Source organism: Homalodisca vitripennis, chromosome 2 (assembly GCF_021130785.1).
Source record: "Homalodisca vitripennis isolate AUS2020 chromosome 2, UT_GWSS_2.1, whole genome shotgun sequence".
Lineage (NCBI taxonomy): Eukaryota > Metazoa > Arthropoda > Insecta > Hemiptera > Cicadellidae > Homalodisca > Homalodisca vitripennis.
In genome coordinates this window covers 10,768,851-10,840,939 of record NC_060208.1, presented here as the reverse complement: position 1 = coordinate 10,840,939, position 72,089 = coordinate 10,768,851, and the positions used below count along the sequence as shown (strand labels likewise).

Sequence of the window (72,089 nt, the reverse complement as noted above, 5' to 3'; positions counted from 1 at the left end):
TTATGATATTTTGCTAAGATTGCTTTTTTGATAACAGAAATAAACGTTTCACATTTTTAAAGATGACAACGATAATTGTATATAAAAATGCCAAAACTTTTTCGCCCATTTAATAACGCGGAAGGTCGGTTATGGCTGACACAATTCAAATCTTCCTGACATTGAAAACAATAAAAAAACAAATTTAAGTATCTCTAACAATGTGAAACTTTTTAATTAATTTGTAGTTATGCTAATGCGGCACTGCTTTTTAAAGGTGATTTGAATTCACTCTTGTGAATTTAGTATAAAATATCTCTTTATTTTGTCCTCCCAGTACGGGTGCTTACGATATGACTCTCACTTTACTCAAATTTAAGGGTCAGATTTGAAAATACAAAAAGCCAAAAAGACTATTTCAAAATTTTATGTATGCGTCACAAATTTCTGGAAGACACTTTCAGTACCGAATCTGAATTACATATTCAAAAAGGAAATTTCAACTAAACATGTTTTAAAGCTGAACAATTATTTTATCAAACAATCGAAAACAAAATACCTAAGGCCAGGTAAGCATTGAGTCACCTCTGCCTTTTGTACTTACAATCGAAATGCGAGTAATGATGAAAATTATTACTTCACTGACTGATAAGCTGGGTCCATCAAACATGTCAAATCAAATAAAAAATAATATTAATAAAAATATAAAAAATCTCCAATAACAATTGTTTCCATAAATTCCTTTCCAAATACGAATTCAATTCTGAAAATGGTGAAGTGAATTTAACACACCATTACAGTTTCGAATCAATCGAGTTCCGCTTAACCGAATTCCGATTAACCGAATTACCTTTACCGCGTTAACCAAATCGATTCAAAGAAAAAAGAATTTTTCTAATAGAAACTGTTTTAAATGACAGCTTTCGCCACTAAAATCGAACTGTTTTCAGCTTACCGGCCTTGACCGGCGAATTCCGAAATTACAACAGAATGGAAACGCGGAATCACAATTCGCGCGCAATGAATTTCCACCCGAACAAAGTTGAGCGAAACGTCGCTCGTGTTTTTTTTTCCCCACAAAAGGGAAAACATACCGTAATTACCGCAAGCTGCAACCGTGGACAATACGCCAGACACACAGATCACACCATTGTCCCCGGACCCCGATTGTATTACAGTACAGTGGTGGTAAACTTTACCCTATTATCTCTGCTAACTCTACCCCACCCCGCATCGTGCCCCTAACATCGCTTTGTCCCGGAGCTCCTTCTCTGGTAATTGATACAATTCGCATGACCAAATCTTATTAGGTGGTTCTTGAGGAGCATCCGTTTAGAAGAATGCCCAAAAATGCAAAAAAAAAGGATCCCCTGTGAGTAACAAGAGGGGCGAAAGAAAATTTCAATTCTGAAACCTCTAACATGAAAAATAATAATTTGGAAAACAATCTTTGTGCACACTGACATTTCCAAAAATGGAAATGCCAATTTATAGAAAGCAACTGCGGCTTCGCACGCAATTTCGCAGTTTTGGCACCAGCTATGAAGCACTTCTGATTGGAATGAATTATAATTTCAGGTGCAATGATGAGTTTTGCCTATCGCCTTAGATCAAGAATGTAAGTTAAACAATGTATAGTTAAGGTCATTTTAATTTACTTCGATCTTAGTATTCTTGTTCCAAGGCTGATTTTACCTCTCTCCCCACCAATAAAACATGCACAGCTCCGAGAAGCCTACTTTTACCAAAACACAACTTAGATAAGTCTTATAACAGTCTTTAAATTTATAGTAAAAGTTTCTTAATGTTTTAGAACATTTAGAGCTGGAATTGGTAAAATTAGTTCTTTTTAACAGTCCAGCGAAATTTCATCTAGCATAGTTCTTGTGTCGACTGCTTCAAATGGAATCTTCGGAGTAAAATTCTGACCTTATTGTTTTAGGTCATTTTCTAAGGTAGTTGAGTAGGCTACTTATCTAATTTCTGAAATCTACATCGGTGTTGAAAATTCTAATTATTTATTTTAAAATGTACTCACTATAAATGTTACCAAATGTAAAATAAATAACAATGTTAACACAGAAAAGTTTATTATATTTGACAGGCTCATCAATTAGTATTACACAACTTTGAGACCAAGATGGGATTTTTCGGATTAGCAATAGGTCTAAATTCTTCCCATGAACCGCAAGAATGTCCATGTAAAATTTCAGTACACTCGGTTGAGTGGTTTACCACGTGAAAACAAAACAAACAAACACAGGCACTTTCACATTTATAATATATTAGGATATAAACTAAACTGCACTGTTAATTTACCCACATACCGTCTTTATTGTTTCCAGCTTAAAACTCGTTTGTTGAAGTAAATTATTTGACTTTGCCAGATTTGCGGGCAAATCAACACATTTTTTGATTCCTAAGCTTTTTCTAAACAGTACACGTGCAAGTTTTTAATTTTTAATAAATTTCCCTTTTTGTATAATTTGGATTTTTAGAGTGCGCTATGCTATGCTAATATTAAAAAAGGGGGCAAACCAAAAACCGCTAATAACTTTTCAACATGAACGGTATAAATGCAATTATTATTTTTCTTATTTTGGTAGCTTTCGCTTAACAAAATAATACAATATGTTGTACTTTATTAATTTATTTACTTTCAACATATGCTTGTATGGCTCTCAAAAAACTGTGAAGGAAACAGGAATTCTCCAGACATTTACCATCGTTCAGTGAAACAAGAAATCTGTTTCCCACAATACTTCCATCGTCAAAAATAACCTTCAAACAAAGAATCTCAAAAAACTAGTAGAAATACTTAAGTGATATAGTCACCACTTTGATGATGTTAATTTTTCAATATTGTGAGGGAAACATTATTTTTATTCTAGGACATTAAGAATTATGTAACTAGACAATCTAAGTTACATGAGATACCTCACAAAAAGGAGCTATGTCCACTTGAAGAACGTCAATGTTCAGGCTATGTCCACTTAAAGAAAGTCAATGTTCAGGCTATCAGTCTACCATCAAGTTTTCTCAGCTCATCTGAATAATACTCTCTGTAGGAATCCCTTTCCATCCCTTTGTCCCTGAGCCCTTCAGTAATTGGAACAAAGAGCCTTTGTCATCACTTACTTGTTACTCAACAAGTTTGCCTGTTTTCTCCAACTATTCAAAGGACATTTTTAAGTAAACTTATTATACAGAAGTAAATGGTCTGTATGTATTATATTAGTATTAAAATAGTTAAACCCCTAAACAGTTATTTCAAAATTGATAAAATAAAATAATTTTACTAGATTACTGCAGTCATTGGAGAGCAACTGATGAAACATATACATTGATTATTAATATTTTTTATTTAATGGATTAGGTATGAAAAAACGGTTTATTATTATTCTAATTTAGGACATATAATATATACTTTTTTCAAATGACATGTAGATTTATATCACTTAGATTTGGGGAGAATTCAGATTGGAATATCTTAGTTTTACTGGTATTGCACTGTTTCGAAGTTTCGTAAAACAGCTGCCCCACTGAACCTACAAAACTAAACTATAATTTACAATTTGCAGGTGTAACAAACCAATTCTGTATCAGAAATCTGCCGTCACTACAGAAAATACAGAAAAGACACAGAAGTCTCACATGTACTGTTAGCAGTGCTATCCATAGGCCAGGCCTAGTACTACCTTTGGCAGGACCTTGAGCAGCATTAGCAAATTATAGTTCTATTTATTCCTCAGGAGGACATCTATGTTATAACCGTATTTGGCAGTCCTTAAAGCAATTGTTTAAATATTGTTATACTTCTTTTACATTTCTATTTTATTTTTTGGCAAAATCTATTGAAAGTAGCATACAAGAAAGTAAAATTCTAGCATTATACAAACAATAACTCTTGCTTACAAAATATACATAATGAAATGTTACATCTAGACCATCCTTTATTTCTGTCATTACATAGATTAAAAGTTTAAGTTGTTATTAAATAATAAAACCATGAATCATAGGCAAAATATCGATTTAGGTACCAATCAGGGTATTCCATTACCAACTTTATTATCTCTAACATTTAACTTAGTTTTTGTTATGTTGGCTTTTTAGTGTATTGATTATCATCAATTTTTAAGAAGAAAAATTAGCATAGTAGTCAGCCTTTTTTAGTAACATTATACAAAACATAGAGGGGGGGGTAAAATATAGATAGTCTCAACATCTAGAATACATATGAGTGTTATTTCAAAACTTACCAAGTATTCGGAAAACAAAGAAATTTTACAAATGCTGGTTGATTATTTATAATCATTGTGAGATCAGATAACAATGGAAAAATATTGTGTTTATACACAGAAAGTTAAAACAGCGTTTATAACCTTAATAAGGTGAAAATCCGCCAAACTGACACCTCAGAATATTACGGGATGCAACCAGTTTACTGTACAAGATTCAGATGGTTCAATGCATTTAAATGGTGTAATCTCGGTCGAGTTCTCCTATAAAGTAGGTCCTTTGTGCTCTTACACCCGATAAACAATTTGCACTGATCAAAAAGCATTTTAAGAGGGTAAGTCTACTTCAAAGCGACGAGAGGAACTTTTATAATAAATATTAATTTTATCTATAGTCAAAAGTAAGCAAGGGAAGAAAATTTAGTAAATATTTGAACCTACAGGATTTGCAAAGTATTATACAACATTTTACAACGTTCGTCATAACATAATTCTAACGAATAACTAGACCTCTTCGAATAACTAGACCTCTTCGTTTTCATTAGTTTTAAATTATACTGCATAAAGAATCTGACATATACAATTATTTTCTACTTTTCCTCCATATACTGTAGAAGAGACAGTATTTTGAATGAATAAAAATCAACTGTTTATTTCCATTGAAAAATATATATTGGCAAGAACCTTGGACTCTTAGGTAATTAACTTTACCAACTCCAACAGTCATCTCCCGCAGTAGAATACACCTATTGAATTATCCTTACGCCCCAGAATCACAACATTTGCGGTTAGTGATGTGCCGCTCCTGGACATCCATAAGGTTGCCCAGATTTAAGTGACACATCAGTTTTTGCTATACCTAGTGTTATAGTTTAATTCAAATAAAATGTTTACCATTCTACAACATTCTAGGCAGAGTGGTCAGAAATAGGTTATCTTAGTGTTGCCTCATCAATGTGAGATATAAAAACATAAAATATTTTTTTAATATTTACTTTTACTCACTCAATCCCCCACCCCACCACACACAATTTTTGGGGGGGAAATTAATAATACATCAGAAACATTCTCAGGTGATGTTACTACATATCATTAATAAAGGATTAACAAATTCTAAACCATTGAAAAATTACATTTGTGGGCAAGGGAGTGGAACTTTCTTTTTGGTATTAGGATTGCCTGTAACCAAACAAACCAACTCTTACCAAATGTAACAAGCAATAATATAAGTGGACCAATAAGCAATAAATTGATATGGACTGAATGTTCTTAAGACTCTTACATAGTATTTAGTATTTTTTTATTTCTTAAAGATCCTATTGTATTGAAAATACTACAAATTTGCTTTAGACTATCTCAACATTTTCTGATACACCCTCCCCCAAAAATCTCAACAACCAAAATAAGTATGAAATCAATCAAACTAGTTTGAAATACAGCAGTAAAATTTTTACTTTGAATTAGGCCAGCCAATTTATTTACATATTTATTTATTCCGAACCCCCAAAGCCAAGTCCTAGATACGCCACTGCTTTAACATGGCCCGTATTAAAACACTTTAAAATATAAAAAGTTGAACCACCTTTACATTATTTGAGGGTATATTAGAATAAAAAAAGAAGAAAACATATTTTATCAAAAAAATTACTAAAAAACATCATTATGGTTCAGAACTTTAAAGCTGACACATCAAAATGTTTTACAAAATTTTTATTGTCAAAATAAGTGCAGAACATTTAAAATTAAAATAAAATTATTGTGCGTTGGGATCCAAACGATGGTAAAATTTAATCAATCAATAATTATTATTCAAGTCAAAACTGTATTTGTACTCAAAACAGATTTCACCGATAGACACTGCACAAAAATCGAATCAACCAGTTTTATTCACCATGCAAGATTCAAAGAAGAAAGGAAGGGGAGGACTTGTATGTGCATAAGACTTCTCCCTTGATGTTCTTGCACACCCTGGAAGTGGGGAAGAGACTGTTAGCATACAGAGAGCACAGATAAGTTGCTGAGCCAGCAGACGACTTCAGCAAACATGGAGCAGCTCTGACGAGCAGGCTGCCTCAGCGAAATGCATTAAAGTGTCCTCCAGCCTCCCTTATGCTTGTGCTTGGCTAACAGCAAAAGCTTCGATTACAGTTTCGGGGAACGGGTTCAAATTTTTTGAAACGAATCATGACATAAAATCTTGCTTTAATTTTGTCCACTTGACTGGCTGTGGAGAAAAAGATAAAAAAATATTTACAGGAGGTATCTCATCACATAAATTAAAAAGTAGACCATCTGTACAATTAAGAAATCAAAATCACCCTACTTTTAAAAGCTCAAATCAAAATCACCCCACTTTCAAGAGCTCAAATCAAAATCACCCCACTTTTAAGAGCTCACTGTAACAAAAATCCTTTGAGTTTCACTCCATGAGAGCAACATTGATATTAATACACTTTTACAAAATTATGATCAACCATTGGATTATGAAAGATGACTCGTTAAAAAAATGGATAGAGTATGATAAGCGGACCTGGTTTTTTATATCGATATTGGCAAACGATATTACTTAATTATAACTTTCGATATCACTAACTGATACTGATTTTTGAACAATGACTAACTTTTAACAACAATACACCACTTTTTCATATAATAAACATATTTTCTCTTATAGGTAGTAATAGACAGTCGAACGCTCGTGGAGGACCGTGAAGATCATCTCTGACAGTATATTTTGTACAGAAGAGAAGTACGGTTTTCTAGAGAAGATGCGTCAACGACTTCTCGAAAGCGGTCAATCATTGCTACCCAGAAGAAAACATATACATAATTACGTATATTCCGTATTATTATAAATGTTTTTTAAGTTGTTTGCATTTCAATATTATTTATGAGTTTTTTTTCTATTACCAGTTCTAGTTGTTGTTGTTTTTTTTTTTTTTTTAATTGCTAGAGCTATTTTATTTGTTATAAGATTATCAATTTGTGCATTATATTAATTATTTAAATTTAAAATATAATTTTTATTATGACAATAGATATGTTGATATAAAAACCCGGGTCTGCTTATCACTCTACACAAAAAAATTAATAATATATATCTAAACACTTGTAATGTAAATGCTTTTTAACTATTCAAAGGATGAAGTATAAAAATAGACTGACTTTTTTTAATACTGAATATTATAAATTTTCAAAATATAAAAAAAGCATCTATACCGAGCTTATTAACCGTATCTTTCACATGACACACCACCTACCATTACTACAACTAATAAATAGAAGGCTGTAAGTGTTTGGAATTTAACATTGTTGTTATATAGGGATAAAACTAAGGAAGGCCACCAGAATAGCTAGCTGGTTCTTGATGGACTTAAAAATACTGTACTTTTAACTTTAATAAAACATCTTTTAATACTAAAATTGTAGGCAGATTCAGATTTCAATAACTGTAAATATATTAACATGAGTTCATAACTATAACTAAAGAAACTATTAAATACTCCAATAACATCCTTAGCAAAAAAAATAATTTGGCTGGCTTGTTTTTTGTTTTTGTGTAATGTTTGTGGTTGATCTCTACAGTTGCTATTTTAATCATAAACGCACCTTACAAGACTATAAACTGTAAAAACCTCTTACAGCTGTGCAACAATTTTAAAATTAAAAAGGACTCGTTAAACCCAAAAAAGGGCAACATTTTGAACGTCTTAATGTTAAAATAATGAGATTGTATTGACGATGTGATAAGTATGAAAAGCCAAGTCCACATTTGTTATATGTGTATTATTTGGATGATAAACAACACATAACCATGCGGATGAATAAGGCATTATAATACAATTATGGTAACGAAACACAGAATGGGAATACACTAATGCCTCTGAACTTTACAAATGATGGAAAAGGACTGGAAACTTTGAAAGTAGTATATAAATTTCAAATAAAATCCCAGAGTGCTACTCATTTTTTTTATTAAAAAAATAATAAGAATTCCAATTGTATTTAATTTGAATCAGTACTGCATTTTTACGCTCATTGCAATACCGAGAAACACTTTTAACAAAATTAGAGTTTTGAATATTAGGCATATTTTTGTGAGAACATCAGTTTTATACATTAAAATAATATTTAAATATTCTTTTTAAACCTATGACACATGAGTTTGCCAGCAGAATTCAGATTCATACACCACGATTGACAATAACATTTCTGACAACTTGACCTTATTATGGCCCACATTCTTTACACAAATCTCAAGACAACGTAGTTTACACAATGTAGACCAAAACTCAACATTTAAGAGAAAAACAATTGAATGATTGGTAATGGTACGTAGAGAGAATACACAACTTATTAGATCAAGTTATAGATTATAATATTATTAGTTATCATTTATGTTCTGCTTTGTTTATTTATTTCCATATATTTTACACATGTGTAGTGCATTTATATTTCTTTATTGTAGTCACTTGGAGGACATCTTCAAGTAAAATGTACAGTATGTGAATAGTTCCCTAAGTGTCATGTGAAAAGACTTGTGAATACCTGACTGTAAGTACACTAATGTCGAAATGAAAATACGTATAATAAGTAATTAGTGTACGGTATGTCAATGAAAATGCGTATAATAAGTAGTTAGTGTATGTCTATGAAAATACGTATAATAAGTAGTTAGTGTATGTCTATGAAAATACGTATAATAAGTAGTTAGTGTATGTCAATGAAAATGCATATAATAAGTAGTTAGTGTATGTCAATGAAAATGCGTATAATAAGTAGTTAGTGTATGTCAATGAAAATACGTATAATAAGTAGTTAGTGTATGTCTATGAAAATACGAATAATAAGTAGTGAGTGCATGTTTCTATGAAAGTACGTATAATAAATAGTTAGTGTATGTTTGCGAATGATCACTGATTTCCCCAAAAAAGCACCATAAACACGTGTATGTATAATATGTTACAATAATAGTGTATGTTTCTATGAAAATACGTATATTAAGTAGTGAGTGTATGTTTCTATGAAAATACTTATATTAAGTAGTGAGTGTATGTTTCTATGAAGATATATATAATAAGTAGAGAGTGTATGTTTCTGGCACAAAATTTGGTTGTGGATAAATTAGCAGAGAGTTGGTCACTGTAAGTATGGAGGGGTGTGTCTCCCTGTCTGTCAGTAACTGGTTGCACCTGAAACTAGATGGTTCACGCACAGGCCTTTAGCCTATGTGAGGGTAGCGATTCTGATAACTAAAATTAAAAATGTTATATTATATGTATAACAACTATTATTATGATGTATATAAATCCTCAAATTGTTTTGTATAATATGAACAGAAGAAAACAATAGTTTGATTTGGTATTGATTTTTATCAAATGTTTAACAAGAATAACAATTTTGAAAGATGTATACAAATTTAAGACGACATCACATGGTGTCGCTGCTCTTTATCAGACTATAATTACAGTTCATTAACAAAAGAATGAAAACTCGCATTGTACATACAAATGAGCTAAGATCGCTAAAAGGGGTGGTAACTCAAGTAGTATCAAGTAAATGCATTTATTCATATCAGTTTATTACAAACAAAACAACAAAAATCAATTCTAAAAACAAAATATTTTTACATTCATGTTTTAAAAGGATTGAAATAGTCTTTTAAAAGACTAATACTCATTAGGCTGGCTTGTAAAGAAATAGAGAGATTACATTGAATTGTGGATTGTTCCTACCTGAATGGAATCATCATAAAGAAAAATCAAGTTTTTATTGTTTTTTAAATAAACTAACCCGATATTCTCGTAACAAAAATTAAATGCCATTATATTCTGATTCTAAATAACATACATTAAAATTTAACAACACTAATTGAATAACAGCATAGAAACACCGATCAACTTGTAACACAATGACTTTTTCTTTGAGAATGTTGCTATTGAATAAGTTATGAATGAAGTTGGAGTAAACGGTACGTCTTGGGCCAGTTAATGCAGGGGACATTTCCTTGGGCACAAAAAGCCTTTTTAGTGGAGGTCAGGCAGTAAGATTGTGCCATTTAAATGCATTGAAAGCATAGACTCAGGAGTGAATGGGCTCGTAACAGTGTTCGCCCAGATGTGTTGTACTCTAACCAACGTAGTCGTACAGGTAAAGTCTCAATCGTGCCTACATAACAAACTAACGTAATGCTTCGTTTGTGTTCAAAATAAAACTTTTTTCATTGCTATTATTGACAATGATCACAAACTTCAACAAAGTAAAGAAGAATAAATTATATATATTTACTAAAGTAAGCCAAAATTATGCAGTAGTGTGCTCAACGTAAACTAAACATTTTCTTAAAAATGCTCAAATACCTGATGTATCATCCCAAGACATATATGTCTGCATCGATATAACAAGATTTCGGACATTTGCCACTGTTATATGTTACAAAACATATAACGCAACATTTTGAGGATTGAAATCTACCCTCTTCATCAGGTGAGAAGACAATTAGTATGTGTAAATGAACTTAGACATATATGTCTGCATCGATATAACAAGATTTCGGACATTTGCCACTGTTATATGTTACAAAACATATTAACGCAACATTTTGAGGATTGAAATCTACCCTCTTCATCAGGTGAGAAGACAATTAGTACGTGTAAATGAACTTAGAACTCTCTGGACTACAACAGTTTCCGGGTATGTTTAATTTATTTTCTATCTCTTTTTTTTGTGGCAGTGCACAACCGCACATTGGAACTTTTAAGTACAAGTATATACTTCAGGTTTGCAAGACATGACAATCCTTTGCACAGTTTATCCACAACAACTGAAAAATTTAACACTGTAGAGGTTTTCTTAGATGTGAAATAGATAGACGCAGATTCTTTTGTACACAGCGTGCATGTGCATCTTTAGTATACTTGTTGAATATAATTTCACTAAGTTCACATCATACAGATGCTTTCGAATCAGGGATAAATGTGTACAAGGCACTAGCCCAGTAGCATAACATTTTTGGTCCTGCCCCTCCATAAAAATTTGAACCCCTCTAATGAAAAGCACATAACAAAAATGAAATTACAATCAACAGTGTTCATTACAACGGATTATAAACATTTTTCACATTGTTCTTACTATAAATTCTACATATATCTACATGTATATAAAACAAAATTTTGTGAATTGTGATATTATTTTTATACTATAAACTAAAATGTGAGCTGTATTTATCATTTTGCACATATTGACAGATTTAATACTTAAGTACAGTATTTCACATTTTGGTATGTTAAATTTCAAAGGACAGATTTCTAACGGACAGATGTTTTAAGGTCCAGCTGTCTTTCTTAAAAGTATGAACTTAAAACAAATTCTTGTAGTGTATAGTGCTTGTATATACAATGGAACTATCTCTAACCTCTTACGAGTCTTGAAGTATACCAACCAGAATGAGACCCGGAAAAATCTTTAAAATACGAGATCTTAAAAAGTGTTTTTATGTATTTCTAAAGTCCAGGGAACACTTTTCCATAAAACCCAAACATCTTTTTCAGAGAGAGTAACTGAAAAGCCATTCCAGTATGTTCCCACTCAAATTGAGTTCTTTATATGGTCAACATATACAACTTTCGTACAGAGTAGATTATTTACAAGGAAAAATGGATTAAATATCTTTTTTTATATAATGGCAAACACATTTTCAGCTCCATTTCACCTTCCACTTAGTTAGTGCAGCATATAAAATCTGACGTCACGGACTTGATTCCTTGCACCTGGAGTCATATCCGTCTGAAGAGATCTAAACAAAGAAGCTCAAAACAAACTCTTTGCATTGTTTTGACATCAGAGACACTTAAGACTACAAAATGAAGTTGCAATGAAGAGATGTTCTCATTGTCTCATCAGGTGCAATGAACAGGAAGGTGAAATGAAGCTGAACACAATATTCACAATGAATCAAACCCTTCCTACCCATAGCTACGCTATGTGTAAATTTTCTTAATTTTCTTATTTAGTTTTAGAAAATATGGTTTGAGCTCTCTTTTCTTACTTGTGAAGCAATATTCCTTTGTTCATATATAGGAATCTAGATTGTTCATTTTAAGCAAACTAAAGACACTCAGTGTCTCTTTAAATTATCTTTAATTGCTTTTAAACTCAAAAAATGAGCACCACACGCCACAGTTACTAGTAAGGTCAAGAATAAAAGCTGTGAACAAGTCTGGAAAACTTCATGTTACTGAGATGTTTTTAGTTCTTAAAATAGAGAATATTCGCGAATTTTAATATCGATGTGTTCTTTTTACTATCCGATTTCAGTTCTATGAGTTGATCTGATCAGAAAGTAAATTAAGGTCAACACATAGATTCCATTCATATTCTTAAATGGGGCGTTCACATTCTTATAGATCCCAATATCCAATAAAATCCTATAGAGTTGTATCATTACTTCAAACTTGGGTGTTATCTGAGAATCTGCCGACACTTGGGTTCACACCTCGTGAGGATTCTGCAGAACAGTAACATATGCCACTGTTCTAGTCCACACTTCATGTGTACATTAGTGGTTTTGATTAGTGGGAGGATATATGTCATCAGTTAACTTGTTATCTTTACTCTACCTATGATTGTTTACTTTTTATCTAAGCTCAGATCACGAGGATAGAGTAATCTCTGAAGCAGGAACTACTTTTAATATTATTCCACTAGCATATGAAAGACTCCACGAGTCGGATCTCTGTCATCGTGCTATTCCCCAGTACTGGCAATATCAGGAGTATAGATTTAAAGCACATGTTATTACTCGTATATTCAAAACATTGTCCTGATGGTGTGTCTCCCAGGAGACTTGGTTTGATCTTAGATGTGAATGTACCTTGAACACACTAATACCTGACTATTCTGGTTGTCTAATTTTTGAAGTTTAAGAATATTCAGCAGAAGTTCCTGCAAAAATAAATAATTTTTTATTACCCTCTTTTTATAGAAACTCTTCCGGGTGTGCCCAAATGGCTTTTTGTCAAAACTTGAAAACTCTTAAATACTTCTAACAACTAATTCATAACATGTCTGGTAGGAAGGGAGCAAAAGGTCACTTACAAGCCCAGGATGAATATAGCATATCCATCTCTGTGGATATTATTGAATATGGGGTACCTCAGGATCATGCTGGGGCTAATTTTCCCCCTCACCTTTTCCAAATAATCTCTCGTGAGCACAGACAAATGCCAGAACACAACTTTCTCTGCGGTAACACCACACTGATATTCGTGGTAGGAATCAAAATGAATGGAACATTCATTACACTTCAAGAGTTTGGCTTCGTTTGCTGTGAATTGGCTTATGTTAAACAACTGTAAAAGTTTATTAATTAAATATTCAACAAACTTTATCAGCTGTTCTATTGTGTCATCAGCAAGGTGTCTAGGCATAGTAGTAGATCATACTGTAATGTGGAAAGAACGTGTAACGTGCTTGTTTATCTAACTACGTTCTGCTTGGCACAAAGTAAAGTCAAGCTTCATCTACTACCTTTGAAATCGTTAATACTGTCTATTATGCTTATTTGTCTTTGCACCTGATATGCGGAGTTACATGGAAATTCTCTCCAGTATTTAATTCACTGCTTGCAGAAGGAGCATACTACTCAGAATTGAAATTCCCAAACAAAGCGTACTATTCGACGGTGAAATTCCTTGATAATAAAATAATTATATTAGATAGACTTCTGCATTTTTAATTTATTGCACGTTATTGTTTTAGGTTGAGTACAAATATTAATATTTTAGTTTTTAATATATTGATGATTCACATGTTTATCCACGCTATGTAAAATGTAAACTTTGTGAAAATAAACAAATGGAATTGAATACAATGAATGGCATGTAGATTCACATGTATATGGCCAACACTACGTAAAATGAAAACTTATGTAACAATAAACAAATTGAATTGAATATAACGAGCGACATACAGACAATGATACACATCAATAAGAAAACCAATAATTGCAATGCAGACTAATGGTGTGGTCAAGAAGTCTAATGCCTACCGAACATGACTCATGTCAACACAAATGATCAAATGGATGAGCAGGAAGAAATTATAAAACGGATAACAAAACAACCCAAAGTAACAGTTACGGCACGCCGAGTGTGGGTGACCTTTGTTTAATACCAGGTATCTGTCAGCATCATTTTTGCTTTTCATATTTACTCATGTATATATATATATATATATATATATATATATATATATATATATATATATATATATATTTGACATAAGAAAAGAAACTGAGTAGTCTATAAGTGGATTTAATCTAAATCGCTCAAAAGTACACATAAACATACATACTAAGTATTTTTCTAGGCCATAGGAATCAAAATACTGAAAACGTTTCTGACTAAATAACCTTAGTTTCTAGACCGTACACAAGTTCTGGGAAGTGTTGAAGATTCGTTAAATTGAACCAATAATTCCCTCTAATCTAGGAGCGTACAGAAATAGTAATTATGTTACATCTGATGATTTCAGCATTTACCTCAGACACACTTATCAGAATGGAATATAAATATTGTTACCTCTGTTAATTGTGTTAACTGGTTGACATTTCCACCCTCCCTAATCAAAAACTTCGAGACAGGTAAAATAGTCAAATACTTTAAGCAACATCTCGTCCATCATGCAACTCACTCTGCTGAGTATACAAGCACTAAAAATTACTTTTACGAAATCAGGAAAAGGTGCAATGTAATACTTTATCTGTTTGTAAGATATACTTGATGCAACAATTTATGTTTAAAGTTTGTTTTTGAGAATGGAAGATTTTTTGCCACCTGTCACCAGTGCAGCAGATACAAAATTCACTGTTTAGAATAAACTGATTTATTAAAATTACTAAATGATGGAAAATGTCCAAATAAATCTTATTACTTCTATACTATCAGGTAAAAGTTTCTAGTCTTAAATACTGTCATCCAACGGTTTGAGAAAAACCTAATTAATGGCACAGAATGACGGTAAATGTGTCTCATTATTTCCCAAAGAAATCTTAACCTCTGGCAAAACACTTGAAAAACAACACACCTATCAAACGAGTGAATGAGGTGAAAAAAATTCTCCCTAGGAGTTATTCTCTCAGTCACTTAGCTGGGAAAAACGCACACTTTACTATATCTTATACGACTCTGAAATATAGATATGATTCAATGCATTAATAAAATCCTCCACAGTACTATCTCTTAAAGGACTCCGCAATATGGATATGACTCATCACATTAATGAAATTCTCCACAGTACTATCTCTTAAAGGACTCTGCAATATGGATATGATTCAACACATTAATAAAATTCTTCACAGTACTATCTCTTAAAGCACTCCACAATCTGGATATGATTCGTCCCATTAATAAAATTCTCCACAGACCTCAACTCTTCAAGGATCCAGTAGCCTACTGCTCTTAGGTTGAACCCCACTTACAATATTACATTGCGATTTGGTCCCCAAACCAAGCTTACGTGAAGGATCATCTGGAGAACATGCAACACCGCTTGGTCAGGCTTACTGGATCCGTCTGGGCTATCACTAATCTAAAGTTCCCATTAGAGACATGGCAATCTTTTTTTTCTTACTCTCTCGAGGCCTAAAGAAATATTATTTTTACATTGACTCATTAATTCTGAGCTTCACTGGGAACTATTTGGGAAGATGGCTTTTAGAATGCTATCTGGAACGTAATCGAATGAACTATTTTCAAGAATTGCTGTGAAACACAATTACATGCAAAACTATCCTAATTTTTAGAGTGCAGCAGCTAGCCAACTCTGTTCCTGACGAACCTGGTTTCTTTGCCTTCATTAGACAGTGACACTATTCATTACAAAAGACATGGTTATTTTATGTGCTTTGTATTAACTAGTTAGTTTGACTTATTATAAAGTGAGTACGATACACATCTGTGACTGAACACGTAGTTAGAATAATGTATCTAAATAGATACATTGCTATGTAAAGGTTATTGAATCTAGATAAGCTTACAATAATTATTTAATTTCAACTAAGACATTTACATACTCGATTTTTCAACCTAATGCCACTCATTTGATTCTTGAAATATGTAGCCTACCTTAAAGAACAAACTTACGTCTAGGTGGCTACTGTTGAAGTACAAATAGGTTATTAAAGTAAGTAGAAATTTTAAAATAAGCTGAGCATACCTTCCAGTTCCACAATTTTCCCTGCCCTCTTCAAAGCTTTTACAGCTTCGTCGTGTGTAGCCTCTCGTAAATCTTCTCCATTGACTGAGAGAATTGCATCACCCACATACAGTTGTTCAGTTTGATCTGCCGCCATTCCTTTGAAGATTTTAGATATAAGAATAGGCATCTTATTCTCCTTTCCCCCTTTAATTGATATGCCAAGTCCATTATTATCAGACTTCACTACTCTCACCAATCGTTTCTGGTTAGCAACTGATTCAGGCACATCAGCTCCATCCATTAAACCACCAGTCGAATCAACTGTGTTATTATTGTTGTTGTTATTATTGTTTAATGACCCATTTAGAGCTGTAGAGTTTTCATAGCTTTCATCCAAACTTATACTGAGATAGTCGTCTTCAAGCGTAACAAACACTCTATACCACTGTCCTCGTACTAGCGTTTCCAAAATACCTGACCTTCCATAGCCAATTCCTGCCATTTTTCCTAATTTTTTTAAATGTAGTAGAAGTGGAAAAGTAGAACTATAAATCTAAGTCAGGAGAATAAGTCACTATACTCCCTAGCTAGCACCTAGTCTAATCTAAAGATGTCACTAATTAGAAGAATCACCAAATTTTGAATTTAGATGGTTCTAAATTATGCATTTCACAATAATTTATAATAATACCATTGAATTATGGTTCACATATCTATAGTTTTACAAAAATTCCACAGTACAAAAACAGATGGTCAACTAGTCTATCTGGTCATAACCTCAATCAACAAACCTGTTGCTCAGAAATTAAAACACCAGCGTAAAAAACATTTCATCTGAATCAATTGCAATAAAATAAAATATACAATTTTAGTCCACAATTGCTGAAATTAAATTCGGATTACTTATCACATTCAAATAATAGTGGTAGACATTGGTAGTTGACCTAAGTCTGGAACGTAGGAGTGATGACATTCCAAGTGAATCACAATTTTGACGCGAACAATGATTGAGATCATAACTTAAGACATTTAAAAGTATTACTATTCGGTTTAGTAAAATTGCTAGACTTCAAATTAATACGAATCTCTGTACCGTCACGTATAACACTGAATCCGCGACCAACCCGAACATCAGCCATTTGCAAACTAGCAAAACCAAAACCAAAACTGACACTAAACTGACAGTTGGTTCTTCTTCTTTATGTCTGCGTTGATAAATTCGGTGTAGCCAGTACGATAAAAGTACATTTGTGGTGGATTACGCTAAATCATATATAATTATTAGTTCACCATATAAAACTGTAAGTTTGGAATACAGTTCAATACTAAGTATTGGTCAATTTGAAGACAAATTCTGATCTTAAGTCAGTTTCTATACTATATACAATGGATATGGTGAGTTTTATGAATGTTATGGTTCCTAAATTATCAATGAGTAGAATAGAAACCTAGTCTAATCGAGCTTTTAGGAAATGGATGATAATAATCACTAATTTAATTTCTGAAGTCTTGTAGACATGTTGGTCGACAATCCTCAGACTCAGAGTGACCAGACGTCCAGCTTTAGGAGGACATCCTCCTTTTTACTGTTTGTCCTCCTGTCCTCCCGGCTCTTGAAAATTATGTAAAATATTCAGCTATTGGTGAACGCTTAACTGCTATGCCACATACAAAATAATAGTCTCAAATAACATTATTTGTATGTGTCAATATACACTTTAATGATATACTGTACAATGAATTTATTTTTCGATTTTGTTAAAACAAATCCAATTTGAGTTTTTTAATGCATTACAACCCATACAGTACTCATTTATAATGTTGGTTTTTAATAATACATAAATAAATGTTTTTCGCAAGGCTTACAGGTAATAATATTTAATACTGTCATCTGTCTTGCTTTAATTTCCTCCTCTTTTACCTCCAAAGTCCGCCTTTTAGGAACTTGCGTCTAGTCACCCTGCGTTGGACACGTCGCTGACTGTTTAATGACAAGTGATGATGAGTGATGTTTCATATAGCTGTAGAGCATCATCAACAGTTACCTCCTATCCTTCATCAATGTCATTTACATTCATCGCGCGTAATCTGATCGCCTCAAATCATACTTAATGAACGATAAACTTGGCCCATATTGTTTTCATGTTATACAGAAAAACGGGTAATATAATTTTTGTTTTCCTTATAATCTCTTTTGTCTATATCATATTATATTAGCTTTTTACCTGACTTCTATTTCTTTAAGCACAAATTGTCGTGTTTGTTGACTATCGAGTTATTTTGTTATTTCCATTTCAGACTCAAAAACCGTCAACATTCTTGTGGATTGTATTATATTTCTAGCCGCACGGGCAACTGATAAAGCAATTTTAAATCAGGCCCTCTCTGATTGAATAGCAAGTGGCATTACTCTTAGCACCCATTGGATCTATTTCAGTAAAGGCATTCATTTCTTGGCTAAAGGCGGTTTCTTATAATTTGATTTAAATATGTAATTACTGATGTCCATCTTCTACTTCACTATTATTATTGTCTGCAGTTTCTCCGATTATTAGTATTTTCATTTTATTTTAGTCAAAATTCAGGTTATTTAATTTGTAGCTAAGCCCTGCACTTAATGTAAAGATCTATAGTAGTAAAGATTAAATGTGTTCATTTGTGTAGTTATTGGGACAACAGTACTCGTCTCAAATGTGTCGGTATTATAAAAACAAAACATTAATGTTTTAAAACTAGCATTCACAAATTACTATTCACATTATCCGAATTTTTGGAATAAATAGGCTTTGCTGTGATAAGCAAGCTAAGAGGCTGGAACAGCTTTTACTTTTACATTTAATGTTTACATAATTAACCCCCGATTGTTTGAGGATTTTAATCTGATCAAAATTCCACTTGAGTAAAATACTTTAAATACCTCAAAAGCCCACAGTAGCAAGACGAAGTCACAGGAGAGTAAGTTTTTAAAGAAAATGTTGTATTTAGTCTGTGCTAGATAGTAAAGACACTAATGCAAACGTGTGCTTAGGTGGCACTGGTATTAAACCCTCTCTCTGATTGCTTTAAAGTAATTCAGACTGCATAGCTAGAAAGGAATTTTCTCTCTCTTCTTACACCATAAAACACCGTAATTTTTCTATTCTTAGGCTTTTGCACTGGTTGAACATTCTGACTACGTATATCCTTTTTTCTCTTTTCAGTAAACTATTACCGTACCGTATGTCGAATGGATGTTAAATTCTGTAGTTCGTAATGACAGAGTAAAAATTGGTTTACATACAAGATAGATCCATTGCAATTAAATAATAAATTGCTCTGTGAACGAAAACAGTGTTTAATTTTAAGTATCACAATATCGTGTTTGGCAGATAAATTAAAAACAAATAGTTGTCAGTATAAATTATTAGAAACTGTTTCTAGCGTCACACAACAACATTATGAAATCAGTATCTATACACTAACAGAAAAACCGTGTGGCTTTTTGTGTAGTACAAATACTAAAACTACTTCCACAGATGCAAATACCTGTGTGGTTCTTTCTTCCATTCAGAGATGGAGAAAGTCCTTGGATATGTTTATAAGGGGTTTAAGCAAGAACAATTCACTATAGTAAGGCGTGCTAAAGGAATCCCCGATCTGAAGATCTTAGTGAGTCAAGCAATATGCCTTATCCAAAAAATTGTTCTCTCTGGTCCTTTCTCCAAATACAATAAAAAACTTCACGAAGAAAGCTAAAGTTGTACTTGGGGATTCTTCATGAACACAATGAGTGGCGATGGTAACACAATTAAAATCGTTGTGCTTGTGAATACGATAATTAAAGTTTGTAGCCACTCCGGTTAAGATGATCCATTCTGGTATTAGATAGCTCCTCTTGAAGAAATCCAAAGCAATGAAATTAATAAAACAAAGAACATCCGCAGTGGCGATTATAAATTGAATAGAAATTGGCTCAATATCAGTGAAAAAACACTATATCATTAATAAAATATAAAGTTTATTTAGGAGAGTTTTGACAGGTTGACACTACAAAAACAAAGGTTACATCTTGTAATTAGCCACTATTTATCATGTAATAGTAATTTGTAATGTCCACTACCAAAACGTCAATAATTCGATACTTTGCCCAGTTAGTCTTTTAAAATTTCCTTCAAGATATAAGCTCCTCGATAAAATCAAACATTTATCTAAAGGACAATTAAGGTAGGCTACAAGCTTGTGTAAATAATAATGTTCTCCACTATTCTGTAGCAGAAGATCCGTGGAGTGCTGACCAAAACCGATTAAATAAATTCATTAAAGAGATATGATATGTTCAGTGTACTTAATGTGAATGGAGGAAGAGGGTCCAAGAAAATCGTTGACTGCATCGGAAATTGAATTATTTTTAAGAAATATAAATTTTGAAATAGTTGAGTTTCAATTGAGGTAATTATTGACCCTCACAAGTACCAAATGCTCAAATACCTTTCTAATGGAGAGGGAAATGGATATTAGTCTGTTCAGACTCTTCAGGGAGATTTCTGTGACCCTTTTTAAATATCGCTACTATTTTTTATCGAAAGAAAACTCTCTTGGACTACGAAGTTTTGAACAAAGTCATGTGAGGCGTGGATAAAAGTAATGGTTAACCTTTAAATCGACATTGGACTTATACCGTAAATATCACTTGTTGAACTAGATTTGAGTTGAGCAGTAATATCACATATAACGTTAGCGTATTTTGCCGGACCAAAAAAGAAGCTTGAAGTATATTTACAGAACCAGTTCGGTAATAAATTTATTTGTACATACTTTTTACCAAAAATATTATAAACTACTTGCCATACGCTGATGTACATCTAGTACATTGATCAGGTGATCAGGGTTTGACCGGCATAATAATCATTCTGTTTTGTTGTTGTTTACATTTGACTTCGAAAATCATTTTCTGTTGGAAACTTTTTAATAAAAATGTTGAGTTATTTTGCTTTATGTCTTACTTTATTTGGTTGTGCTTTTCGAAGTAAAATTATACGCCTTTACTGTTCTTATTTTTAATGCCAGTTTTAGCAGATTATGATTTGGAAAGAAAAAGTAGATTACGATATGCTCTACATATATATATATATATATATATATATATATATATATATATATATATATATATATATATATATATTAAATGTCAGCTATTTACGTTGCTTCTTTCTTTGCTTGTTAAAGTTAACCAAGGGGAAGGATATATTTAATAAAGCTGTAGTACACATATCGATGCTAGAAAATGTACTCGCAACAGGCATACAACTTCGAAAATTTGTTACAGATCTGACTGCTCTCAACACAGGGCAAGATGAGTTTAATTTTATCACTAAGTATTTACTTATTTATGCAATTTTAGATGATTGTCTATTACAGAAGAAAGTTAGAAAAATAAACAAACAAACCAAGGAAATTTAAATTTTGTAAAGGTTTATTTAAAAATTAGTTAAATTACTTTGTTTTTATTTTTAGTAAGCGTTAGGCCATTACTGCTGAACCAATGACTTTCTCCATAAAAGGATCATTTGAAGACTCACCCGATCTGCGTTAAATTCTCACCTTTAATTACTTTTGTGGTGTCGTTAGCAAATAATGCTACTGCTACAGATAAACATTTTATTAGTGCAATATTGAATGTGGAAATATATATATATATATATATATATATATATATATATATATATATATATATATATATATATATGTACTTAATCCAATCTAAATAACCTTATGTCAATCTATAAATTTTGAATGTAAATTTTGTTAGACCTAATATTCTATTGATTTTCTTCGGGTAAATATCCTCTTTAATTCTGGAAAAAAGTTAGGTGGAAGTCAGAGTATTATTCTTATGAAAAATCTTTTGCTGGTCACCTCGGATATCATTGAACTAATATATTCATTTAGATCTTAAGAAAATTAAGGTGAACAATGAACTTAGAGTAAAGAAGTTATATTAAATATATGATTATAAATTGCTTGAATGTAAATTAAGAACTCATAATACGTACTTTAAAATTAAACTCCAATTTATTATTTTAACAATAAGTTCAGCTTTCAAAATTGACGACGATGAAACGTAATTTACCAATTCAGTTTTCATCTCATTATGTTCTCATAGTGGTGTGTCTCGACTTGGCGTCTTTTCTCTAGCAAGAATCTAAAATGTAAATGCAAATTTAATAAATACTTAGCTAATAATTTAATATTACATAATCATACCACTTGTATCAAATTTACAAATAAGGAAGTTTGTACATTATAAAAGTACTGATATAGAACTCTAACACAATAATGGTAATAATTGCAATTTTCTTTCTTTCTGTCACACATTCTTCTTTAAGTTTAACTTTCTCGATTTTTTAAATGTCATGTTGTAGACTAAGTACTTTTCCATTAATATAAAAACTAGCTGTAACTAGCTATGCGTTAAAAATAGTTCTCAAAAAGAACTGTAGTGCTTTGGCAACTGACAATCATGGTGTGTGTATCGTTTTACGTGCTTAGTAGCTGCTAATAAATTGTAATTTTTAAGTGCAAATTAATGTTACATATTTCTACTATTTAATATTTACTATATTAGCTCACATTGCACAAATTAAGAGAGATATGTTTCAATACATATAAAAGATACATGAAATGTAAGCGATAATAATATAAAAGTTTAAGATTAAAAGAAGACCAGGAATGCTATTAGAGCTTTCATCTGTACTGATTATTTCACACATATAATAAAACGAACGAGCATTTCAATCGCTTAAGTATATTGGTATTAGATATGTTACAAACATCCTCGTGTTTCAAAATTTTGAAGAGATAATCGTGGATAAATAAAAAATACATACTACTATAAAAGAGGTCAAAGGATAATATATTTTTTTAATATTGTTGATTGTTTTAGTATTTCGTCTACTTCCTAAGGGCTGAGCAGTTGTCTTAATGTACAAGTAAAAGATGATGGTTATAAAATATTAGGGTGAAAGAGGGTTATATCACATGCACTTAAACAAGAACTTGTCAATTAACCTTGTAATAATGTATGTAATACGAATTTTACGACCTTACAAGATATGACGTCCAAGTCTAGAATATACTTAAGCGAAACCAATTATGTCCTCAATACTTTACCATGTAAAGTTAGTTATTAATCGAGAATGTTTATGCTACTTATTGGTGAGAATATAATATCCAAATTGAAGTAATCGGCTGCATAATTCATGTTAGATGATTTTCATTGTGTTTGAAGTGTAACAAAAGAAACATAAAATCTGCGGTCGTAAAAATATGGAGGACACTGGAGAGAACTGAATAGAATATAAAGAAAACATAGTTTATTAAAGTTACTATAATAGAAATACAGAGTAAACAAAGCAATGAAGATTTAACAACACTATTGATTCAGGAGATTGTTTACTGAAGACCAAATTTTAGAATTCCTTTTCCTAACGACGAAGCAGTGTCTTTATTCTGAGAAGGATTGTTTTCAGAAACCATCATAGCTGAAATTATGTCTCTATTTACAGGCTCTGCCAAAAGTAGACTAGCAATGAGTGTGCTAGATTTGAATGGTTGCTTACGTTTATAATGTTTGTAATGACAGTCATATATCGTATCCTACATGCGAATCAGTTGTTTGTTAGTATGAACAAACTGTTTCATTTTTTTGGATTAACGTAACTTCCAACGATATTTAGAGTAGATGCATTGAGCTTATATTATAACTGTTTTATAAATATAAATATACACCTACTGTATACATATATTGAATGTAATCTATTGAAACCATGTGAGGTTATAATACGACCAGCAAAAGACGTATACTGCAAAAATCTAAAAATGGAATTTGTTTTCTATTATTTAAGAATAATGTATATGTAGATATGTAATTTGAAAATATATGATAAAGCACTTTTTTATACTTTAAAATAATTCCATTGTAAAAAAATGAGAGCCTATTCATTCAACTTTTTTTATTTCATTTAAGGCATTGTACTTTATTTGTTCGAATAAGTATAATAAGTATACACCACTGTGTATGTATCCACGTCACAGAATTACCATAACAGATAAAAAGAATAAATATATAACAGTGTTGTTTCTCCGATTCATAATAGTGAGGAATAGATCTTCGATTGTTTTTCATGCATAATACTTCTTATATAAACCAGCGTTGACATAGAATAAGAAATGTACTCGTGTAAATCTGGCCTACGGATTTGATTTATTAAACTCGATATTGTAGCCTACTTATGTAAACCATAAAAAATCATACTCGCCTTCCAGAATTCACGCATCTCTTGCACCTGTGGCAGGCGGCGAACAAAATAGCCTCGCATTGCCGACTGTATCACCACGGCCGCCTCTGATGCTGTCCATAGCCAAGACTTAGGGAACACTGGTCTCGGACTGAAAAGTAACACGATGAATTTATGTCCAATACGACTACACCACAACAATGTATAGCTTCTTTTGGTCTCTTCTAGTTTTAAACCACTCTTAAACTCTAAACCAAGTGGTTGGAATAACATCAAAACGTATTTCACCCATATTTTACAACTGTGCAAACAAATACCTGTGAAATGAAAGGTAAAGACGTAATAAAAAAATAACATGTATTTTTATCACTAGCCTAATCTTGTTTCCTTTTGGATGTGATTTATAGGATTGGTCGAAGCATGACAATTACCAAAGTTTCAAGTGTTACTCTGACAATCAGATTATTTCTAGTGATCAAGTAGGACAATCTACAGAGCACATGGCTAATTCTACTCTTATAATAGTTTTAGGTACGATGTCAACGGAATGTGGATGTATGGCTAATATGCTACAATCATATTCTAATTAAGGATGTAAAAAAGCATATGGTCCAACATGAATGGAAGAACGTACCTTCTTCCAATATATATATATACTTAAATATACTTAAGCAGTGGGGAAATTAAGACCATGATATATTATGTATGAACGTTTGTTCTGTCATTTAAAATTCGTGGAAGTTTTAACAAGCCCAGACATTGCTTCTTAAAGTCAATACTTTGCCTAGCTTAGGTTGGGTGTCTTATAAGATATTACCTGAGCTGTAAGGGTTTAGTAAATAATAAAGTCAACATATCTTCAACTTTATTGAAAGTCCATAGAACAAATGTCCTACGAAAATAATCTTACCGAATTATAGCATTAGCATTTTCTATATGAAAGGACGTAAATTTCCTTGATGAGAATCTGTTCAGTATCTTGTTACTTGGGCTCTGAGCAGTAGAAAGTTAGGGTTCATGTTCTTTCGATGTTTTAAACATTTTCCAACCCTTCGTCACAATTTTATTTTCTGTTCTTGCAGTACTACAACGACCAAGAACAATCACGTTTACTTTAAAAGAGCCTGTTTACCTTTTATAGTGCCAACTTCTGTTCATGGAAGTTTACGATGACTTTTATTAATAGATTACTAGTTCTTAACATAGCATTGGAAGAGTCATCAATGTCTGTTGCAAACTGTAACTTTAATAGAGAATAGACTTTGCATTCATAGAGATTTTATAGCAGATATTTCGTGTCATTCAATGATGATAGGTCCATTGAATACTTTGTTGGCAGTGCTACTATGCTAAATCTGTTGTAATATATCTGAATCTTCTCGAAATTTGAAATGTTAAATTAATATGTCTGGTATTTTTAATGGGTTAAAATTATTATTTAAGAATTGGTACTAAATGGTAAGTAAAGTAGAAATTTTAATTGTAACAATAAAAAATAGTTATGGTTTTTAAACATATATTATAAAGTAAAAATATTTTCTTCCTTTAAAACATTATACCGATTATGTGCTTTTAAATATTAAAGCTGTTGAAGAGTGCTCTATCGCATACTACTTTAAATTTATAAGTATTCACATTATGAAATAATATAATATATAACTATGTGTACTTATTCTCCAAGTATGTTTTCACAAAAGGAATCTCAAAAATGGGAACGTAATTAAGTTGTCTTTCAGGGTGACATGGATTGCGGTTCCACAACAGTTCAGCTAGGTAGTCCAATCCGTTGAAACGAGATTTTTGAACCTGTAAAAATGTACCACAAAGGTGTTAAACATGTTGAAAAATTAAAGAGATAAGAATGATAATGATTGCACACACGTAATTAAACACAGTCTTGCAAAAGAGGATTCATAAAAGATTAATTTGTTATTTGCAAAAATAGTATTGATTTGATTTACTTCCAAACCAACGTGGTCAGGTTCAACATGTAGTTAGGGAGAGGATCCCAGCACATACTATCCCCTCTCAGATGGAGAATAATAATAATCCTATTGCAGGACACATTTAAAAAAATGTTACCATTGATTAAAATTGTAGATGTCATGAATTTTCAATCAATTTGCTGCTTTAAGAATGAAACAATGAAAATTTAAATTTATTAGTGGACTAAGGACCTCCTTAACCACATAGTTGAGATTGATTCATCAATATGAGTAGAAAGACTCAACTACTGTAATTTGCCATAATATTGTCAACCATCGTTTTTAATTAATTTAGAACTAATACACACCACATAATTTACAACGTTTTTAATTCGGCTCTAACTTGACGAACAACCAAGCTAATTTACGACATTATAACAGTTTTTGAGTGATGAATTTTCAATTACAACCTCAGACAGATTATATACCATACCAATGCAATAAAATACAATCATTTTAAGATTAACAGTTATTATAAATTAGGATAATGGTATTGTTTATGTAACCATTGAACACAGTAAAAAGCTCGCTTTCACGTATAATTTATTAACTTTACTTTATATGTACTTATGCTGGATTCTGTTTTTATTGAATCGGGAATAGTTTTATCCTACAGTAGGATAAATGCTTTTCAGATTGATTAATTTTATATTTATATACTCAGAATACAGCATAGGACATAAACACTGGGAGAAATTGTCAACTGGTCTATGTAACCGTTTCTCGTAGTTTTGGTCTAATTTTTTTAGCACACTGCACTTCCACACAGTTATATACATATCGTTGAGAAAAAAGAGGCCAGCCACCTCACACCTCATGAAAATATGAGATTATAGGTTATTTTTCTCTCCCGAGCTCAAGTCCTAGTTATGTCACTAATCTGTCCAGTTAGTGTGATATCAATCAGGCTTAAGCCCATTAGACCTAATTTTTTCCACACTAACCCCCCTCCCCCAATAGCAGACGCGATAATTTTATAAGTTAAGAGACCTTCAAATAAATGTACCTTTAACACATCATTTTGTTTTGCCGCGAATAGCATTTCTTCGAAACAAGGCAGTAGCATTGGAAAAACCTCTTTGTCCAGATACTCCATCGGATCGTCCTCATCTAATACAACACATAATGTTTAAAAATGCAAACAGTAGGAGGAAGTACAAATTTAAACGGCATTGTCAATCATTTATACTGTTGAAAATAAAGAAAGAAACAGAATGATAAAGTTATCACTCCATGTATTTGAGATTGGAATATATGTATTCTCATGTATGTGTCGAACTATATAAACTAAGAATCGGGACATCAAAATATAAATCAAATCATTCTACTCAGAAATATATGGCATCAGAAATCTAATGGTACTGGGAATTCAACATAGACAACTTGCAACATAATATTAGGACCAGCCAATTGAACTTGCTAGTGTTGGGCTGTCTATAGTTTGTCCGTAGCCTCAACAGCAAAAGGATTACAAGGTAACACTTGCACCAGAACGCGCACACACCGTCACTCGCGCAATCCGGCCTACCTGCCATCACCTTGGCAGGTGCCGATGACTCAAACAGTAGGCCTTAGTTTGCAAAATTGCTATATTTATCATTTGATGTTAGGTTCATATTTTAGTAATTTTTGAAACCTGCCTGCATTTTATTTCATGAAAAGAGAGTCCAGACACGAAATTACTGCGTCATTCCTGACTACGTCAGGTATGCCGTGGGCATTTCTTGTTTGGACTCTATTTTCATAGAAAAAATGCAGACTTTAAAAATTACTAGAACACTAACTTAAAACAAAAAAATAAACCTTTAAATGTTTTGCAGACTAAAGCCTAGATTTTGCGTCATGCAAACAAAAGTGGCGGCAGGTAGGCTGGGCTGTGCGTGTGACGGTGTGTGCGCGTTGGTGAGCGAGGGTCGCCTAATTCTCTGGAGCTCTTGAGGTTCCGGACAAACTATAGTGAATCTATCGGTTTGTGTCGTGAATAGTTCTGTGAGCGTTCTGAGTTTACTCGATTCTGTGTATAAAATGTAGAGATTTTATTTACACAATAACTTACTTCTGAGCATAATTTTATTAATGCTGATGGAGTCAGATCTCCTTTACTATTATTTCTCTAGACTTTTACCATGTATATTTGCATGAGCTTATGAATCGGCTGTAGTGAAACAGCTTTAATTTTGTTCCTTAAAAGAAATTACAATGGTAAACCTTATGCACTTTTACACTCTTGTTTTTATATCGTAGCTTTATCGAAGATGTCCCGTTTTAAAGATAAAATTAATGCACGTCCGAACGCTTTTCAGGATTTTGTAAATTCCGTACTCGTTTAAATAGTCAAACGATTAAGTACAAAAAAGGTTGAGCTATGAAATTACTAAAAACACATTGGGATGCGTATTAATTTTATCTTTATAATGAAATTTCTCTCATAATTCTACAATTCAAAATAATTTTGTTAAAGTGCATTAGGTTTAACATCGTTCTTATGTTTTACAATCAAGATGGCCGCTAGTACAACCAACTCTTAAAGAAAATATAAAATAGAACAAATTGACTACGATTTACTTACCTTCTCTTGCACATTCATCTTCATGACCTGAAATATCCGAAATTTCCAAAGAAGTGTCCTCCAGTGAATCATCTGAAATGTTACTTTATAAAATTACAAACAAGTATTTACATTGGTGAAGTTTTTAGGGACATCTAAATTTTTTTTAACAATTCAGCAAAATGGTACTCCCCCTCACTTCGTTATTAAAGAGCAGATTCTTGTCGTTGGTAATACAATAAAGTAACATAAACTTATAATTTCAATAATTAAGGTAACTTTATTTCCATTTTTACTGGACGACTCACTTTTAAAGGTTATGTTATGTGTGGCGAGATGCGTTTCTTAGCCGAGGGCCAGGCGGGACCTTGAAACTTTTACATGCAGACCAATTTCTAAGAGGTTTGGAACCTACGTTAAGAGTGTTATGTCGCTAAATTTATTCTTAGTTTTTTCACTAATTGTAACTCCAATTTCAAACTTTCACTCAATCCATTCAACCATTTCTCTACGTTAATCATTAAAAATATTTAGGAGTTATAGTTATTTAATTTAAATAATATGTTACTGTACTGTTCCTTAAATCAATATTTAATTTGTAATATTTACTCAAAAGTTAACATTGCACTATCGTTCACCTAATTTCAACTATAGCCTAATCTTTATTTATCACCAATAAATTTTCCTAGGTTCAAACAGTTAATTGATAAATATATAACCATATTTATTTCACTAATATAAATCAAATATGCATTGGGTGATAAATTCTTTTCTAAATTCTGAGACCTATCTCAATTCAAATTCCCCACGTGTTATGAACTTTTAACAGTAATATCGACTACTTATTTTTATTCCATTTTTAACACTTTAAAGAGACTGAATAGGTGAATTTTGTTTTATATATATTTATATATACCACTCCATTTTGAAGCAGCAACACTTTTACATATTTTTATTTTTATGTTTTTTTTTCAGACAGAGATTCAATTCAAATACTTACTTGATGAATTTAATTTAATAATGTATTTATCATCTGACAGGTTTTTTTATAAAGTTATCTGTCTACAGACCTTATCTATTTCAATTGTTGAGATCTTATCTGGAACAATAATTGATCATGCATTTTGTTTCGTAAATTCTTCATTTAACATTCTTTAGTTCTTCAAGAGAAAATCAAACTTGTGTTGTTTAGTCCATTTGTCCCATATTTGATTGAAATAAATAAATAAATAAATATATATATATATATATATATTTAATAAATATTATATTATATAATATTTTGGAATTGCAGTTAACTACACATTCTCTTGTTGTGATATAAGACTGTAGTGTGTATCTTAGAAAAAATTCATTTTTTAATATACCGGTATATATTTAACTGCAATTCCAAAATTACTTCGTAAAGAGTCTTGTTGCTATCGTAAGTACAACGCCATTGTAGTAATTCTTTGCGCTGTATGTCGTGCCTGGTAAGTAAGCTTTAAGATCAATTTAATGATTCATACTATTAGGTTGATTGGTTGATATGGTGGTGTTAGAAAGAAGTAAATCAAAAACTAGTAATCATTTTTTAGGTAACTGCAGGCATGAAGTAAAGTGTACGATTTCTGTGTTAATACTAATAATTACATTGATTATAATACTAGAAATGATAGCCTAATACATTAAGTCGAAGTTTAAGAAAATACTTACACGATAAAGCACTTGTGTTTAAGTGGTTACGCTTGCGCAGGCCGTTAAAATCGTCTGCAATAAACAATAAAGATGCTTTTAGAACTTAAGTTCAATGAAGTAACATTTACAACAATCACTCAACATTAATGGACTGAAGTTATAAATTAAGGGGGGAAACAGCACCTATTGCTATGAAAAGGATTTTATAATCCTCTAAACATAATCGAGTAATAAATACATAACAAATGTTTCCTAAAATTAAAAATGTCTACAGACCAAAATAGGGACATAATTCCTAGACCGTAGACATGGCGTGCTAAAAAGACAAATGGTAACTTGTATTTTCTCATATTGGGTTTTCATTCATGTTACCATTGTGTTATAAATAATTAATAATGTTCCAACATCGAATCAATGTACCTCAACGATGTAATAACATATTATTATACTTATCTTATTATTTTTTCACGTGTATTGGACTTTGCTATGGTTTAAACCCGTCATATTGTATTTCACTATTTATTTATATATTGGTTTCTTTATTTCTTGTTTATATTATTCTGCTCATAATAAAATCTTGTTTAACCTAACAATTCACCATCACAATAAAACTGCTACTCCCATTTTACATTATATTGTTTGGTTTTTAATTGCTAATATATTTTAAAGGCCATAGTAAGTATTTTTTTTTCTTATTTACAACTTATTTGGATTGCCTTGCTATTTAATAAATATTTGTTGAATAATTTTACGTTGTGTTGAGTTCTGATTTTTGTTTATAAGAATTTTAAGAAAATTTAAAGCTAAATAGTTTTAAATAAAACTTGCATTTTCAATTTGTGTTGTAAGAGTTTAGACCTGTTGACTTGTTCTAGTACATTCAAATAGCCTACAACCTATAACCATTTGAGCAAGACCGTTGGCAGAAGCTAAAAACTGCATTTAAAGTGTAATATCAAAATAAGTTTTTATGCTTTAAATTTAAAATGCGGCAATTATATTACAAGTTTTACTTGAGAGCAGATTTTTGTTAAATCAGTCTGAAACTAAACTTCTGGGCACTAAAATTTCTAGGTAGAACTCTTTTTAAACCTTTCGGATATTTAATGACCAGTAAGGTCTTCAAAGAATTTAAAAAAGGTTTTTATTACACATCGAACCCGCTCAAAACTAATATGCTTTAGTCTTACCCAACTTTAATGAATTTTGAGATAATCTACTCGCTTAAAGAAATGAGAACACTTCTAGAAGAACATTTCTAGAGACTTCTAGAGGTCTCTGTAAGGTACCAAACCTACAAAATATTAATTTACTATAATCTTACCTAACATTAGCGAATCTGGAGATAATCTACTTCCACAAGAATTGAGGTCCTCGGACATTTTAAAGGAGGTTTAGTTTTATTGAATTAAATCTGCATAAAACTAACTCGCTTTAAAATTGAGTGATTTTTAATATGAAAGAGACAATAATATTTATGTCTACAATTGTTTTTTTGAACAGATGATTTTATAAGTTTTCTTATGTCTGCAATTTAAGCCTAACCAATATATTGTCTTATTTAATATAGTTTCTTGCTTAACAATATTGTAGCTACGTATTTATTTGTGTTGTTCAATCGGTTCCGTGTGATTGTTTTAATTTTTAGAAAATATAGATATCAAACTAAGATCACTTGTTGAGTAATTCAAAGCAAAACTTCTATTTATTTTCGTTGTTTCCTGTTGTAACTACAGTTTAGGTTATGGAGGCGTGAAGTTTATATTCACTTCAAAATTCAACATACTGATCACAGGTAAATATATGGACTAATTTAAGATTTATCCTTTCTGTGGTTTTCAAATATGATCGGAACTTGCCTACTGTGTGTAATTTTTACAATGCGTCTTCCGATTAACTCGTGTACTGTAGATGTGACACTTGATGAGTATGAATTCTTAGCAAATCACCTGACCATTGATGAATGCCAAAAACTCGTTGCTTCACTATATTTCAAATCATTCGAGCTGGACAGGGACGTGGAGAATGCGGAGGATGCCGTACCAATGGACGTCGGTTGCCTCAAGCTACTGTTGCACTGGAACTCTGCAGTCGGTGAGGGCAGGGGGACGTCCCACGAGAAGTTGTCACTGCGGTTGCGACAAATGGGGAGGGCGGACTTGTCGTCTTGGCTGGACTCTGCAGTTCTGGAGGAGTTGGACGAGGGGATCGACAAAGCAGTAGACGATTTCCAAGACCACGAGCTCCAAGAGACAGAGAAAGGTCTCAGCACCGAAAATGAATCATACTCCATCAACGCTCCTACTAGCGTTCCTCCTACTAACTTGACCAGAAAAAAACCCTTGGAACCCGAAAGCGACTCCTGGTTTGATATTGCCCTGACAATTATCGTCATTGCTGTGGTTGTCTCTGTTAGTGTTTATTTATATTGCAAAATTAATTCGTTTATTGAAAAAATAAAATACGAGAAATTGGCTACAAAAGCCTTCACTATATCCCCAACCAAGAAGTCAGAAAGAACCGCAACCAAGAAGAAAACTTTACGTTCGAATAAAAAGTATAAGAAGATTCCTAAAAAATAAAATTCACACCATTCCAGGCAATACATATAAAGAGTTTTAGACTTATTCACCAATTTATTCACATTGTGTATTGATTATTCTGTTCTGCCATTATTAATGTGATAAAATATTCATCTATTTGATTATTAAGTTAGTGAATTTATATATACCTGTGTAGAATTTGCTATATACGAATTCGCTGAAACGTTTTCATAATTATATTATGTACGTTTTAAAGGGGCATACCCAGGGGGAATGACGGGGAAATCAATTTCCTTCCAACATTCCGTTTATAAATATCTTCAGGATAGAACTAAAATTATTAAAAACCTTAAATATATTGTAATGCGTATATACATACATATATTTAATAAATTTTAATTTCATAAGTTTTATTTTTAATACTATTCATACGCTTTTAACCCCCGTATTCACCTCCCCCTTCCCGGCCGCAAAATAAATTACTGGTTAGCACCCAAAAGTTTAAGTACTTTGTGTGAAACTTTTTTTATTTAGGTGTCGGTAAACAAGAATAAAATAATATAAAACTTCTTGTCTTCTTCGACTTTTTATGATTATATCAAATGTTTTGTGAATCATAAAATGTAGATAGTTATATACTGATAACGTTATATATAAATACATTGAAAACCCATTATATAACATCAATTATTGACTTTATAGTCAATAACACCAATCATTTTAGTATTTTCTAAGCGTCTTTGATTTAAAGAAGCGTTATTTGAACGTAATAATTATAAAATACGAGTAAATTTACAGGTTTTCTATGATAATTTTATAATTAAGCCAGTGTCATTTGATATTTTCAGCATTATTTCAATAATGCGTATTCTAAGAAAAATAATGCGTATTGTAAAATGTATTAATCTAATCATAGCATTGTGTAAACAAATCTATATCTGTCAGTGGCGTATCCAGGATTGAACTTTAAGCAGGAGGTAAAAATATAACAACTAATTTCTTGAAATGTTGAAGATGGAGCTTGTATTGGCTATTCTTAATTTATTCACTACTAATAGCCAATACTTTAATCAATTAATAAGTGAATCACTTATTCACTTTTAATCAACCAATACTAATAACTAGTAGAAAAAAGTAAAGATTTTTAAACTTTACATTAAAGCAGTTAAAATAATCAATTTGCTTGTACCTTACATTTTAATAATTTACATTAATGCTTATGTATAAATTTCTAGATTTTTAATTTGAGGTAAAGAAATTAATATAAACTGAATTTATGATTTGTCTGCCACCAGAAATTTAAAATAATAACTAATTATAATGTTACTCAAATATTATTAATTTCTGGACTATAACTGTTTAGCTCACATAGTTTTAAGATTATTTATATCCAATTTTGCACTTTCTAATCACATTTTAATGTACCGCTTAGGACGTCGTGTCGGAATTCCTTCAAGCGCTACCCGGCTATTTGATGAATTGCTAGTAGACTGACTTTCTTCATCATGCAGTATACTCTGGTAGACTAATTGGCTCACCTCTGGCATCAGAACCCATGTACTCTCATTGATAGTTGATTAATCCACCAATATGATTGGTCGGTAAAAATTTATGTCTGGAAGTAGAAGAAGAAGAAGAAGAAGGTGAAATGTCTATCGTTCTAGTAGCTTTGGATGGATCATGCTCGTAGAGGTTAATTTACGAGAGAATAAAGAGTGCAACAATTTCAGTTTAGTCAGAAGATTAGGTTACTCTGTAGATTTCTAGGAAGGGCAAGATGTGTCTCATCTTTTTAGTGTTAGTCTGCAGTCGGCAAGAACGGAAAGTTTCGCTAAGAAAATATGATAATATTAGTTAGAGGAATATCTAACTCGTGTTCGGTAAAACAACATGGACTGAAACGAAATGAAAACAAGACACAAGCAATGATAAAAAGTATTGCACCGAAACTTAATTTTAACAGTTGTATACGAAATTATCAATATAAGATAAATAATGTTAGGCTCACAATGAATACAAACCCGAAATGTAATTACTACGCAATGATAACATGCAACGGTCTTTTACTGTATCCATGGTGTAAAACGGCTTGCTTTGCATTTACCTTTAATGTTAAGATGCTGGTTAACACCTAAATTATCACACTTTAACTGTTGTGACGTCTTGATTAGTCACTTTAACAATTGAACGGATTGAAGTGCGTTCGTTCGGAATATTTGCGGTATTAGATTTATTTTAAATCTCAGATATCATGAACACATTACATCAGTGATTAATAAAATAAAATTCAAGAATTACGAAAATTCCATATTCGTTCTGCTTTATATTCAGTGAACTAGATTAAATATACTGTTTACCTCTCCAATAATTTCAATTTTATTTATGATATAAGTGCATTTTCAACAATAAGGAGAGCCACGTTACTATCAATTTACTGGTTGCAGTATATTAGTTGAGTGAAAGAGAAGGATTGATAGTCCTAATTCCATTTTTTTGTTAAGGCATTTTACTTAATTTCCTTGCACTTTTTATCTTTATATGGTCTTTCCGACAGTGAAAATAACTGGGTTTCGTTTAACTGCGATTCTTGGCCACGTAGCCGTACCTCTGGCACCATTATCACCTTGCTAGAATAAGGTTACCCTCTACCTCTGCCTTTTCATGTGAAGCCTTTCCTTATCTCTCAACAAATTCATAATCTTTGTGAAGATTCTATCATTAGATGTACTTTTTTCCAACGTATCTTCCTTCACCTGTGGAATTCCTAATTTTGTACTTTATTTTAAATTCTTTCATAACATCATTTTCACTTATTTCTGCTATAAACTTCTACCTTGACCTAATACGTCAGTTCTGGGTAACCGTCTTGCACTATAATTACTGGTTTATTTCTCCCAGACTTTGTCGTTTTCAAACCAGCATAAGAGCGCCACTTCATAGCAGTACCTCTACACTCTTTTCGACTTCCACCTCATGTAATATTCCGTTCCTGATTCTGATTATTCTCTTAATCTTCAATACTTTGTATGATGGATTAGCCAACCTATTTTTGCTTTTTCTTCACCTCTTCACTTTTCTTTTTCTCTTCTCTCTTTACACCTCTCAAAACATACTTACCGCTGACAATCTTTGGTTCTTAGCTCTTTCTCTTATTTCTTAATCTTTTCGTTCATGTAACGGCCTGTCATTTTCAGAACTTCCAAAACTCCGTAATCAATTGGTTCATTCCGTTATCTCGCGGTCCAATTGGTTCATCATTTTCCTCCCTTCATGCCGGTCATCTCCATGATTATCTCTAGCTTGTTTCGTAGAAGCCATTCCTTTCCCTCGTTCTTGCACTCTTTACATTCGTCTTTTTCAGCATTGTGTGAAGAGCTGGGCTTCGAAAATCATCCTTCGATGTGTTTCGGACCACGTCTGAATCTTTGGCCATGTAGCGCCTCACACATCAAGAAGTACCCCGTATTCTAAAATAATATTTCTTCTAGATATAAAACTAGTTAATATCATAAATGTGATTTTACATTAAGCAGCAATGCAACTTTATTAAAAAAAAATATATATATACAAAGGCATATTAGTAGTTTATTACAATAATTATACGACACTATTTATGACAATGTCTTGTTTTGTCAAGAAAATGCGATTATAGATTGTATTGTGTGCTTCATAAATTCGTCAATTTTTTACAATAACGCTTCAAATACTTATATACTTTTGTCAGTGCAGTTAACAAACAAGGGTAACTGTGTTCCTTAGGATTAGCTTTAATCTAATCTATGCTGTCTATAAAAGGCGGTTAGTCCTATAAGCAATCCATACCTTGAGAAAGACGTAAGTATTTCAAAATACGCCATTCTAAAATTTTCATATGATGATATGAGACAATGTTTCTGTCTTTCATAATGTGATAAAACCGTGCAAAACTGTTATAACCGTTTATAATTTTAGTCATATACAGCTTCATAATTTATAAGACATAATACAATAGTAGCTACAATACTATTTATGAAATTAGTATTTTGTATATATCAATTAATATTATACTCATTTGTGATGTACGGTTTCTATGTCTTGTGGTTTCGCTTACAGACTGAAAACACACACATGATTTAGTCATATGATTTTCATTTTTTGGCGCGTGATTTGTTTACTGGACTGCACTAGTTTGTTTATATTGTTTACCGGACCTGACTTGTTTTTGTTTGAGGTTATGGTTATAAGCTGTGTGACTTTTGATTACTAATGAAAACATAGTTAAGTTTGCACTGATATTATTTTTAACTAATTAATTGTTTCTTATTATGCGTGTTTCGTCATATGCAAAGTGTTCTCGATAGATAAGGTTAGATAACAGGACATATAAATTAGTCCATGACGTGAATTTTACCAGTAAATCTATAAACTTGTAGCCTACTTTACAAAAATACTATAGATTACATACACAGTATGTGTGAATTTTTAAAATGACTATGCAGTCAGGTAAGTAGACTATTTTTAGTAATTTCCCTGGGTAGGGTACGATAAGCGAACCCGGGTTTTTTATCTCGAAATTGCCAAACGATATTACTTAATCATAACCATCGATATAATCAATCGATACTGATTAATTATTTTGAACCATTAACTTAAATAATCTACATCAATAGCTGTAAACACTTTCAAATATTTTTCGTAATGTAATATTTCAATTATTTATAAGTAACATTTTATTATTAAAAATCACAGTCAATTTAAGAAACATAAACGTCATTGCTTTGAAAGATGATAAGACATGTTTTTTGTGACTTCAACATGTTGGACTCGTACTGAAAAACCCATTATGTGAAATTTTTGGGAAAGAAAACTGTAGCAACTGTGAGAAGAGCAAATATGGCCGTCTTCAGTTTTCCTAATTTTGGTTATAATAATTTGTTTGATCACTGTAAATATTAAATTCACATTTTAATTTAAAACATATGATTGGGTACTTTGGGATTATACCGACCACACCCAGCCATGAATTGTTATTTGACATTTTGCTTCTACTGATTACTAGATTAGCGTAGATCAATATTTCGTCAATATAAAACAGGAATTGTCTTATCGCAAACCCCTCCCCACCCTCAGACAGAGGTCAAAGTCGAGCGGTCTAGTAGATAACGTGATTGCAGAGTCTCGCCGCCCGTTCAGCTAGTGCATCGCTTTGTTGTACTTCCGTGTTTTACATCTACATTTCTCCAAACACAAAAATTCAACAAAAACAAACATTACCAAACTAAAACTAAACTCTTTATTGAAAAAACACCCAAAACTTGTTTTTTATTCTTGATCACATACCGCCACCCAAAATGCGAGTGCCTCCGGCCATCAGCACGGGTTTCGGCAGTACCTTCGGTGCTGCCCCGCGCTGATGTCGACGAAAGAAAAACATCCCTCGAGATAGTACCTATCAGTAAAATATCAAATTCTAGAGGGGCTGGTCAGAAATATAAATTGAATTGTAATGGAAAGGCAATTATGTGCTGTGCAAATCATGTGATGCCGCGCCCTGCCCTAATCGGGATTATCGAGAAAGATAAGATAACAGCGACAACAATACCGATCACAATACTTGGAAATGCTTGTAATTTTGTAATTAAACAGTTGTTTTTTCGTTCTATCATGTTTGTTTCTATAAATTTACATTTTTGTGTTCTTCATACTGGTGTGGTCGGTATAATCCCAAAGTACCTATGATTGTTATTGAGGACTATAGATACTTTTATATCGATTGATAGTGTAGGATTTGAGATGCGAATATTAGGTATCGATGATTACATTCTTCAATATAAAAAAACCGGGTCCGCTTATTGAACCCTACCCATTTCCCTAAATAATTTAAGCTTGAGTTACAATGTACACAAATCTTTATTAATAATAGTATACAATTACCATTTTGGGTAGAGTACGATAAGCGGACCCGGTTTTTTTATATTGATCAGTACAATCATCGATCTTAATATTCATTTATCGAATACGTATTTATAAATCATATCAACATATCTATAGCCATAATAACATTTTAAATTAAAATAACTAATACAACACACATAGTGATAATCTTATAAATAATAAATGAGCTCTAACAATCAAACAAACGATTAGAACTGGAAATAAAAAAGCTCATAAATAATAATGAAATGATAACAGCATAAGAACATTAATAATAGGAAATACAACATATACATAAATACCTAATTATTTATATGTTTCTCTTATGTAGCAAGGATTAACCATTTTTGAGAAGTTGTTGAAGCATCTTCTCTAGAAAATTGTACTTCTTTTCTGCACAAATACTCACGGAGATGATCTGCAAGCAGGTTTAATATGGCTAATATGCCACTTTTTACACTTGTTTCACAGTCCTCCACGAGCTTTCAACTGTCTGTTATAATCTATAAAAGAAAATACGTTTATTGTATAACAAAATGTTTATATGTTGATACAAGTTGGTTTTTGTTAAAAAATCAGTATCGGTTAGTTATATAGAAAATTATAATTGAGTAATATCGTTTGTAAATATCGATATAAAAAAACTGGGACCGCTTATTGTACCTATTTTTTTCAATATTATCAATATATTTGTATTAACAATTTGTGGTGTGACATAACATACTATTTATTAGTGAATCTACCATATTTGAATTAAACATTTTCTCAAAATCAAGAGAATATTTGGCAAGAATACTCTTCTGTAAGTGAGATTAGTAAATATTACAATTACGAATGATAAAAATGTAAAATCACGTTACATTCTACGATTCCAAACATTGTAAAATGTCATTAGTGCCTTGAACTTTAGTGCAAAATTTAATAGTATCAATTTAATTATGCCAAAATCAAACCTAATACGTTAATCATATAACATCAAATAATAAGGGTGTTGAAACCATGTAAAATCACCTTTACAACATTCTTAACAATGTAGGTTAAACTTTAATTAACACCAACAATTTGTGGGCCAAAACTACCTTTACCTACAGCTAACGTATCAACATTTCAGTGTCTTCACGAATGCTGCAGGTGTTACCCTGCACTGTTGGCAATGATCTAAACACATCACTGGTGATAGTACTTATCAGATAAAATATATGAATTTCAGAGGGTCTAATCATTAATGATTAAGACAGTGAGAATTGTAATTTTCAAGGAAAACATTTAAAGGGTCTTTCTGCCTATATCTGAACAGGCAGTCTTCACATACTTAGATATGAATTGGTACTTTTAATTAGTTTCCGTACTAAAAATTCGTAGTTCTAATGACAGTTTACATTGTGAGGAATATCGGAAAGCCTATTCATTGGATACCTGAACGATTCTTTGTCAAGACAAATTACTCTCAGCCCAATGACTTTCTATTAGCTATATCATTTCTCTACTTGCAAAAACAGTTGGTAATGGTGAATGAGTGTTTCCTCATCCTTTTTGCTAGTCAAAAGGTAGTGATAAATTGGTGGAACTTTCTGTACAACCGACTTCTTGCCTTTGACCTCCAAGAACGTGCTAGTCTCATCAATTTTGCAGATTACTTAGGTTTGGTGGTCAACACCAAGTCTGAAGTCTGACTCCGTAATTTCAAAGTAGGAATTAGAGAGCTGAGACTCTGACTCTGCCCAAAAAGATGCTGATCATCATGACTGGATGGAGGAAGTTGTTGTCTATCGTGTTTGTGGTTGAAAGCATGATGATCGCACTGAAAGACAGGGTCAAGTACTAAAGTATTTAGATGGACGAGTGGTTCCGGTGCTAGCTGATACCCTCTGATCCATGTCCTGGCAAAGGAAAGAGGAGACAGCTTCCTTAAAGAAGGGAACAGGACAGAACTCCGCAGCATAAGTGCATGGATCAGACGGCTAATTCTTAGCAACTTGGTATGATGAAAAGAGGACATGGCAAGGTCAAGTACCACCTGATAAATGTGTTGGTATAGAACATGATTTTTAGATTTTGGTACCTACACAAGATTTCCTGAGTGACACTAGAATTTTCTAGTATTGCCTATAATAGTATATACACTATAAATGATGAAGATACAAATTGTTTAAGTTGAAAGTACAAGCTTGCCTGGAGTTCTCGGAATATATAAAAATGCTCATTTTGTCCAAACTTTAATTGCCTATAAAACAAAAACTAGTTGAGGTAGGAATATAGAATTTTGGTATATTTCCTTATCTATATGGAAGGATAAAAAAATGTAAAGTTTCTTCAAAATCTGAGATGGTGGGTGACATGTCTTGGATGATTTGATGTGAAATGATAAACCAGCAAGACAAGCTTGGTAAAATAGTATAAATTATGGTTAGGTTTGTTTTAGTTATATTTTAAAGTGTTTTATTCATACACGATAACAATGGTTCTGAATAATCAAAAAATTGATAATTTTCTCCATGTTGCTAGACTATCCACTTAGTGATATTTGCCTTTTTATACTAGTAGGCCTAATGGTGACAGCTTAAACAATTGTGCTCTGGAAAATGTACAGGTAACTCTGAAGTTTATCTTGTCATAAAGGTTAGCACATTCAAACCCAGAATTCATTAGACTGTGTATATGAAGATAACATCTTAGATAAAGCATTGGTTATAACAGTTTCTAAAGCAGTGCAGCCTTGTGAAAATCAAGATAAATGGAATCACCGCCATTGTTTGGTTTCCAACTTTGGAACACAATACTAAGACTATTTCGCACTAGCTTCTAGAGTAAGTGAGAACACAATTTTGCTCTAATCCTAAACTGGGATTAGTTTCCAAACACTCTTTGTGTATTGAAGTAAATTAGATAAGGTCGTATGCTTTTTTGAAGATGGTTCAATCAAGTTTATCAACTATTATAGGCTATGTTGTATATTTAAAAGCAAACTCGTATGTAGGTTATATTTATGATAAATAAAATGGTAATGGTATGTTTTAGGACATTCTTTGTCACCATCGGTCCGATTTCGACACAAAGATCCAAGTCAACAACTTCTTCAAGCAGCGCAAACAGTTGGGTACAAGTCCACCCTGTTGACTGAATTGTTATCTAATTATCTAAAATTTCACCAAAAAAGTAAGTTTTGTTAAGTTAATGTTATTTTCAACAATATGTAGAATATTTAATATCACTAGTAAATGAATACAGATTTTCCAATATTAATTTTATTCTTGCAAGGCCTTTCGGAATCAATGATTCCATCATCAGGCAACTTCACACAAAAAAGTGTAGAATAAATTATAAGTAGTCTGGTAATAATATATAAGAATGCAAATTGAATGATATTTGCTAAGTATAAAAAACTTATTATCTTTAGAATTAGCTATAGTGAAATGACCTTAAGTTTTTCCCCATAAGAACAGTGTTAAACCTCATGCAGTTTCCACCCGTATATATTTAGTTGTAGAATTATATGAGGCATCTCATATAATTAATAAGCATCCAAACGCTTTAAAGTTTTTCTCAAATTTTTATGGATAGTTCAGAAAAAATCTCAAACTTTGTTGTACTTTTTCGTTTAAATATTCAAGAAGTATACACATAAAAAACAAAAAAGCGTTTGGATGCGTATTAATGATATTTTTTTAATGAGACATCTTCCCAAATGCTGTGAGCAAAATTGAGGGCGTACTGCATGAGGTTTAACATTGTTTTCATGAGGAAAACTCGTGGTTATTTTGCTACAAATGGATCTTAAATTAATTTTTTGTATATTTTCTATAAAATGGAATAAGAAACTATAGTATTGGCTTGTTTTTTATATTCTAATAAACTTTGATTATTACTTACAGGTGTTCAAGTTGAATCTTTTTCAACTCCAGTACATGCAACTCAAAGATTTTCAACCAATTCACTGAGACCAGCATCTGTAGTACAGACTTCTTCTCAAGATTCTTATTTAGTTAGATCATCAAGGCAAAATGATATCCAAGGTAAAACTAACTCTCTAATTAGGCCAATATTTCCTATCTCTCAATATTCCTCCCCTCCTCCCTCTCTCACTTTCCATCTTCTCCTGCCTTTTCCCTCACGGTTTACTCGAGCTTCTTTCTCTTCAATTATTCCAAAAATCATTTATTATTAAATGTTAGTTTAATCTTTTTATGAGTTTAAGTGGTAGAGAGGACTTTATAGCCCTAACTTCGCCTCTAATAAAGTCATTTTTCATTTTATTCCCTCCCACCATTTAAACAAATATTTTTTTACAATCTGTGGAATGAAACTATATCTTCCAATATGTTCAAAGTAAAGATTCCCCAGGCATAAACCACGTCTGGCTGGTTTATACCTTCCCGTTGAACCTACTCTGGGTATGGCAAAAACCGATTTGTCATGTAAATCTGGGGAATCTTACAGATGTCCAGGAGGCAGCACATCACTAACCACAAATTTCGTAATATTGGAGTGCAATGATAAATCGATAGGTCTAGTCTACTGCAGGACATGACTGTTGGAGTTGGTGGGATTCCGTAAGTGTTAAGGGCTGTTGCTAGCCTAGACATAAGGGTGTGCCACCCCCTGCCTGCTTTGATTGGAGAGGCTAGTTCAGAGCTAGCTGGTTTCCTTTTCTTCCAAGGAGACATGACTGAATTTAATGCCCAACATCCTTCCTTATGGGTCTTGACAGGAAGCACGAAGTGGCCCCTACCCCCAATCTTACACATCCAGCATATCCTGGAAGTAGCGAAAATGTCCTTTTAGGACTAAGTGCAATGTCTTGGCTTCTAGTCCTAGAAGAACAACAGTGGCTCTCTCGATAACTGCACTGTACAATTAATCATGAAATGTCTGAGTGCAAGCCCAGTTTGAATGAAACTATCTGTCAATCATCATCAAATCTTTTAAATCTATAGTAATAACGTAGTAAGTAAGAAAATAAATCAAAAGTAAACGTGACAAAGGAATGAAGGCGAAACAAATGTGTATAAATTACAAGTGTTTTTTTTAAACAATTAATATTCATTTATGGCGGTGCTTGTCTCTCAAGGTAAAATTTGAGAATATGGCTGGGAACAATTAATTAAGTATTCTTATTACAACCCCAACCAGTTCCTTTCTAATTCCTTCCTTCTTATGACTGTTCCTTCTCTCCTGGTTTTTGGGCGTTCATTGCTATAGAGTGGCAGTAATTTCATAAACATATTTAATCTGTGGACATCTTGATTGACACAAGATTTTTATTAAAGGCTCTTTGTTTGATCATTTGAATTGCCCAACAGTGGTAGACAACTATGTGGAAATACATTCCAGTGAGGATACAATTACGTTGTACAGCCCTGTTTTACTTTTTTATTCCAATACAATACCTACTTTTTAAACATTTATATTTAGATTTTATATTTTATATTTACATTTTTTAAATATATTTAGTGAATCATCGTGGCTTTTTCAGAGACCTCCAGACTCTGAAAACAGTTAGGTGAAAGAAGTTCATTAAAATATCACCATTTTCGGTTTCGATCTAGATACTTATGTTGTTTTGTTTATTTACAGAACGTCAGGAAACATCACTGCCTTCAGTTTCTTCTACAAAACCCTGTCCAAGATCACAAAACGAGTCTAATGTGGCTTCTTTGGGAACTACTTCTAATAAAGGTACAAAATTTGTTCTCACATTTTCATCGTGTCACTCATTCTATCGAATAATTAGAGCAGCCTAGACCAAAATAGCAGCGTTGCCACATTGCTACTGTATCAGCTGTTCCCTAATGTTGAGACATATCAGTAATTTTTCATACACGTAAAACTGGCAACAGTGGTGGGTGCGGGTGTGGAGGGAGGATTAAAACGCAACAAGCTACCATTGGGTTATTTTGGTGCAGCTGCTCTAATTATTGTTTAATTGAGTTTTTGCAATGAGATCAAGCTACTGATATGAGAAAAAAGCAAGAATAGATAAATGGTAATATTTAATACACAAGTATTGTACCATTATTTTTGCCCTCATGTAGAAATAGATTTATGGCTGACTTCAAAAGCTATATTCTAGGGTCCACTGATTGAAAGAACACATAATATTGCACATATTTTACACACAATTACACATTTTCGATTGCATTGCAATATTCTTCAACCAGTAGAGACTACTATAATAGTTGTCTGTTCATTTTGGGTTGCAGAGTCAATCTGGGAAGCAGTGTTGCCAATTCACTTTTTATAGACACTGTTTTCACTGTATAACTGTTGACAATGTATTGAGTACTATATTATATATCTTTAGAAACTGTTAGCCTACTGAACGGAGTTCTTTCAAACAGTGGACCGTAGAAGATAGTTTTATAGGTAAACCTGCTGATTTTCCTATCAACTAGCAACAATCCCTAGCTTTCAGTCCTAAACCTAACTTCAAAGTCTGTTAGAGTAAGCCATTAAGTCTGTACATATTTTCCATCTATTAGTGCGTTATAATATTAATTTGTTAATATAGATCTTGCTTTACAAGATTAGTGCACTCACTTATCCGATCTCATTACAACATAAATAACAACTAATGATAAATCACACTCCAAGCAATCAGTTCTTGTCATCATCAGCCCATACACATTTGTAACCCATACACATTTGTAACCCATACACATTTGTAACCCATACCCATTTGTAACCCATACCCATTTGTAACCCATACACATTTGTAACCCATACACATTTGTAACCCATACACATTTGTAACCCATACACATTTGTAACCCATACACATTTGTAACCCATACACATTTGTAACCCATACACATTTGTAACCCATACACATTTGTAACCCATGCACATTTGTAACCCATACACATTTGTAACCCATACACATTTGTAACCCATACACATTTGTAACCCATACACATTTGTAACCCATACCCATTTGTAACCCATACACATTTGTAACCCATACACATTTGTAACCCATACACATTTGTAACCCATACACATTTGTAACCCATACCCATTTGTAACCCATACACATTTGTAAAACCCATACACATTTGTAACCCATACACATTTGTAACCCATACACATTTGTAACCCATACACATTTGTAAATGTGTTTGCATTATTTTCAATACTAGCCTGCACTGGTTTGGTTATATTTTATAGTGAACCTGGAATCCAACCATAGAACGTTTGGTTTGGTCCAAACCAAATTTGGCTTATAGAGTAACTATTGAATATCATTGTTATAATCTTCAATAAATATTGTCTCTAAAATAACTAAGTAGTATTGAAGTTAAATGTTTTTATTAAATAAAAATTTATGTTAATGTTTTATTCATGATTTTAATGCAAAATAGTTTTGTAACGTTTATTAGATTTCAGTACATGTTCTGTTTGTTGCAAAGCACACATGTAAACTGTATTGAACCTCCCTCAATATCCTGCTAGCATATCTGGAGTTGCTATAGAAGTGATAGGCCTTTGCCTGATATGTTTTACACATTAAATTTTCAATTCATTTATAGCTTCTTCTTCAACTTTCCTCTCTTCAAAGTTATACTCTCTCACTGAACACCAAGATCATAATCAACAGACCTAATACACCTTGATCCTTTTTCCAATTTTAATACTGCAAACTTCAGAGCATTGACAATCTTAATCAAACTATTCCTATTCTCTACTACACATCCAAGTTGTAACTTACAACTTACTTTACTGTTACTGACTTAATCCGCAAACAAGTCCACAAGCATTTTATCACACTTACACTTAATGTAAGTCAACTTTGTATTTCTAATCTAAAGCTTCCTCTCATAACACTAAATCTTTCTTTTTACTCTACTACCTATTCACTATATGAACTTAGTCAGCAAGCTAAATCCTCCTCTTCCGTCCACTTCTTAAAATCCAACAATTCATTCATTCATCCTCCTTTGCCATTCTTACACTATCTTTTTCGTTTGTCCCAGTGCTCTTGCCAAATTACTAGTGTTCAAACACCTCCATAGAGGTTGCTTACTCCTCTTCGTAAAAAACCTATGTAATAAAAAGTGTAAATAGTTGGGAAACAGTGAAAATCGTATACCATGCACTTATGGAAACCCACTTGAGGCACTTGTCAAAGTCAAGGTGGGAGTACACTATACAACGTGTCATGTAACACTGTAAACTGAGTACGGGTTTTTACTAACCCCAGAGTTCTTTTATGGACATCCTATTGTAATATGTCATGTAAGTACCATGCAATAGATTTAATTTTTGGAGAGAGGTTGTCAAAATCTATAGTGAAACTTTATTAGCAATTAATTCAAATAAAATGTGGACCTTTTTAAATGAAAAAAAGTCTTTTTTGAAATTGTATCTCACAATATTTTTTTTTATTATATGTACTTGTCACATTTAAAATATTCCATTCAACTGTTAATATATTATTGATGTTACAGAAAAACCAAAGAGGCCATCTCTGTCTCAATCGAAAAAGAATTCAGGATCAACAAACGTACCTCTAACTAAGTTTTTTAAACCGAAAAGTAAGCCTTCAGGTAAGAAAATTAAATCAGACCTGTAACATGTAGTATGCTGTAGCTGACTGTTTTTGTTGGGAAAAATACTTTTCGTGGTACATTTAGGTTTAAGAAAGTCTTGTCTTTAAAATAATGGTTTATTTCCTCATGCATTGCTTATAGTTTGTATATTCTGAGTTACTCTAATATAAACAACATTTTGTGTTTTTATAAGTTAAGTAGGATTAAATAGTATTTGGTTTTGATACACTACCTAGTCAAAAGGTGACCAGGTGTTGTCTATGTGATCACTTTGTTGCCTTGTATTGATTTTGTCATACATATTTTGTACATGTTGTTTCTTAAGATTGTTTGTTCGCTTCTTGATGATTTTGAATACACATTATCTTGTTTGTATATTATGGATTTGTAAAAAAGAAAGAATGGGTGCACCATTAAAATTATCTGCCGAACACTGAAAAAAGACACTAAGATTCGCAAGTCAGAGTTTTTATACCAACCCCCTAAAAAAACCTACCACATCACCAAAGTCCTTGATTGGTCTCTGACTATCCAATCACAAGGCTAGAGAAATTAAACCCCTAGAGAAGATCAACTGTTCTACCCCTATTGTAACCAGTTATCGTAGTTGGATTCCAGATAAACTGCTGTCTTTCTGTACCAATTTTACCAGACTTTCTTAAGAAATTACATTTTAAATTTTACCTATGTTTTGACAAATCTACTTATACTCTAAAATATTTTCGTTTATATATATTTCTCCCACAGTTTGCCCATGTAGCGAATGCTACAGCATACATAAAAATAAAAAACTAATCAATATGTGTTGGTGACCTCGCCTTAGTCAAGGTTATAACAGAACAAGTTTTACGTCAAAAAATCAACCATATAAATGAGGTCCCAGTGTAATCAGAACTAGCACCAACTTTACTATCTCACTGCACAGAACAAGGTGAAAGGCTGAATTTAATTTTTGTGTCTGCCTTAAGGTTTTGGTACGTGAAGAAGATGATGGATTCTAATTCTATAATGTAGTGTTCTATTTTTGTAACATTAATCCCGTCACAGTTTTTGACGTAATATTACGTTCATAGTGATTGCGTAAAAGTGTGGTGATGTAATATTATCTGTCATTGTATTTTTCCTATTTTATTCTGTTGTCTATTTTGCAAAAGCATTTCTATTACAACCGCATGCCACACATGCAGTTCTGGCGTTTTCTACTAGATGTCAGCACTTCCTTGATCCTCCGTCATGAATATTTGCACCTTGGTTAGTTCGCTGTAGTTTCACAGTGCAGACAGCTACTGAGTGTAGTTATTCTACGTAACCCATCTTGGAGTATTTTGTAGTTTATTTCTAGTGTTTATTGTGCCATGGAAATAACTGACGCATAAAATGACAATTTCCGGAATGATGACACGAAAAAGTAAAAATGACTTTGAGGATGATATAAAAAAAAACATCAAAAATTTTATAAAAGACACTAAAAATAATTTTTTTACAAAATAGTATTTATCAAATCTCTGCAAACCTGTAAAAAAAACAGCATAAAATCCACCAAAACAACATAATTTTAGGTCGAAAAACAAAACCGTTAAGGGCTTAACGATAGCAAATGTTTGAAAGCCTGTTATCCTTTTGTATATATTTGAAAACTTATCGTGGATACAATATAACTGTAGCCTCTAACAACTAAATACATGTATTGCTTACATGTATCTGGAAGAAACATAAATCATGCCAAGACATGTTTAATAACAACAAGCTAATAAGATTTTAAAAATCATTTTCATATTTGTTACTTACTTTATACTAAGTATTATAGAGCTTCTTAGGTGTAACAACCTGCAAAAAGTCTTCCTTTATCTTTATTTTACATGAAATTGTACATTTGATATTTTTCAGAGTCGCTTGAAAGAAATCAAAAAAGACCGGACAGTTCAAGAAATGAAAACCTTATCGTTATTAGTAAGTTTTGCTTCGCATTAACATGTTTTATTTATTTATTCATTAACGTCTTCTAATCCTATTTTTCCAATTATCGCATAAAATGTGTGCTATATTGTAGATAAATTGTTACTTTAAAAAAATTGGTGTTTATATTTTATGTTTGAAGTATATTTTAAATTGTCATTATATAACAATATATCAAACCAACAGATTGATTTTAATTTTTTGCAGGTGATGAAGAAGCTGATATTGGGCCTTCAGAATCTGTAACTTTTACAAATGAGACCATCATTGAAGACTCTTCGAGTAAGTTAAGCTATCTAAGGAATAATTTGTAATCATTTTTATATTAAAAATTGCATTACAAGAATCCTTTACATACACATTCAAAATCAATATTGTAGTTTAGAGGATAATCAGAAGTTATCTAAGATTCAAACTGTTGTAAATGTAAGAAAAGAAATAAATACTGACTAAACATTACTTTTTTACATAGCACTGGACGTTTCATTTAAAAACTTTCTCAATAGACTTTATCCTGTTGTTTGTGTTTCATGGTTTCATTAGTAGTTTTACATGAAATCAAAATTGAATTTTATTTTAAATACAACATTGCATAGATCCACTTTAACATCTTTTACGTCACTACCTGGTTTATAGTTGTAGTTTAAGTGAAATTGTATTATAAAATTAAACTGTCACATATATGATTATTTTTGGAAAGTTTATTTTATTACCTATGATTGTTCATAAAAAATTACTTCACTTAATAATTTATGGAACTTTGCATTATGGATAAAAATGCTTTGCTGGCTTTAATTAAACATTTAGTTGTGTCAAAAGGATTAAGAAATTAATAACTGGATATAATGGTTTATGATGAATATTTAATTAAAATTACCAGCGTCTTTTTCTTACAACTGCCTTTTATACCGAAATAATCATTTTTGACACTAAAAATTGTGATTTTTTTGGCTTGAAATCGTTAAAATACAAAAAAGTTTTAAACATGAAAATATTTTCCATGAGAGAAACTATATTTATAAATTGAATCTGTTTGCCAAAATTCATTAAAATCTGACCATCTATACCGTCTCTTGACATGTTTTCAATTACATTTTACTCAAAAACAATTTTTTATGATTTTTTAACTAAAATGTTTGGAGAGGACACGTATATTATATATGTTTTAAGGACATATTTTAAACTCTATGACTTTGTCAATGCATCGTTTGTGTGGGATGGCAATAAAATATTCTTGCTTCTTGACTCTTGAGATACAGATAGTGCTATTTTGTTAAGCATCAAACTGGACTTCAAATAATGAAAATGTAATCAAGCTTGTTAGAACAAGTAAAACATGTTTTTAACTAAAAACTTCTTATGTAAACTAAATAACATATGTATTAGTTATTCACTAACTACCATTAATTTTGCTAAATCAGCCCTGTTGTTGAGACACATAGAGTCAGACAATTTTGTAAAACACAATTTTTTTAAGGATAGGCCAAAGCAAAAAATATTTTCATTACAGCCAATATTAGGTTTTTTATTTCACACAATACTTTACAAGAATACGAGTGGAGTAGAAGAAAATAAAAACAGTTAGATCGATATCAGGATAACATTGTGAATATCTTAAGGGTAGATAACATTTATTTTTATTTCAAAAGTATGATTTGATTGGTATCAGGCGATGACGAGATTCTTCCAACTCCTGTATTCCGAGCTCCAGCAAGACCGTCACAATTCTCCAGGACATCACTGGATACCACAAGACCTTCACTGGATACCACCAGGCCATCACTGGATACCACCAGACCTTCCCTGGATACCACCAGACCATCACTGGATACCACCAGACCTTCCCTGGATACCACCAGACCATCACTGGATACCAACAGGCCATCACTGGATACCACCAGGCCATCACTGGATACCACCAGGCCATCACTGGATACCAACAGGCCATCACTGGATACCCACCAGGCCATCACTGGATACCACCAGGCCATCACTGGATACCAACAGGCCATCACTGGATACCACCAGGCCATCACTGGATACCACCAGACCTTCCCTGGATACCACCAGACCATCACTGGATACCACCAGACCTTCCCTGGATACCACCAGACCTTCACTGAGTAATACCAAGCATTCATTGAATAGGACTAATACAAGGCCACCACTGGATTGTGAGTCTACAAACAGACCTCCATTGGATACTACCAGACATTCTTTGGATACTAATGCCATTTCGTTGGGCTCAACTATGAGTAAGTAGCAATTTCATATTGACGTCACTATTGAACCATATTCAAGTTAGCAAACGAAGAAATCTTGTCACAAAACTGTTGGGGAATTAGATATTGATATAATTTTTTTAAGTTAATTATTTCAAATTATATATTATAAATTGATCTCAAAATGTTTGAACATGGAAAAAATAGTATCCACTATAAAGCGCTAGCCAAATAAAATTTTAAATCTCAATTATGTAGTTTATGTTTCTTTATATAAGTTGTATTATGCTTGTATTAATATTGATATTGTAAATTCTGACCATTGAAACCTATAAATTTGTATCTTTTCTTGGTTAAAAAATCTTAATTTTTTAAATTTTTACTTCATTATTGTAATTTAAATATTAATACTATTCATTCAAGAGATTTTAAAGTCCCCAAATTTCACAACTAAATGAAGAACTCTCCACTAATCTTAGTTGATGTTTACGGAGTCGTGGTAAATGCAAGAAAGCCCAAATGTTCACCAGTAAGAGCGTTTTGTGAACTCCCAAGGTTGGGATCTGGCTATCTGTATTAACTGACAGTGAATAAAGATGTATTGATTCGATTTGCATGTTCTTTTTGATACACTTACCTAAGTTGTAATTCTAGTGTCCATACAGAGTGTGATCATGAAGTCCACTCTCTGCTAATTTTTTAAATGGTTTAAGTTAAAGAAATGAAACTCAAGGAGTGTTTTTGGACAAAACTACTTTTTGGCATACTTCAAATTTTTGAAAATTGTCTCCCAGAGAGTTACAGTCCCAGCTCAAAAATGTTGAATTGAAACTCTCTTAGGATCTTTTTGGAACAGGTATAAAAAATAATAATAATTTTACACTGAACTCTGTTCATTCATTGGTTTTAAAGACATTCAGAATCAATGCTAAATTTAACAATATTTTTAAAATTCATAAATTTTGTTTTACATTTTGCCAAAATTAATAAACTATAGGTGCAAAACGTTTAGCATTAGAAGCAAAATAGAGGACATTTTTTATAATAACTTCAAAGATTAAGTTTTACGTCCAAAAATGAGTAAAAATTTTACAAAATAAACTTTTTCAACTCTCCATGAATATTTCTTTAGACATCAGATAAGATCTTAACATGATTCTGAAATCGAAACACGCCAATTTTGTTCCAAACAGTTCTGAATTCATTCTGGATGAATGATGAGATGATCACAGGCTGTGCACAACACTTCAGTCAATTGCTTTTATCATGGCTCTTATTTTTATACGTAGTAATAATAGTTTCACTAATTTCATCTGTTTAAATTCAGCAACCACAAGAAGAACTGAAACTGGATCAATCTCGACTATGACTAATAATGCAACGCCAAACTCTTTTGCCTCTCATCATCCTCAAACTACAACTAGGAGTGGAGGTAAGTTTGCAGTCTGAGCCACTTTCGTAGCATTGTAGTCATTATTGTTTGATATACCTGTGATTATATGAAGCAACATTGTCAACAGCATATTATTTAAACCCTTTTACTGGTGGTTTTTTTTCTCAATAAGAGTGCCCTATAAAATGAGCTTTTTTTAATTTTAGAATTTGTTTTGGTGATTTGAGTGTACTGCAGTGGAAGTGTTATGAAAACACTCAATTAAACATTGCTTTAATGTTCTTTTGTATATTTATGCAGAAATTAATATAATTATGCACAAAAGTTATTATTATATGTACAAAATATGAGTATAAGATTAAATATTTTTTATGCAGACAGAAATTCAAACCATAATAAATCTCTATATATGTGACCTTACTATCTACATTTTTTTAAACGCACATCTTTTGACACCTCAAAATTCACTACACGATTACAATACTAGACACAAGAACAACACAATAGAATTTCACAGACTCAGTAAAACACAAAACATTCATACTGTGCTATCATTCAAAGTTTACAACCATTTAAGATACTTAATTGAACTGTATCTTGTAAAACAGTTTAAAACAAAACTATATAATTGGCTTCTATGTACCCCTTTTTATAACATTGAAGAATTTTTCAAAATAAAGAATATTACATTTTAAGAAATTCTCATTCCTCACCAGTCCATTTCTGTGTAGAATCTCATATTGTTGCAGTTTTTAGTGTTATGTTGATATTGTTGCTATTTTAGAATAATATTGTTGTTATTTTGTTTTTAATGCATAGTCTCTTGTATTACTGTTCTGTTTTACAATTTGTTCAAATTTACTTTATCAATTGTTTGCTATTATTTATTTATTTATTACTTTATTTATTTGTTATAATGATCATTAAATATATTAGTTAGTTAAGTAACTAGTTAGTTGAATAGTTTGTTACTTTCAAACATCGATACAATAATGCAGCTACTTTTTTCCATAATGTATAAATTTCCCATTTATTTTTGCTGGAACTCTGGATTTGTTTTAACTCCATTTTGTGTTATTTGTTTATGTATAATATTTTATTTATCTATTCTTTAAATCTAAGTTAGGAATAATTTAACTTAATTAGTCATAAGTGTTTGACTTGGCTAATGAGTTGCATTATAACTGCAATGTTTATGTAAGTAATACGACAATAAAATATTTGAATTTGAATCTGAACTCAGTATTTTCTCATAACAAACTAATAAGGTACAGGACAGGTTCAAGTTAGTAACAGTACACTAGTCTCCTCAGAAATCTTTGATGCATGAAAGGCGCTTGAACAGTCGGGAACACAAAGCGGAACATCGCAATAGTGGCATATCCATATTGTATCTCGGCTCCACTGCTTGCCGAAGCTGGTCTGAATACGTGGCATTCGTTTCTTGGATTGTGCTATTTTATTTATGCAACAGGGATGGTGGGGGGAAATGCCGGGTAGTGAGTCTCAGGGCAGCAAAAAATGCAGTCTAATAGTCTTGCCTTGGGCCATTTTTACAAATGCAGTAAATTACACCAAACACCTTGCGTTTCATTTAACTCATGGTAAACCACAACTAATCGTTTACAAACAATCAGGTCAACCGGTAACTGTTTTGAAAAGTGAGGTTACAAACAACATGTATCCTCAGTATGTAAATAGAAATAGACATCAGCCTGATTACTTCATTTGAACAACCAATTTTGAAATAAAGTCCATAGTGCAGTAAATTGGGTCCATAAGAAATAAACAAAAGAACAAATTCCATCTATTGGGAATGATGAAACTACTTAAAGAGTTTCTTATTCTATTCCACTAGGTCGCTTAAATATTTCAGACTTCTATATCAGTGAAAACTTGTTTTAGGCGCCTTAATATTCTTCCCGGCAACGGCTATCCGGAATTACTGGGCGGGCGGCACCGTAGTGTGCTCCCTGAATTCATTTCAGGATTAATTAGTCAAAGGGTTTAATCTCTTTCACAGTTTTTGACGTTAATATTACGTTTCGTAGTCGATTGATTAAAAGTGTCCTACTTGACATCAAATACATTTGGCCATGTGAATTAGAAAACGACGCACTTTCTAACTAGCATATGCTATCGAGGTAAGTACGTTATTTGGTCAAATCAGTGTGAATAAGATTTGTAGAAAATAACTAAGGGCAAGTCTAAGTAGAATTCCGGAAAAACCCAGGCACTTACTTGCGGGGTAGGTACATGCTAGACCAAGTAAATGCTAAAGTTTTAAACGTTCCTGTCACCACACCACGTTTTTCTCTCCCCTCCACTACCTTTCAGTCTACTTCCACATCAGGTGCGCATAATCCCTCTTCCACTCTGTTCAAACCACGTATTCCATCCAAGATGTATTCATTCATCAGCAAGAATCTGACGAATAATGATTTTAATAAAAATAGAAAAAATTGAATCGCAACGCTCTCTGTTTTGTTAACGTCTCGCTTTTTTCTTTCGGATCACAGTGTATTACTTAGCAAATCAAAAAACCCCTGCCTGTGAGATGAATGCTAAGAAAAAGAAGCCAGCAAGGAAATCAACACTCTCAACTGTTTAAAAACCATAACCGTTTTCTTTACAAAAATTACGTTTCGTTTATTTAATTCATAGCGAACAGCAATAAATTTTTACCGTTTTGACGAATAGGCGAAAACTCAGCCGCTATGAATCAAACAACCCAAACTGTGGACTGAGCAGCACGGTAGTCAAATTGCTAGGAAAACGTCCTAGCATGCCCCAGAACCAGGCTTGAAAATATTGGGCCATGTGAATAAAAACTAGTATACAGCAAATACTAGGGATTTTCTTAAGTCAAATGCTAAAACGTTTTGTGTGAATAAACCCACTAGCACTTGCTAGGGTAGTAAAAGTTTCTAGAAGTTTTTCCCGGACTGACAGTAGTAAATGCTTAAAAAATGGTGTGAATAAAAACTTTTGAAGTAGATTGTTCTGTAGCATATGCTTTTCAAATAATTTTCAAGCCTGGTCTGGGGCATGCTAGAACTTTTTTCCTTATAGCAATTTACCTACCTGTCCTGCTTCAAGTCCACAGTTTGTTGTTGATCCATGGCTGAGTTTATGCCTATTCGTCAACGTAAAATTTAGTTTCTGTTCGCTCTGAAAATAAACGAACGTAATTGTAAAGAAACTGTTAAGGTTTAACAATTTTGCGTTGAGAGTGTTGATGTCCTTGCGGCACCGTTTACTTGAAGAAAGTGATACTCGTGGCGGCGGTGGTATTTTGCAGAACGACATCAATTTGGGAAATATTTCTGAGGTTTGTGGGTTGATCCTTGACTCTTCAGTCTGGTGTTAGCTCAAGAATGTGGGTGTACATCGTACTACTCACTGCCAACAAGACTATACGGTTACGTGTGATGAGTTAGAGTAGTTGAACAATCAACCAATTGGATACGTTTTCCAACTACAGCGAAGTATATGACCGAGGCTAAAGTTTTGTGGACAAAAAAAAACAGAGACATTTTCGTTTGCCAATTTGTAATTGTGCCCTTGATTGTACTCAAATTGAGATACAAAAGCCTGGGCTAGCACCGGTGATGAGTATAATTTGTAGAACAAGGATATCTCTAGTATAAATGTCTCAGCGCAACATGCAATGCATTGGAACAGTTTACAAGTATTTACTGCAGAGTGGCCCGGCAGTGTTCAACGACGGCAGAGACGTGTGGAGGAATAGTCATAGGAGAGACATCGGGTCACAGTATGATGGAGCAGTTTGGCTGTTTAAGGAGATTCAGTGATACGGATTTTAACGAGCCGTGGTTGATTACACCGGTTCAAGCCTCCCACGAACGCATCAAGAACGAGAAGTTTTCAAATCTAATCCATGCTAGAGAAAGGGTTATAATAGAAAGATGTTTTGGCCAGTTTTAAAAAGGAGATTCCCCAATCATGGGAAACTGTGTTAAGGATTTGCATTAAACAACATTCCACAAGTGGTAGTCCAGTTGCGCTGTGCTACACAACATTGGCCCAAGCATTTTTTTTTTTTTCTAAAGGGATGACTTTGAGTATGGGGATCATGATAGCGTCCCAAATGAAGATGACCCAACCTGGGTGTGGTTTCGTTATGAAGAAATCCCGACACAACATTAAGAGGCAAAGACAAGCTGCCAATATGAAAGGCGTATTGAATATTCCGTGAGGAAATTGTTTTTTTTTTGTTAAATTTATTTGGTTTTCCCTTCAGTAGTTCTGTATTTCGGCTAAAACTTTCCTTAGATGTCGTTCCACTGTTGGTTGCTGAACCTGGGAGCCCGCACTTGTGCCCAACTGAAATATTACCCGGCGATTTTATGGAATACTGGGTTATCATCTTTCTATCAAACTCCCAAGAATGTTTTTCTCGCCACGGTTTGTATGTTTTATTTTCCTGTTTTCCCCGTCACTTTTTAACGTCACAGTCTTCTTCTTTGACGGTAAGACTTCACATTGCCAGTTCAATGCTCTTATTAAGTTGGCCTACAGTAACTTGGTTTCTCCCAATGGCATCCACAGTAGTCAGAACTAAGGTTTCCCAAGCATCCTTTCTCTAGCATTTTCATCACAGCAGGGTTTTTTGATTATGCTAAGTAATACACAGTGAATCCGAAATGGAGAACGTACAAACAGAGCGCGATCAATTTTTTTCTATTTTATTAAAATCATTATTTTGTCATATTCTTCTGATGATGAATACATCTTGGTTAATACGTGTTGAACAGAGTGAAAGAGGGATATGGCCACCGATGTGGAGTAGACTTGAAAGGAAGTGGAGGGGAGAGAAACGTGTCCGTGACAGGAACGATAAAACATAGCATTTACTTGGTCTATAGCATGTACTACCCCGCGAGTAAGTGCTTTGGGGTTTTTTTCCGGATTTCTACTAGGACTTGCCCTAGTAATTTTCTACCCAAATCTTTATTCACACTTGAATTTGTCCAAATACATACTAGACCTAGCATATGCTAGTTAGAAAGTGCTCGTTTTTTATTCACCTTGTGACATTGAAGCATATGCTACAGAAACAATCTACTTCCAAAAGTTTTATTCACAACCATTTTTTAAAAGCATTTACTAACTCCGTACCCCCGGGGAAAACTCTAGAACTTTATCTACCCCTAGCAAGTGCTAGTGTTTTTATTCACACAAAACGTAGCAATTTACTTAAGAAATCCCTAGTCATATGCTTATACTAAGTTTTTTATTCACATGGCCCTTGGTTCCTGTTTTATTTTCTTTTTCGATCGTAATAAATGCGCATGAAGCAATTTCTATGACAGATGGGAGTAGCTTGCGCAAGTAGTTCTGGGCGTTTTCTACTAAATGTCCGCACTTTTCCTTGGACCTCTGTCCATGAGTGTTTACAACTTTGGTGAGGTTAACAGTAGTCTCTCAGTGCAGACATCTACCGCATGTTGTAGCATGTCACCTGTCCCCTGTGGAAATAGTCCTCAAACCTTTTCTCATGTTTAGGGTTCAGTAATTTAATAAAAAAGGTAATTCCAATTTCTGTAATTTACCAGCAATTCTTGCCCTTTTGAAAATGTTTCTGTTTTTTGTTAACACTTCACAATAAGTACATGTCCAGAATCCATGTAATCTTCCTTGTGGTTATTTATTACGTATGAGGACATACTCATATTTACGTATAACTAGAACAGCAAAGTTGAGAAGGGGGTTTACGTATGTATGTACCTTCTCCCACTTGGCGAACTCTTACGTAACATGGGCCAAGTTCAGTGAAGTCCCATATGGCCTTCCATAATTCATTATCATTACAAGGAGATTAGTGGAAAAGAGAATAAGAAACCTTTAGATTGGAGTAGAGCCTCATGAATTAAGACAATCTAAAATGTTTATCTCTCCTTATGCTTAAGGGTGGAGGCATCTCACCTAGATCAGAAATAAGTGAGAAGTAAGAATGATAATAGGGATTTTTGACAGGACCAAGGCCCACTACGGAAAAAATCTTGATGAGGGTAGGCCCTTAGCCCAGGACCTGATGAATCGTAAACCACTGCGGAGAAGAGGAGGAATCACGCGGACATATTTTGGTTAAATTGTCCTGCCATATCAAAAAATTCGGAAAAAATTCCTTGGAGCCTATTCTCCTCAGCCCCAAGGATATCAGAGAACAGGAGCCCGAAATTTGATCAGCTTTTGTTAAAGTCTCAGATTTTGAGGGACACAAAATAATATAATTAAGGGAGGTGCAACAGGTCCTTTTTTAGGACTAAGCGTGAGGACTAACCGTCTTTTTCCCTCAGGTTAAAAAAAAGAGATTTTTTGAAAGAAAATTTCATCCATATTCTTTTTTCTCTTGTCAATCTTCAGTTTTTAATATTGTGTAAGTGCACTGGTGTTAAATTTTTCTTTACAGTTTAGTGAAAAACCGCTTCTAAAACTGACAAACGACTCATGACAAGAGGACAAAGGAAGTGTGCTGACATCTAGTAGAAAACACTAGTTTGAGTGATGCGCAGTATTCTTGGTGGTATTTTAAATAAGCAAAAGTCAGTGATTTTTAATTTAAGTTAAATGAAAACTTCATCTAGTTCTTCTAATTTTTTCAAATAAAATATTCCTATAGACGCGGAAATGACCAGCACTGAGAACTGCCTTGTGTGGGACAGGATTTGCTCGACAGAGAAGCCGAGTGGTGGCCTTTGTTACGACAGTTGCAAGCAAGCCGCAGTTCTGTCCATCCTCGGGTCCAACACCCCCATCGCTCGCTGCTGGCTCAACACTGCTGCATCACTGTAAGTATTCTTCTTATTTAGCAGGTATAAAATATCAAGACATGAGCTATGTGTTTTGAAAAATGTCTTTTATTTTAACACGTGATATAAGTATATTGTGCTATCTGGCATAATTCTCTGTGTCCCTAACAGAGAATATTATTATTAATAAGTAATAATACAGTAATTATAATACAATATAACCTAACAACTATTATTAATTGTATTATTATTATTATTATTGTGCTGTCTTCGACAGCAGTATATAATTTATTTCTAAAAGGCACATTTAAAATTCCAACATAAATAGCAATTTTATTGATTAAGGTGCCTATATATTACTGATATTGCCAGTGCAAATGACCATTTCTTGGGACAGAATGTCAGGGTGACCCAAATTGGTGGGTATGTTTATGTGACAGTCAGCTGTTGTATTCAAACCACAGTTGAGTTTGTGTGGAAGTTGAACGTAGGATGCTCACTGTGGTAGGAGTGTTCATTCTTAAACAAGAATTCAAGATTTTTTATTTGTTGTTTAAACACTTTTAACAGTAAAATGCAATATACACATCGTCAAAATTGTTTAATGTAGAATACATTTTTTAAAGTTACTACTATTAGTAAATTTAACTAATTTAAGTTTCTCTGAGTATGTCAAGAAGTGTATTTAAACACTCTAAAAAGTAAATTAAAACCTATTATATAATTTATTTATAAAACAAAAACAGTAACATGGTTTCATTTAAATGTAACACACACTAAAACTAAACAAATACTTAGAGACATCAAAATTAAAAACTTAATTTTACATAAATATCACAGTTTAAAATAATCAGCAATGGAATAAAATGCTTCTGCATTCAACCATTTTACTTTAAAGTGAGTTCTACAGAGCAATTACTAATGTTTGCTGTCCGAGGCTCTTCTGGAAATTTATTAAACAAATTTATATTCAACCATTTTAAATGACTACTACTATACTCTCCTACTTTTATGTAGAAAACCATTTAGTAGATACTTCTATAGCTGAGACTTTGTTAAACCCATCAGGGAATCAACTTCTGGCTGGTTTATACCCTTCCAGTTGAACCCTCCATCTGGGCACAGCAAAAACCAATTTGTGTCACTTCAATCCTGGGCAACCTTAATGGCTGTCCAGGAGCGGCACATCACTAAACCGAAAATGGTTGAGATTCTGGGGTTCATGGGCAAGTTCGATAGGTCTAGTCCTACTGTGGGAGATGACTGTTGGAGTTGGTGGAGTTTATTCCTTAACCTCAAAGGTGCTTGCTAACCTCACCAAGGTGATGTCAACCTCCCTGCCTATTTTTGACTGGAGAGAGCCGTGGTTTCAGGAGCTGGCCTCCCCGCTTCTTTCCAGGGGGACATGACTTTGAGATGTAGTGCCCTAATTCTTTCCTCATGGATCTCGATAGGAAGAGGCGGCCCCTACTCCCTACACCTTTACCCATCCTGAATATCCTAGATCACTCCGGAAGCCAGCCGCAAAGGTTCTATACAGGTACTAAGTGCAATTTATAAGCTTCTTGACCTAAGAGAACAAAAAAAGACTTGTTAAATATGGCAAGGTAACCATAGCAGTTATTTGAATTAATAAGAAATTGTGTCGTCAGCATATTATACTGATTTACAAGGCATATTGGAAGACAGAATCGATTATAATCAAATATATCAAAACAAAAAAGATCTTCAGAACAACCTTGTGACAACCTATTTTTTAACAGTTTTTATTTTCCAGATTGGTCCTTACCCGAGAACAACGATTTGCCTGCCTATATTTTAGGTACGTTTATTAAACTAAGATCCCTTTCCTTTCACACCATAACAGACAAATTTGATTTAACAACAAATAATGCAAAATATAATAAAATCCCTTTGATAGATCAATTAGTAGCCAAAACAGACGTAAAGTTTTTGTCCTAAAAATTTAAGATAACACTTTCCACCCACAAACTTTTAAACCAGCACTTTACAGTGTGTTTAAGAATTTGGCAAAAAAAACCACACTACTGCTCATTACAGAGAAACTTACTCTGTAATTCCTTCCAGGGCTCAGCTTAATATACCGATACATCAGGATTGAAAGACCCAATATAACGTTGTGAAAGAGTCGATCGGAAATACCAGATGGGTGAACGTGCTCTGTGACCTTTTTGACCCCAAAATTAGCAGAGTTCATCCCTTGGACCAAGAAGAATGTATGTATCAAGTTTCAAGTCTCTAAGACCTTTTCTATCAAAGTGGATCACACAGACAGACCGATAAAATACCGATTCCTAAGAAGGTCAGGTTCCCTTAACAAGAAGTTCCTGATATCCACAGTTACTGTACCAGGTGTGCAAATAACAACAATCTATCCATGCGCCGTTACAATTTATACTGCTAAGAAGGGAATCTGGGAGGTCATGTTTGTCTGAAAAAATCCAATTAAAGTCGACGAAAAGCTCAAAACAAAACACTTTTTTTCAGATGATACAAGGAGAATTATGGACTTCACACATTTATAGGTGACTCTCATGTCGAAACAATGTAAACTGTTTTGTTTTGAGCATTTTCGTTGTCAACTTTTTTTGGATCTTTTCAGACGAACCATGACTCTAGATTTCCCAGGAGTCAAGTATGAGTCAGTGTGCAGATACTAGACGCTACAATAAAAGGAAGGTGAACTGGAGCTAAACTCAAAAATTTCTAAATTGAATGAACCCTTCTGTACCATAGCTAACGTTATGTTTTCCTCTTATTAGGAGATATATTTCTAAACTATAACCAATAACAGAGCGATTATTTATTTTTGATAAAAGTATTAACATATTCGCAAACGGTTTAAAATTATCGTACATTTTTAAAATTACAATTCAATGTTGCCAATGCCACAAAAGCATGAGGCAACAGTGCTCCGACTCAGACTCAGGGAGAAGGGTAGGTTCTGATAATACTTTGTGCGCAGAACTTCCAAGTCCCAGGTGCTAAGGCTCTAACCCTAACTGTGTTCTTCGAGTTTGGTTGTTGAAAATATATTTGTTTAATGGGCGCCACACCCCCGTTGGTAAGGTTGCTGAGGGTAACGACGGGGAAGAAAAAACCCTTCCCAAAAGCACCACAGTAAGGCAGACCCAAAGCCCTAACATTTATTCATGCTCGGTTCACAAGCTATGAATATGAACCTCCACCCAATAATACACTGTTATACCTGGAAATCCACTAATAGCATCTAAAGTTATTTCACCTTGATAAACTCAAAATTTTAACTAAACCACTATGTTTTTGAGTATTCTTCGGCACAACTCCATCCTTGAAGTATAGAAGTTGCAGATAAATAATTGTAATCCAAGTCCTTAGGGGACTCTAAGATTTACCCAAGCATAATTTATTTAAATTTAAATTGGCATATATCAATTTTATTTTCAATCTAATTGTGCTTGTTTATACTTTTTAAAATTCCCCACAAAAATTATCACTAAATTATCAAGGAAAATTAAATACTGTATATATATCAGAAAATCTTGGATTTATTTTAACATGAATCTAAATTAAGAGCCCATATCAAATACTCCAAAAAAAAGACAGGAAAACATAGTTCAGTCTCATGCAAATCCTGATAAGCTATCTAGTGCAACTTTCTAATAAACTCCAATGAGAGTAAATAAATATTCTTAATCAGGTGACCTTAGGTCGAATTTACAAGGTATTCACAACAATTAATTTCAATAAAGTATAATAAATCCCCAGAATATATCAGAAATCACCATGGCGGACAATAATAAAAATCTATCACAATTAATCAATGATCAGTACTTAATAGCTATAATCAATATTCCATTATGGAACAATAAACAACAAAGCAGGTGGCCACCGCTGAAAAGAGTACTCCATTGAAGACATTAAACAATTTAAATGAACAGTGAGACATAATATATTAATAACTAACATAATTTGACAATGAAGCTACAAAAAAAAAAAAAAAAAATTGAATTGCATCACTGGCAGAGTCCAGAAATGCCCCCTGGAATGTCCAGAAGCTCTCAAGAACCCGCACCAATATGAAAATAAACTTGGTTTGTATTTTAACTTTGAATCACAGTCTACAGTCCCGTGGCTGGCCAGCCAAATCCAAAATAATATTTATTCAAGTTCACCAAGTGGAAAAGAATGACTAAAGAATGGTTCGTGACAAGGCGATACGGCTGAGTGCGTTCCCAGTGAGTAGGCACATACCGGCAGTGGCAGTGCGGTGCGAGCGGGGGAGGGCCAATGTCACCATGGCCACCGGTCAGCGGCGACGACACGGTAGCCGGCGATGCGGACGTGAATTGCTGATGGCTGTGGGTTGTCAACCAACCAGATCCGTTTCCGTCTTGACGAGGTCCGGAAACGAAAAAAAGCCCTACATATTCAATAATACATTAGTATTTTTTGGTAGGCCCAAATAATTAAACTAAATAGTTAAACTACAAATGGGGTATAGAAACAAATAATTTTGCAGACTTATATTAAACATTTTAATAAATCTTATTTAACTAAAGCATCATTTTTTAATATGTTTTAATAGGGAATTTCATTTAATTTTAAAACTTTAATTTAATTATTAAAAACAGTTTATACATATTTAATTACAATAAAATTCCTTAAACTTCATAATATCGATATATATAACAGTATCTTATTAGTTATCAGTTACTTTCAAAACATTTTAATCCTTTTCCTATAAAATAAATACCTTTTGGCCAGCTTAACTGTCCTTCATAAACTCACGAGCTCACAAATAACATGTAAAAAGATAAAATGATAATCTAGTATAGGACCAGTTAGTACAAAATCACAAGATCCGAAAATAAGGTTATTATGTAGACACATTAGAACTTTTACTAAACAAAATCATTAATTTGTCATTTAAAAATCATTACTACGAGATTATATCAGAGATATTGGAAACATTAAATAAATTTACGAGATATGAAACATTAAATAAATTTGGCTCTGTAAATAGTGGGACCAATAATTAAATATTATAAATTACCGGGAACCAGTTAGCTTAGTAGGAGCAGCTAATAAACCTGTTTCTCAACGACTAAAGGTAAAATATTTTCAAGATAAATTATATTGATAACAACACTCATATTCTGTGGGCACAAATAAAATCAAGTTACTGGCAATATTCAATAAGGGTTACTAGCAATATTCATTGTCCCCATTGAACAATTGTGTACAAACCACAATCGTTTTTGTCTCAAAATTGACATATTTACATTATTAACAAATTACAACACCGTTTCTTATTAAACATACAAAACAAATGAGACATTTATATTTCACAAACAAGAACGAACCTTGATTTATTTTATTTATTTATTTATTATTTTTTTATACATTTACTTAAACATTAGACAGTTTTTTATAGCTACAAAATATTTACTGAAACAGATTTTTAAAACTACCCTAAAATTCTACTTCCAATGTTTCTTCCTAAAAAAAATGAAATATGTGCGTAAATTGGCTAGTATTCATTTTAAGCTACAGTTAAGATTTATATGAGTGAAGTCTTTAATATCGCTATACACCATTAAACAGACAGTACTATTTTTCATATTCCGCTCTTTCCCCAATAAAATACAAATTGGGCAGTTTATCACACAACATAAAATATTGGACCAACACAATAAACGAAACTCTGATTACTTGTAAAAATAAGTAATCATACCATTAATCATCGTTCTTATTGACCATGTGGCCTTAACATTAGGATTGTTGTCCAAGCATGAATAAAGAGAACCTATTTTTAATGATTGCAAAAGTTTAATGAATTAAATTTTGACGCTTTTAAATTATTTGCTTTATTGACAAAGATTATGAATTATAGAAAATGAAGGTCTGCCTTAACCTCTAAGCCAAATATTCCCTTAAGAAAATGCTGAAAATCCACGACGTGAGAAGAGGACTTTCCACAATCCAATTGAATCATCGGCGCAGCTCAATCCACAACAAGGCCCTAATAGTCGAGACAATGCCATATTACCCCCCGCTCAAAATTAAACTTGCCCGGCGCACCGGTCTAAGGTCCAAAGTGGTGGCTCTGGCTAGGCGACAGCGTTTAACGGCAAGTTTCTCAGCGCCTACATAACTCTGATAGGCCAAATTACTGCACGCTCAAGTTTTAGGGAATGCATCGCCAAACATTTGCGGGCTATGCTTCCGCAGTGTGAAATGTTCTAGTTGGCGGTGATCAATCCAACTTCCGAAAATGAGGTCCCATAAAAACATAAACGGTTACACAGTTTCCAACAAAAAATTAAAAAATACCCGATAATCATTTTTTAATAAAAAATGGTTCTAGAAAATAATTAATAAGTGTCCGTGAACATATTTTTCAACATCTAAAATAATTCAGAGAGATTTAGAAAACCCATTATATCAGAAACCGACCTGTGAGTATCACTCAGCCTGAAAAAATTGTTCGAATACAACAGCTATGTTATTTCTTAAATAAACAAGTAAAGTACTTTTTAGAAAAAGTAAAGAGCAAGGCTTGAAAAATGAAAAGAGCAGTTTTTTAATCAATAATTAAATTTTAACTGTCAAATTTTAAACCAAAACTGATATGTTTTTAAACCCTGTGCCCTGTTTAAAAATAACCTTATTCAAAATATCAGTTTGGGTGCATTTGCCTCAACATCTCTCCATCCTGCTATTCTGTTATGACCTATGATTATTAAAGTATAAAAGTTGTTAGATTTTTATTGGTAGTTTTGTGGATGTGAGAATAAGAGCACACCAACCTAACATCATAATGTGTTTCTGATTTGCGTGCAGACGTACTTCTGTATAGTTCTAATGTGGTAGATAGCTGCATACAGCATGATTATGGTTTATTCAGAACCTTTACTTCTCGTTGGAAAACGAAACCTGTAAAGATGAACACTGCCAGAATATTTGTCAACTCATATAATAATGTGCTTTGTAATAATTTTCAGTCAAGCACAAAATAAAAGAGGACATCAAACCGCAGCCACTCGACCAAAGACGTTGTGTCGAACTGGCATCAAACAATTCCTCCCCCAGGAGAGTTCCTGCTATAAATAGTGGTAAGATTCAATGAACAATAAATAACACAAAAGTAATTTTTAAATGATGCCTAGAGGAAATGTTTTTTATCGTGTTTACCTCGACAAGAGGTTACCCTTATAGCTACATACTGGTTAGTTAAACTATCCAACTAACTTATTCCACTATTATCTGAATGTGTGAAATATCTAATGTGTTCTGTCTTTTTCTTTTTTTTTTCAAAAAATTTAAGTCAAATGCAACTATTGAACTTACTGACAAAGTTTACAAAATAATTATTAATGACTGCTGGTTAAGATAGATAAAAGTAGTGGACATTTCCATCATATCAAAAGAGGGTATTATTAGCATATTAAATCTTATTAAATAACTGATATCTTGGGTTTGAGAACATGACCTTAAGAGCAGGCTGTAGTAAAATAACCTTGGGTTTTCCCCCAGAAGAACAGTATTAAACCTCATAGAGTTTTACCCCCTTAGTTGTAGAATTATGAGGACCGTCTCATTTTAAAGATATAATTAATACGCATGCAAACACTTTGTATTTATTTTTTATGGTTTATTCTGAAAAAAATTCAAGTTATGTTGTACCTTATTGTTTAAATATTTAAAAAGTATACACTTTAAAAAACAAAATATAAACAAGTGTTTGAGTGGATATTAGTTATATCTTTGAAATGAGACATTCCCCATAGTTTCTACAACTAAATATAAGGGGGTAATACTGTACAAGGTTTAACATTGTTCTTGTGTTAAAAAAACTCAAGGTTATTCTACTACAGCCGGCTCTTATTACAAGTAACTAAAAATAATACAGGACACAACATGTCTGCGCACAAGAACCTTCCACTGACAACTGACCAGTGGTCAATAGTAAACATAAAAGATTGTCACAGCAGAAACATAATAGCGGCTAATCAGGGAACTGAGATGGGGTTGTTTTATTTGTTCACTCCAGATGGAAAACCATACTGCGGCTCCACACTGGTTCATCTAGATTCTTCATTTGGTCCTTGCTCCCAAATTTGCCACCATATTGTTTCTGTCATGACGATCAGCACACTCTTGGCCAATGGTCAGTTATCAGTGGTTGGTTGTTGTGAGCAGACGTGTTTTGACCTGTATTATTCAGTTTAGTTCATAATAATTAGAGTTAGTTGTATTAACCCTTATAATTAAGTATAAACTCTCAATTTAATTCAAACCTGGATTGTAGTTATGTCTTAGGTTGATTATGAACTTGAGGAAAAAACAAGATTGCAGATCTTGAAACGTAGCGTTATTTTTTTTTGTTTCAATGAACAATAGTAAATGGCCGATAAAACCTTGTTCATTTTATTGAATGAACAGCTCGGTTTCTTATCTCTTGGATTGATGATATCATTTTTAGAGAATTTGAAGCTCAATAGACAACTTTCTTGGGTCATCAAGTCACTAGTCGATCGAAAAGCTAAGTGATGCAACATAAATAAAATAGATAAGGTACGGCAAAGTGAAAGGACACAATTTGTGATATGGTTCAAAAAAGAGAAATGGCGCTACGTAGTGTAGATCCAAAACTTTTCTTTGAAAATTATAGAAGGAAGTAAAAAACTAGAACTAAACAGTCTTTTTCAATTTAAAAAGTTGATCTTATTTCATGAAGCAAAGTTAGAGCTATGAAGCCCTCTCAAATAATTGACCTGAGTGACTACAATATAATAGTGACTACCTAACTGCCATCAATGGATAGGCAGCCAGGCCTCTTGCAAAGGCAGGATCAGGAACACTCAAGCTTTGTTAGTAACAAGAATACATATTATCATTTGTTCGTTATATTTGCCAAATAAATAGTGATTACATAAAAATAATAAGTCAGTTTCTTGGTAACAGGTAATTCACTGTATCCAGAACCATCCGGATCTGTTTACACTCCGCCATCAAACTCGGGTACGAGTCGAGGTCACGGCCAAACAGACTGGAGAAGTGGTGAGTACAGACTTAGGTTTCATATTCTCAGTTGATGACTTGGAAAGATAAAGTAAGAGCTCTTTTAAGGATAAAGCTCTATTTTCTTTTCAATTTATCCTCCAATGTATGAGGAATTTCAATTTTTGTTCTGAAGTATGAAATTTATTCTATTTTTTTCTATTTATCATCCAGTGTAATGAGGAATTTCAATTTTTGTACACAGAAATATAAAATGTATTCTATTATTTCAATGTATCTTACAATGTAGTGAGGCATTTCAATGTTTGTACTGAAAGTTGAAATTTATTCTATTTTTTTCAATTTATCTTCCAATGTAATGAGGAATTTCAATTTTTGTACACTGAAATATAAAATTTAATCTATTTTTCAATGTATCTTACAATGTAGTGAGGAATTCCAATTTTTGTACTGAAAGTTGAAATTTATTCTGTTTTTTTTTTCAATTTATCTTCCAATTTAATAAGGAATTTCAATTTTTGCACTGAAATATAAAATTTAATCTATTTTTTCAATGTATTTTTCAATATAATGAGGTATTTCAATTTTTTTACTGAAATGTAAAATTTGTATGTGAAAACCAATGGTGTTGTAAATCATCTGCCTTATTAGTGAAGGTAGCAATTTCTCAGTCAGCATGGTTTTCAGGAGGTTTTGATGATTTTATGGTAGTATACATTTAGCAGTATATGCAGGACTTACCAATTAAATTATCAATATATTACTTGAACCATATCAAAAAGCCCCCTAAAGGTAGAGAATCCTTATTTGAGTTGCTTCGTTTGACACCTACAAGCACCAGTCCACCCATTTAAGTATTTTTAAGTTTGGAGCTACAAGTCGTATTTCTTGGGGGGATAAGGAATATTAATCTTGTATTTTTGTAATATTAATTATATGGTAAAATTTTGCAGCATGTTTGGAAAATTTAGGGAAAACATTTCAAAAGTGGAAAAAAAAAATGGATTTTACTACACAAAGATGTACTTACCATTGCATTTGTAGCTATATCCAGCCTGTTGAAGCATTGCTTGTTTACAAAATTAAACTTGAAATATTTCAGTTGCGCCTTGGAGAATAGTCTTTAGCCAACAGATGTCAACTGCCCATAATATGCATCCATCTGTACAGGTGAGTTGAAAGGGGCGGAGTTATATTATTGTGATTGGCTGAAGTATAACCAACTAACAAGTAATATGAACAAGAATTGGTCATCCCGAAGAGGGTTTCACATCTGGCTGGTTTTATACCTTCGTCCAGTTGATCCTACACTGGGTACAAACACCAAAATATGTGTCAACTACATCTGGGCAACCATGTGTACGTCCAGGATGGCCCATCACCAACCTGCAAATGTCGAGATATTAGGGTATAAGGGGGGATCGATAGGTCTAGTTCTGTGTGGAGGATGACTGTTAGGGTTGGTGGAGCTTCCTCAGTGTGAAAGGCTGTTGCTAGGCTAGGGAGTACTGTGTCTACCCACTTTGACTGGTCAGGCTGGCACAGAGCTGGCCTCCTCTTCTTCCAAGGTGACTTGCTCATGGAGGGGTGTCTTCAACGGAAGGAGCAGTAAATTCTATTATCCATCATGCAACAGAATTTAACAGAATAAAAGTATTTGTAAAACTTCCCTACTATCCAAGGAAACTAAACCTTAAAATGATCAAGAAGGAAAATCTTATATGTTAAATTATCAAAAAGTTGGCAACCTGTGATAGAGAAGCCATATTGACCTGTTTTGTATGTACCAGGAAACAATGTGCAAGACAACGGACCCAGCTACGTATCAACATCTCTTTCCAGGAATAACTCTTTCAGTAGTGAGTACTCGTGGTAGAGTATTTGTTTATAATAAAATGTAAAATCAATCCATAAATGTGCTACAAATTTTCAGAATATGAATGTTGAGTTTAGCTCCAGTTCATCTTCTTCTAAGTGCAGTAACTGGAATCTGATGATGCTGTCATAGACTTGACTTCTCAAATCTGGAATCATGTTTGACTGAAGAGATAAAAAAAGTCGACGAAGAAAGCTCAAAATGAACTCTACATTGTTTTGACATCAGACATATCTAAACTACAAAATACAGTGTAATCTAGATGAAGAGATACTTATTAGATACTAGATACTTATCAGGTGCACAATTAAGTCCACTATGATGTTTTAGACATGATCTCCAAGCACGGTCAAGCAACCTACTTTTCTAGACATAGCTATTACACATAAATCTGCACCGACTTTTTTTGGATCTTTCAGACGAACATGGACTCCAGATTCCAGGAGTCAAATCTGTGACAGCGTCAAATTCCAAACGGTTGCACTAAAAGGAAGATGTACTGGAGCTAAACTCAACATTTTAATCAACCCTTCCCACAATAACTATGTTAGTTTTACTGTAGGTTTTTTTCTTGTCTAGGTGTTTTTTAATCAGTTGATTATTTACAAATTTTAATGATTCAAATTTTTGTACATTTTCGTTTGAACTATTTGGATAAAATTTACCTGATTTATAGCCCATTGGATTATTAGCAATTACAAGGAATTATATTTTTTAGAAAATGTACTCGTACACTGTAATGAAAATTAATTTTTAAACTTTTTATTGGAATGTTAATGATCATTGAATTTATTCATTTTAATAAGATCTCCACTTATTCCTAACTTGTTCATACAGGGAAGAAATAAAGCAATCCTTACTTATCTACTAATGAAAATAAAATGAAATGTTTTTAGCCTGTATTCATTTAGACTACTTGAGGTTTGTTTTAAAATA

General features: G+C 32.8%; 3 protein-coding genes and 1 long non-coding RNA gene across 4 annotated transcripts in view; 3 read left to right on the top strand and 1 right to left on the bottom strand.

Moving 5' to 3' along the window:
• Positions 1–22,443: 22,443 nt before the first annotated feature.
• Positions 22,444–32,423, bottom strand: LOC124356203 (IQ domain-containing protein K-like). The gene is made up of 7 exons (XM_046807387.1): positions 32,226–32,423; positions 30,920–30,973; positions 29,246–29,317; positions 27,683–27,786; positions 26,361–26,497; positions 24,713–24,842; positions 22,444–22,596 (listed from the first exon to the last, which is right to left on the bottom strand). Exons 1-7 carry the CDS (start codon positions 32,281–32,283, stop codon positions 22,552–22,554), a joined length of 600 nt encoding a protein of 199 aa, XP_046663343.1. The 5' UTR covers positions 32,284–32,423; the 3' UTR covers positions 22,444–22,551.
• A 30-nt stretch (positions 32,424–32,453) lies between these two features.
• LOC124356202 lies at positions 32,454–33,775 on the top strand. The gene has a single exon (XM_046807386.1). The coding sequence runs from the start codon at positions 32,746–32,748 to the stop codon at positions 33,481–33,483; it is 738 nt and encodes a 245-aa protein (XP_046663342.1). The 5' UTR covers positions 32,454–32,745; the 3' UTR covers positions 33,484–33,775.
• A 3,854-nt stretch (positions 33,776–37,629) lies between these two features.
• Positions 37,630–52,108, top strand: LOC124356201 (chitin biosynthesis protein CHS5-like). Its single transcript, XM_046807385.1, has 8 exons — positions 37,630–37,926; positions 42,376–42,513; positions 43,230–43,370; positions 44,932–45,033; positions 47,802–47,900; positions 49,791–49,853; positions 50,067–50,141; positions 51,529–52,108. Exons 1-8 carry the CDS (start codon positions 37,911–37,913, stop codon positions 51,984–51,986), a joined length of 1,092 nt encoding a protein of 363 aa, XP_046663341.1. The 5' UTR covers positions 37,630–37,910; the 3' UTR covers positions 51,987–52,108.
• A 15,144-nt stretch (positions 52,109–67,252) lies between these two features.
• LOC124356200 overlaps positions 67,253–72,089 on the top strand; it is a 5,289-nt gene continuing 452 nt past the window's right edge. Inside the window, exons 1-3 of the long non-coding RNA XR_006921828.1 lie at positions 67,253–67,368; positions 69,221–69,316; positions 71,068–71,136. This is a non-coding gene — a long non-coding RNA (uncharacterized LOC124356200). The remainder of the gene's footprint in view (positions 67,369–69,220; positions 69,317–71,067; positions 71,137–72,089) is intronic.

Bases quoted from the DNA above. Each gene is read 5' to 3' on its own strand.
- LOC124356203 (XM_046807387.1), bottom strand. From the start codon at position 32,283: ATGTCCGAGGACCTCAATTCTTGTGGAAGTAGATTATCTCCAGATTCG. The intron at 27,787-29,245 runs GTAAGTAAATCG...GTGTTGTATTAG, and splicing joins AGATGAATGTGCAAGAGAAG to ATGAGGACGATCCGATGGAG. The intron at 22,597-24,712 runs GCGAGTATGATT...TTTACATTTTAG, and splicing joins AGATGCGTGAATTCTGGAAG to ATTCTTGCTAGAGAAAAGAC.
- LOC124356202 (XM_046807386.1), top strand. From the start codon at position 32,746: ATGATCGGAACTTGCCTACTGTGTGTAATTTTTACAATGCGTCTTCCG.
- LOC124356201 (XM_046807385.1), top strand. The intron at 47,901-49,790 runs GTAAGAAAATTA...GATATTTTTCAG, and splicing joins ACCGAAAAGTAAGCCTTCAG to AGTCGCTTGAAAGAAATCAA. The intron at 49,854-50,066 runs GTAAGTTTTGCT...AATTTTTTGCAG, and splicing joins TGAAAACCTTATCGTTATTA to GTGATGAAGAAGCTGATATT.